The sequence below is a fragment of the Balaenoptera ricei genome, chromosome 4, assembly GCF_028023285.1.
Source record: "Balaenoptera ricei isolate mBalRic1 chromosome 4, mBalRic1.hap2, whole genome shotgun sequence".
In the NCBI taxonomy this organism is placed as follows: Eukaryota; Metazoa; Chordata; class Mammalia; order Artiodactyla; family Balaenopteridae; genus Balaenoptera; species Balaenoptera ricei.
This window is the reverse complement of record NC_082642.1, coordinates 89916129-89970280: the sequence shown is the minus strand read 5'-3', so window position 1 is coordinate 89970280 and position 54152 is coordinate 89916129. Positions and strand designations below refer to the sequence as shown.

Sequence of the window (54152 nt, the reverse complement as noted above, 5' to 3'; positions counted from 1 at the left end):
ATTTCCACCTTGCTTTTGTTCTATCAGTTTTCCCTTTAGCAGGTTTGATGACACAAAGTATAATAATCTTGTCTTGCACAGCATGGGTCGATCCCTTGCCAAGGGGCCTCACTGGGTTGAGGATGAGACGTAAATTTTGTACTTTACCCTAAAAGAGAGCCTTCCCCTACCTGACCTCAAGTCACGTTACAAAGTCCTCATCGCATAGCTTAGTTTTGGGATTGCAATGGTCAGGGCACGGCAGTCTCGCCAGTCTACCATGCTTCCGTCATCCCTCCCTCCTTGTTTTACATTCCCTTCTTTCTAACTGTTGGACAACTCCCCACCCCCCATGCTGTCTCTCTTCAGTGCCATATGTGCTTAATTCTTTTGATTTAAATTTTTATTATTTTTTTAAGTTAATAAAATTTATTTTCAGAGTAGTTTACGTTCACAGTAAAATTGAGCCAAAAGTACAGAGAATTCCCACATAACCCCTTCCCCCCACACACTTACAATTTCCCCCACTATTGACATACCCCATCAGAGAGCATCTGTTACATCTGTTACAATCAATGAACCTATGTTGGTTGACACATCATTAGCATCCAAAGCCCATAGTTTACGTTAAGCTTCACTCTTGGTGTTGTATGGGTTTTGACAAATGTATTATAACATGCATTTGCCATTGTAGTGACGTACAGAATAATTTTACTGCCCTCAATATCCTCTGTGCTCTGCCGATTCATCCTTCCCTCCTTCTTAAGCCCCTAGAAACCACTGATCTTTTTACTATCTCCACAGTTTTGCCTTTTCCAGAATGTCATATACTTGGAATCATAAGCTATGTAACCTTTTCACTTTGGCTTCTTTCATGCAATAATATACATTTAAGTTTCCTTCATGTCTTCTCATGGCTTGATATCTCATATCTTTTTAGTGCTCTGTAGTATTCCATTGTCCGGATGTACCATAGTTTATTTACCTATTCATCTACTGAAAAACATCTTGGTGACTTCCAAATTTTGGCAATTATGAATAAAGTTACTATAAACATATGTGTATAGGTTTTTATGTGGATATAAGTTTTCATCTCCTTTAGGTAAATACCGAGGAGTGCAATCGCTGGATCATATGGTAAGAGTATGTTTAGTTCTGTAAGAAATTGTCAAACTGTCTTCCACAGTGGCTGCACCATTTTGGAATTCCCAGGAGCAGGGAATGAGAATCCCTTTTGCTCCACATCCTTATAGCATTTGGTGTTGTCAGTGTTCTGGGTTTTGGCCATTCTCATAGGCGTGTAGTGGAATCTTATTGTTTTAATTTGCAATTCCCTAATGATGTATGATGTTGAACATTTTTTCATATGCTTACTTGCCATCTGTATATCTTATTTGGTGAGGTCTATGCTCAGGTCTTTTGCCTATTTTTTAATCAGGTTGTTTGTTTTCTTGTTGTTGAGTTTTAAGAGTCCTTTGTATATTTTGGATAACAGTCCTTTATCAGATGCATCTTTTGCAAATATTTTCCCCCAGGCTTGTCTTCTCATTCTCTTGAAAGAAGTTTTTAATTTTAATGAAGTCCAGCTTATCAGTTCTTTCTTTCATGGATCATGACTTTGGTGTTGTATCTGAAAAGTCATTACCATACCCAAGGTCATCTAGGTTTTCTCCTATGTTATCTTTTAAGAGTTTCATAGTTTTGTGTTTTACATTTATGTCTTGATCCATTTTGAGTTAGTTTTTGTGAGGGGTGTAAAGTCTGTGTCTAGAGTCATATTTTTGCATGTGGATGTTCAGTTGTTCTAGTACCATTTGTTGAAAAAGCTGTCTTTGTTTCACTGTGTTGCCTTTGCTCCTTGGTCAAAGATCAGTTGACTATATTTATGTGAGTCTATTTCTGGGCTCTCTATTCTGTTCCACTGATCTATTTGTTTATTCTTTTAATAACATCACACTGTCTTGATTACTATAGTTTATAAAGTACTTAGCTTAAAAGTAAGTCTTGAATTAGGTAGTATAGGTCTTCTGACTTTGTTCTTCTCCTTCAGTATTGAGTTGACTATTCTAGGTCTTTTGCCTCTCCACAGAAACTTTAGAATCAGTTTGTGAATATCTATAAAAAATCTTGCTGGGGTTTTGATTGGGATTGCATTGAATCTGTAGATCAAGCTGGGAAGAACTAACTTCTTGACAGTATTGAGTCTTCCTATCCATGGACATGGAATATCTCTCCATTTATTTAGTTCTATGATATCTTTCATCAGAGTTTTGTGGTTTTCCATATATAGACCTTGTGTATATTTTGTTAGATTTATACCTAAGTATTTAATTCTATTGGTTGGTTGCTAATGGACATGGTAACGTGCTTTTAATTTCAAATTCTATTTGTTCATTGCTGGTATATAGGAAAACAATTGATTTTTGTACATTAACCTTGTATCCTACAACCTTGTTATAATTGCTTAATAGTTTCAGGAAGGTTTTTTAGAATCAATTCTTTCAGATTTTCTACATAGACAATCATGTCATTTGTGAACAATGACAGTTTCATTTCTTCCTTCCCAATCTTTATACCTTAAAAAGAATCTTTTGTGTCTTATTGAATTAGTTAGGACTTCCAGTACAATGTTGAAAAGCAGTGGTAAGAGGGGACATTCTTGCCTTATTCCTGATCTTAGCTGGAAAGCTTTGAGCTTCTCACCATTAAGTATGATGTTAGCTGTAGGATTTTTTGTAGAGTGTGTGTGTGTGTGTGTGTGTGTGTGTGTGTGTGTGTTTTAACAAGCTAAGGAAGTTCCCCTCTATTCCTAGTCTGCTGAGAGTTTTCATCATAAAAGGGTGTTGAATTTTGTCAAATGCTTTTTCTGCATCTATGGATATGATCATGTGATTTCTTCTTCAGTCTGTTGACGTGATAGATTACATTAATTTATTTTAAAATGTAGAACCAGACTTGCGTACCTGGGATAAATGCCACTTTATTGTGGTGTATAACTCTTTTTATTCATTGTTGGATTCGATTTGCTAATATTTTATTGAGGATTTTTGCATCTATGTTAATGAGAGATTGGTGTATAGTTTTATTTTCTTGTGATGTTTTTTTCTGGTTTTAGTATTAGGAAAATGCTGGCCTTACAGAATGAGTTAGGAAGCTTCCCTCTGCTTCAGTCTTCTGAAAGAGATTATAGAGTTGGTAGAATTTCTTCCTGAAATGTTAGGGATCAATAGAATTCACCAGTGAACCTATTTGGGCTATGTGCTTAATTCTTTTTTTTTTTTTTTTGCCACGCCACCCAGCACGTGGGATCTTAGTTCTTCTACCAGGGATCGAACCCTTATCCCCTGCAGTGGAAGCGCAGAGTCCTAACCACTGGACCACCACAGAATTCCCATGTGCCTAATTCTTGATAAATGAATGCTGGGGTTAAATGAATGTGGTTCTATATGGAGACTTGATTACACTTGGGGGCATTTGAGGGTAAAACGACAGACTTGTACACACTGGGAGGCGCTTCACCTGCTGGGTGAAGTCGTTCTCTACGTAAAGCAGACAGTTTGGAGTCTCTGCTCAGATCAGAAATCATGTTTCTCTTGGAACTTCTTCCAACACCACTTACTCACCTACAAGTCTGAGCCTGATCACCAGGTTTGTATCATGTGACCTCTTTTCCTACTCTGTGGTTACACTTGATTGGACCAGGGAGGGACAATTGACATAAGCTGGACCAATCAGATTCTCTCTTCATGGATTTGGGATATAGGACCAAAAGGCAACTACCCAGCTTCTGCATAGGATTGGAACCGAGGTGCTCTGGACACAGGGGGTGTGGACCAGTTGTCGCTGGAGTTGTTATACCAGATATGTGTAAAGTTCTGCCTGCTAAGAGAGAAGGATGAGGTGGAAACTGATCAGGTTCCTGGGAAGAGCAGACAGAGTGGGGCTGAGGGACTATGGGGTGGAGCAGCTCAAAAGACTCCAACTGGGGCCCAGGAAAGGACAGAGAAAATGTATCAGGGGTTGGGTACCCTAGATCTAAGGATGGGGTGGTTCCTGGAAAGGGAGCTGAAATGATTTAATCCTTCCTCCAGGGAACACTCCAGATAGGAAAAGGCACTGCATACTTATCCTCTTGAAACTGATGGGCAGAGACCAGCAAGGCAGGGAGGGGTCCTGGGAGAGAGTTGGGGATACTCCATATGGGGGTATCCTTACCAGCCTCCTCAGAGGGCCAAGCCTTGGCTTGTGTTGGGGGGAGGGGAAGAAAGGGATATGGAGACTGAAGCAAAGATCCAAGTCTGGGCTGGAGTAACCGAGCTTCCCGACATGGAGTAACTGAGGGCTGAAGCAGGACTGGGTCCAACCGACCTCGGCTCCCTCCACCCTCTGTCTCAGGCCCTTTAGCCACCAGAGGAAAATCATGAATGAAATCCATGGCTTTGGGAACACAAAAAGTCAGAGGGATTTTATTTAAATAGACTTTAATTAGAAGTAAACTGGAGACTTTTGTGTGCAAATGTATTTTGGTTTTTAATTTAGAGCCATCACCCCATCAACTCTGGTGTGCGCACGTAGTGTTCCTGTAGGTCACTGTCCTCTGTGTGGGTATGCCTCTGTGAGAATCCATCTATTTATATAGTAGGCCTTTATGGCCTCTTCCTGTCAGCCTCTGCGTCTTCCGTACTGACAAGGTGTGGTCTTTATTATTCATTCCCATTATTCATTCTTCTTAAAGAATCCTGAATCCTCATCAGTCACCTTACTTCTTCCAGTCTCCCTAAACCACGGCGCCTGGGAGTGTGTGCAGGTGAGGCTGGGGTGGCTCCTGAGGTATCATAGGCCACAGCAGCCCGTTCGGGGCAAGGCCTCAGCTTTAGGAGCCCAGCGGGTAGGAGAAACGGGTCCCGGACCAGCCCCAGAAGCGCAGGAGCACGAACAACACGACCCCCAGCAGCAGGAGGGCGCCCAGGGCCCCGAAAAGGATCCCGAAGAAGGCGCCGAGTTTCAAACTCAGGTGCTCACAGCGCTCGCCCCAGGGCGTGTAGATGGAGAAGGGCTCACAGCTGGGGACAGAGAGAGGGGACACGGTCAGCAGGGCGCTCAGCCTCCCCATCCCTCCTCTCTGTCGGGCCAGAGGAGGTTTTCCACGACAGGCTCGGCTCCCCTCTAGGGAAGGGGCGGACTCAGCCCTGACTTGGAGCTGAGGGGAGGCCACTGGGCTACCAAGGCAGGCGGGGACGGGGGGTGGGGGGGTGGTGGTGAATTCATCTAAGGTCGCCTCCACAGGGACTTCGGGGAGGGGCGGGGCTGGCCGCAGGTGAGCATGCGCAGTCACAAACCCTGCCTGCCCCCGGAGAGCTGGGGTCCAGTGCTAGGCTCCACCCGCCCCCTCCTTGGACCCGGGAGCGGAGAGGGCTGGGCCCATCTGCAACTGCAGTGGGAACAAGCGTAGACGGAGGGCACCGATGTGACAAGAGGGCCCAGGTGGCGCTGCCCCTCTCCATGGCAGGCCTGCGGCCTAGTGCCCTCCCCTCACGGGAGACCCTCAGACTGCTGATGAACCGTTGGGACAGAGGGCGCCAGTTTGAGAGGGCCTCCCCTGACTGTTACTCTTAAGGAGGGGCAGGGCCGGGCCTAGACACAAGACAATGGGTTCCTTTTCCACAACGAGGCAGCAGGCTGTCCACCCAAGAAGCAAAATCAGGTGGGAGAGTCTGGCTTTGGAACCCCGATCCTGTTACTTAACTTGCTGGGTACCTTAGGCAGATTCCTTATCGTCTCTAAGCTGCAGTTTTCTCATCTCTAAAGTGGTCATAATATCTACCCAGTAGCTGGTTTGAGTTGATAGGTAACATAGCAACTTTTTCATCCGCACAGTTTAGGCATGGACACATCTTCTTTTCCATTGTCCCTTTCCCCTCTGATCCCCTTTCTCTTAATTACAAATGGAACCATCCTAAATTTTCAGACACCATGGCATTTCTGGACCCCTTGCAGCTTGGATTCCCAGCACTGCCCGCCGCCTCATGCCCCCAGCCCCGCCCACCTGCAGCGGGGCCCATCGGGCAGGTGCTGGCACTGGCCTCCGTGCTCACAGTAGCCCTCACTGCATGGGGACACGCAGGTGAAGCCGCTCTGGGGGTGGAAGACCAGGTGGTAGCCCTTGTATCCGCTGCATTGGAAGTAAGTTTCCAGCGTGCTCACATTCACTGTCAGGTGGGATAAAAGTGAATATAGAAAGCAACCAATTAACACCAGATCTATACCTTTTGGATAAAGAATTCCATTTTCAGGCACTTATCCTGAGAAATAATTGGAAACACACATGAAAACTACATATGTTCATGGAAGACCAGAGCAGCATGGTTAATAAGAGCAATGATGTTCAACAGGAGTGGTTTTGTTAAATATTGTGCAACTGATAAGCACCACGGTATGAAAAATGCATTGGTTAAGAGCATATGCTTTGAAATCAGCCAGACCTGAGTTGAAATTCAGACTCTACTACTAACTGGTTGTGTGATTTAGGGGAAATTTCTTAACTCTTTCAGCCTCAGTTTCCTTATTTTTAAAAGGAAACTACCTTGCTGTAAATTTTAAATGAGGTAATATATACAGAGTATTCAGTACAGTGCCTGACACAGGAAGCCCTCATTAAATGGTCACTATTAGTATAACATTCTTTTTAAAATCTATTATAGCACACTATATTAAGACATATTGTAAAATAATATATGAAATTGGAATGTGTATACAATATACAAGATAATATGTTCACAATTATTTCAGTAATGAGGAGGTTAACAAACATTAGGTATGATTTGATCCCTTTGTTGTAAATAAATTTATATGTGTGAAGGTTCCTATGCATAAAAAAAATTCAGAAAAATAGGTGCAAAATGGATTTGTCTCTGGGGACTGGGATTACAAGTGATTTTTTTTTTCTTTTTGTTAATTTGTGTTTCCTAAAGTTTCTACAATAAACACATTGTACTTGTATAATAAAAATTGTGGGATGTTTGTTTGTTTGTTTGTTTTCTCTAATAAAAGGCACAATCAGGTCTGGGGTGTCCTCTTAACCCCAACCCTACCCCCCTACCACCCATACGCATGGTAGTTTGGAGAATTTCACATCGTTGTCCCTGGGACGGAGGAGGCTTAGCCTGGATTCTAAAAGAAGCTCTGGCTTGGTCCTGGACCCAGGTAACACAGCAGCTTCTGTTGGGTTTGACATACTCACTGCCCTGTTCTCTGCCTGACTCACAAAATACAGTGGGCTATTCCTTTCCTTCCCTGGCAAGCTTGCCAACCTATCTCATTCCTGTTCCGGGATAATTAGGGGCTGTCAGAGTTGAAAGGGACCTCAGAAATCCCATCTCATTTTCCAGATGGGACTGTGGAGGCCTAGACTGGGGATGGCTTTTGCATGGGGTCACACTCTTTCGGGGAAGGGATATCTCTGCCCCTGGGCCAGGTCTCCAGCCTTCAACTTAATATCTCCAGCTGGAGGGCAAAGGCAAAAAGAATGTCCTTGTTTATGTTTATAAAGTACAATGGTCTTTTAACCAAATCATTAACAATTTTGTGGAAAGAAAACCGCTAGCAGTGATGGTCAGGAAAGCGGCAGTTGAAGTAATTGCTCTGTGAAACTGTACACGTGGGGATTCATCAAGCAGTATTTTGTGCGCCTGTTCTTGAATTTAGAAGGCTGGTGGGTAAAATGTTCACAATTTCTCTCAAAAATTACAAACAAAAAAACCTAAATTAACTTAATTTTTGTCTGTGGCTCGCTGTAGAACACATTTCAGCCATGGGTTTGTGTGGGCTGCAGATCTGTGACAGGCTCCCTCTGCTTACCTCCCCCCTCAGCTATCCCAGTAGCTGTCCCCAAGACAGTGACTCACGAGCCGTCATACTGTACACGTCCCTCCTGCGGATGGGGTGGAAGGTCACGTTGTTCCTGGGCCCCGCACTTCTCTTCCACCTCCTCCATGGAGTTAAGAACGCCTCCACCACTGCGTCTAGCAGCTGGGTATTCAGGAAGTTGATGACAGGGCCCCCAGGGCGGTACTGGAACTCCGAGATGATGTTCCAGCAGTGAAGGGAGCTTCCTGAGGCCAGTGCTGTTGGGGGTTCACTGTATGGGAGGGGTGCAGTGAGGGGCCAAAGGGTGAGGAGTTTGGGGGAGGACCCGGCGACCAGGTGGGGACAGTCCCACTTACATTCGATCCACTTGTCTGTTCCAGAGAAAGGCCCGCACATCCAGGTTCCTCAGTCTATAGGCCACCTAGGGCAGAGGATGGGAGTCGGGGTGGAAGGGTGGAAGTGAGGGTGAGGCCCAATCCAGAGAGGAGACCCTTCCCACTTTAATGCACATATTCTCCCTTTCTGTTTCCTTCTTCCCTTTTTTTTTTTTTTTTTCTGGCCACACCCCACGGCTTGTGGGATCTCAGTTCCCTGACCAGGGATTGAACCCAGGGAACTCCCTGTTTCCTTCTTTGAAGATGAGGACCCAAGACACCAGAATGTTTCTTATGCATTTCTGCATCCCCACACCCCAGCCTAGCCTGGTGACTGGCACAGGTCCCTGCTTAATAGAAGTTTGTTGGTGAGTGAAGGACTTTACATATCCTCACCCCCACTTCCTATCACAAGGGGAGAATCTGAAATGAATGACCTCTACCTTGCCTCTGATCCCCGATTTACCCATTCATTCTCTCCCCACGTGTATATTGAACAGAGATTATATTTAGCCAGTCCTAGGGGATGGTCAGGTGTGAGGGATGTCAGTGTGACTTAGGAACAGTCCATTCTTAAAGACCCATAGTCTGGCGCAGTAGACAAATGTCAACAGATTTTACCATACAGAGTGTGGAGTGCTGTAGTAGTAGTAGTAGCAACAGTAGTAATAATCATTTGGATAATTTTTTTAATACATTGTGTTTTAGGCACCGTGCTGAGCGCTCTACCTACATTATCATTTAAACCTTGACACAAACCATTGACATAAGTACTGTTATTACTTTTATTTTTACAGATGGGAGTTCAAATAATTTGTCTAATTATTACACCTGCTCTAGTGAGTGGTAGTGTCAGGATTTGAACCTGGGTAGGATTCTAGAGCCTCAATAACTCAACTATTGTGCTACTTTGCCTGTGATTGGGGAATGGACAAGGGCGTGGGAGCCAAGAAGAGGGAGGCCCAGTTTCCTCAGCAAAGTCAGGTAAGGCTTCCTGGAGGTGAAATGCCCTCTTGTGTTTCTTCCATATACCATCCAAGGGCAGGTCTTGAGGGATGATCGGAAGGACAGGCTGCATTGACTCGGCCACCCTGGACTCTATTCATTGAGTTGGTCATTCTAACCCCCTTGGAGGTCTCTGTCCTAGGTCTTCCTGCTTTCCTCACCCTCAGCCTTCCCTGGGGCAGGAGGCTCCAGCCTCCTCTGGCAGTTGAATCTAGATGGATTATGAGATGCAGAACGCACAAGCCATGGCTAAGACCCCACCCTGAACCTGCCAAGACCCGCCTCCCCACCCAGAGCTGGCCTGCAGCACTGACCGAGGCATTGACATCTGCTTGGGAGGCACCTTCGTCTTCAATGAGCGAGAGATGGATGATCCTTAAGGGAAGCTCTGGAGATGGGAGAAGGAGGTCCATAATCACCTCACAGGTTTACCAGGAGGATCAGCAGAAGTGGCCAAGTCTGCTGACCCTCACACAAATGCATGTTGGACTACGGTCAAGTCTTCCCTGACTCTTGTCTTGCTGAGCTGTGAGGTCACCTTCGGTCTTTCCTCAGCAGACTGCTCAGGCCCGTGGGTCATGCTGTGACAGCTGCCCCCCACTCGCTCCCATAGCCTACAACTTACCACCACCTGAGGGAAATTTGGAGTTGTGTCCTGTGAGTTTGAGGGACTTAGCCTGGCCCCCAGAGCCCCATATCGTCCCCCAAGGCGAGAGAAGTGGGGATGGCGGAGTATCTGGTCATACCTAGACGGACGGTTGGAGGGAAATTGTTCCCAGCCAGGAAGCAGCGGCTGTCGGTGAAGGCTGGGGGGCAGGTGCAGGCGGGCTGGCAGGCCAGAGCCTGGGAGATGTAGCAGTGGCCGTTGTTGTAGCAGTAATTCTCAGGGCAGGACTTGTTCTGACAGAGGAAAGGGTTCTCCAGAGCTGCAGGGGGAGCAGAGAGGTCAGCAACACCTCACTCAGCAGCAAGGGGCGGCCCCCGGCCCAGGGAAAGCTGCTCCCAGGACAGGCTTGACTTCTTTCCCGCAAAGCCCACTTAAACTGCATTCCGCTTGTGGGCCACTCTGAACCCCAAACTATCCTTCTTCCTTTTCCAGACATTTCTTTGCCGGGCGACCCTTTTTCCCCTGCCAGGTAAGGGTTCTCCTAATTCTGCTGAGGGAATGGAGCAGCAGCCAGGGAACCAGAAGTATCAGACCCTTCCCATCAGGAAAGGACCCTCTTTCAGGAAAGCCCACCAGCCTGTTTTCTTCACTTCCATCCCCTTTTCTGCCTTTATAAGGCTGTGGTTCTACCTCTCTGGTCTCTGCTCAGAAGATACAGTGGTCTCTAGATTTCACTGGGGCGCTTCAGGGGGCTTAGTGGAGGCCTCACCGTGATGCCCTCATGACTCTGATGGCTCAAAGGTCGAGCAACAGATGGTGGAAGGAGGACTCAAAGGGAAGACGAGGCACCCCTGTCACCAGATGCCCATGGCAGCACCCCCGCCCCCCAGCCCCCCCTCACACAATGTCCTGACTAGGGAAATGCAGAGACCCTGGGCCTTGCATCTCTGAAAACCCCCGGGAGCCTGAGGGCCCCACTCCAGCGTACTTCTGGTTCCCTGGCTGCTGCTAAAAGTTCCCTCCCCTCTCCAGGCCATCTTCAGTCTTTTGCCCTGGGTTTCCCCCAACAGTGCCTCAGGGCTGCTCAGCTCTGGCCCCTCCTCCATGCCTGTACAATCTCTTCTCCTTCGGCCTCACACCCTGCCATACCCACCTTACCTCCTTACCATACCCACCTGTACTGTACATTCTAAAGACTTGCTGGAAAGGGGGGAGAAATGGTTCGCCCAGTTGTCTTAGGCCCTCGAGATGTCACCTGTCCCCAGAACCTCCTCCTGCCGAGGCCCTGTCCCCAGCTCACGTGCACAGTGACGTCCATCCCCAGTCAGGTTCGGTGGGCAGGCCTCGCAGCCCTTCCCGGAAATGCACTTCACATTCGGGAAGCACTGCTCGTCACAGGGGTCCTTGGAGCGGTTGCAGTAGCGGCCTAAGGTGTTCCCGTCACACCTGCAGTCGGCCACCTGGAATGGGTTGCTGATCACTGGGTGGTCAGGAGGCTGAACCATTAAGGGTTTCTGGGGTGTTGCACCAACCCCTCTGGTCTGAGAATCCATGGACCCTGAGTCCTTGTCTTAATTCTGCCAGTATCCACTGAGCAGTTTCTTGAACAGGCCCTGGGCCTGCACGTCCCTGTCAAAGGCAGACCGTCCCAGGCCACATGGCCTCCCTGGGCCATCCTTTTCCTGAGCCCTCTGCCTGGCCCCTGCCCCGGAATCCCAGCCTCTTCCCTCTCACAGCAAATCTCCTTGCCTGAAACCCTTCCTAGAGTAAGACAGGGGCTAAATAAATAAATATTCTACTATCCCTGGAAAACTGGATCCTATGTAAGCTGCAGTTTCCTGCTCTCTCTTCCCTTGCTGACTCCCAACCAAGAAGAAGGAGGTTCGCTGCTGAGCACAGTGAAAGCGCGCAATAACCAGAACAAGGGCACAGGGAGGGGAATCGTCCAGATCCTCATCAAGTTCCTCATCTCTCTTTTCTATCTCGCCTACTGAGATGACGCTGGAAAGCTCCCCGAAATGGAACCCTTTAACACTATGTACTGCCAAGACTGGATATCTTGGGATATCTAAAATAATATATTGATTTTAATCTCTTTTCCCCCCACTCTGTATATTTTTCCTTTTCTGCCTCCTGGACTCCTCCACCTCTCTCCCTCATGAGCAGAGGAATTCTCTGCTCATGCTTCAGGAGAAGGGTGTGTGTGTGTGTGTGTGTGTGTGTGTGTGTGTGTGTGTGTAAGAGGTGAAGAAGGTAGTGGGGTATTGCCAGCCGAACACTTTCCTTTCTGACTCCCCCCAAAAGGTGGAAAAAAAAAAAGCAGATGGGGCCAGATTCATGGACTTAGGCCAAGTATCTTGGCTAGAAACTTGAATGGAGAAGGATTTTCTTCAAACTTCAAAAGAGATGCTTCTTTTAGTTGGAGGAAGAGAGTAAAAAGGGAACAAAAAGGTTTTGGGGGGACCAAGATCAGAGGGATCTGTACTTCTCTTCCCAACACCATGAAGATGAAGCCCCAGAGAAATGGCTACGCAGTGCTTCTAGGCAGATGGGACCCTAAGCCACTCTGCAGAGGGTTTCCTGTGTCTGAGCAAGGCCCAGAAGCCACAGAGCACTCCCCTATGTCTGAAGGGAGGGTGCATGGAGCTGTGATCCGTGTAGACTCAGGCCCAGGGACCACATGGGCACCTTCCTACCCACATCTTACTGTCTTACTTCACTGTCTCACTCCAGAACCATGGAGCTGGGAACCACTGGGCAGCTCTAAGAAAGATTGAGGTGGAAGTTTCCTGCCAGCCTGGCTAAATGGGAGCTGGGAGATAAAAATTCAGTTGAGCTATAAGCAGTAAAGAAAGTTCTATTTCTTACACTTGTCAGTTTGTGGCCCGAGATTGGTGTCTGCTCTACTCACCTACCACAGCTCCACCCGCCTCCCATCACACACATTAGCACAGAAGAGCTGAAGGACGACATCCTTTCAGTTCCCACTTCCTTTCCCTCAACTTGGAAACCTCCCCCCAACCCTCTTCACCACTCACCTCCAGGGAGGAATCACCCACCCAGCTGGTCTGGTTATATAAACACTGGCTCTCTGCCTTGCACGCACAGACCACCGTCCTTGGCTTGAGTACAGATGACAAGTTGTCCTTGGCACTTCTTGCTAGAATCTCCAGAGTAAATGGTTCCAGCAACTTTGGTGTCCATAGCAATGCCCCATTCTCTGCCCCAGGGAAGAGGAGACTGTTGAGAGCTGGAGGCCTCAACTGCTCTGCTCTCTGCCACCCCAAGTGCTGATGCTGGACTTCCCGCACCCCTCTCAGACCACCCCTCCAATTTTCTCCGGCATTTCCTTGAGCAAGGCTGGTTTCCTGGAGTGATCCTGATCACGCCCCGAGCTGGAGGTGGCACCAGCCCAACTCAGGGATCATAGGGTAGACCCTCACAGAGGGGGAGGCAGCTGCTCCCCCTGAAGAGACCCCAAAAGGCAACCCTGCCTAGGCGTGCACCAGGATGGGACATCCGGGGGGGATGGAGGATGAAGGCCAGGATCCACCCAACACTTCCCCAGGCTACACTGCAGGCCAGACTGACTTCAGCTTCATGGCATCCTCATCCCTCGCCCTGATTTCTCACCCACTGCTCTCATTGCCTGGACTTTTGACCAGCCACCTTCGGACACCAGACTACAGTGTAACACTGCTACCTATCAATAAGGACTCTTCTGGTCCAACCTGTCTTATGTTTTTCAAGAAAATAGGAACGTCTCCTTAAAACAGTAGATTGAGAAGAGCTGATAGTAGGGAGCATAACTTCCAGGCCAGCACTCTTCAGGATAGGAGCTCAGTGGAGGAGAAAATCTCCTGATACTATTAATTTGGCACCTGGGAGGACGCTACATGGAGCAACAGGGTACAGCCAAAGCAGTCCCTTCTTATGCAGAGAAAGAAAATGAGTCAGAGAGGTGCTCAGAGCTCAGAATAAGGTCCCTAAGGGCTTTGGTTTAGCAAAGAACAGTCACCAGCTTAATTAGTGCTGGCAACAGAAGGCAAGCTACATCCTGTGGGCTTTGACTCTCTTTTTTTGCGCTTTTTTTTTTTTTTTTTTTGGCCATGCCTCGTGGTTTGTGGGATCTTAGTTCCCCAGCTGGGGACTGAGCCCGGGCCCACGGCAGTGAAAGTGCCGAGTCTTAACGACTGGATTGCCAGCGAAGTCCCAGATTATTATTATTATTATTAATCTGGGAATTCCCAGATTATTATTATTATTATTGACCCAGATCATGGTTACAGGCCTGAAATGGGGTCTTCACACCATTACTGGGAGGGAAAGATGAAGCTTTGCTTGGTCCCAGCGCAGAAAAGCAGATAAAGAGAGGCAAAGTGAGGTAAACATGGTTGACAAACATAAAAATAGTGAGAAAGGTACCAAATGAAGTTATTCGCATTTCTTTAAATCTCGTTCCATATTATATCCTTCTTTCAATAGATATGAAAATGTTTTAAATTAGTATTTGTTAATTGTTATATTTATTCTAATGATTTGTTGATTGCATAAGGATGATTGCATATTATAAGACTGAGATGAAATGATCTTTGAATCAGTTGTACGTGCCCAGAGACAGTCTAGCTAGCCAGCCAAATCTCCATAAGCCCATCACTACTATTCACTGGGGGCACCTATTTGAATTATAGGGATTATTCCCAAGAAATGTTGGTCCTGGATATTCCAATGGAAAAGTGACATGAAGTTGCACAGGGTATAACAAAATTACCCAGAGCTTGACTCTGACCTCATCTGCTACAGCCCCAGCCAAGGATTCTTACCAAAGAGCTTGAAGTCAGTGCAGTTGTTTCTGAGAGTGAATGTGACGTCCTTAGTGCTGCTGGTGTAATTAACCAGCTTGGCCTGTCCCATGTAAGCTTCCATCACATCAGGACCCTCAATAGAGGGGGGGTACTGATCTGAGACACAAAGAAGGAATGCGAGGAGTGAGGCAAGATACTCTCTTGCCTTCTGGGCTTCCTGTTTCTTTAGTCCTCTCTCTTGTGTGAAGCATTGCCCAGGCTGTGACCTACCTCCAGAAGCAGGAATTATTCTGTGTACCTGCTCTCAAACACATGCAGAGTAGGTTGTGGTTGTACTGCCCACACACCCAAATCTTTATTCTCTCTTTTATCTTCTCCTCAAACAGGATTCAAGTTCTTTCCTGATCAGAATGTTATTCTGGGCATGGTATGAAGTGAATCAGAGGTCAGGGTTGCTCAGACCATTGCGGAGTTTTACCTTTGGAAGAGGGCTGTAAACCATGAGGGTAACATCTAGATGGGCTTTGCATTTGTCAGGAAATGGAGAGGGAGTAAAACCTTTGCACTGGTCTCTGTGTTTTGGAGCCCTGCTATTTCCATACAATTGTTTATTCATTCATTCAGTCAGTCAGTCATAACAAATATTTACTGAGCATCTACTCTATGGCTGGCACTGTTCTAGGTAGTAAGGATGCAGCGATGAACAAATAATAAAAAAGATACCTATGAAAATTAGAAAATATGTTAGATAGTTATAGATACTAAGGAGAAAAAATAAAGCAGGGAAGGCAAATAGCAAGTGGAGGTGAATGTGAAATTTTAGGCAGGCTAGCTAAGAAAGGCACTGCTGAGAAGGTGACATTTGAATAGAGACTGGAAGGAGGTGAGGGACGAGCTTGTGGCTCTCTGGGGGAAGGGCATTCCAGGCAAAGAGGATAGCACGTGCAGTGTCTCGGAGTCGGGTGTGAGCCTGGCATGTTTGAAGAACACAAAGAATCCAGTGGGGCTGGAGTGGAATGAGTGAGGTGGGAAGTCCTAGGAGAAGAGTTTGGAGAGGCAATGGGGCCAGATTGGATAGGGCTTTGAAGGTTATCATAAGGACAGGGCTGGGGAATCATGGGACGGTTTGAGCAGAGGAATAACATGAGCAAAAGAATCTGTTAAGTTTTAAAAATGTGGAGCTTAAAGGAGTGTCGTGGAAGGGGGTCACCTCATCTGCTCCCTAACTCTGCACATGCCTCCCCGGGCCTCATACCACTTACTCAGGGTGGTGTTCATCTGCTGGTATTTTCTAAAGAGCATCCCAGTGTACAGTCCAAGGCTTTTGTTTCCTGTGGCCAGGGCATCGTAGATGCATTGTTTATCTCCATTACACTTGGAGGTCAAATTTTCATTCAAAGATTTGTTTCCCGACAGTTGTGAAAAGAAGACAGGGGTGAAGTTGGAAGGCAAATGGTCGTCCCTCTTGCCAAAAAGGCTTGTTCCGTTGACTTCCCCTAAAACACACAAGGTGCGATGGTGGTGGCACCAGGGTGGGACTCCAGTTATATTTCTGCTGTGTCCACCCCTTACCCTTACTTTATATGGTTTGGGTGGGGGAGGGGGATGTGGAAGGACAGAGTGACTTCCAGCTTCTGAGTCTGGAAGTCCCCACTCTAGTGAGTGAGGGCCACCCAACTTCCTCGTCCTCTCTGCCAGGTAGAGAGACGCAGGTGGGACGGAAGTGGAGGGGACAAATCTGGGGTGGAGGGGACAAATCTGAGGTGGCACCAGCATCCTCAGGTCTCTTCCTTCCAACTCCTCTCTCATAGAGGACAGAGGTCTGGTCCCCACAGGCCTGAGGGAGACGGTGCAGCAGCTTCCTTCATCCTGGCCCTACCCCATCTGCCTGCGGACCCTGCGGCTCAGACTCACAGGCCATTCCATAGTGAAAAAGCATCTCCTCGGAGCTCCCTGGGGGAAGGGTGGAGCCATTGGGCATCCTGAAGTCATCATCTGGGTTGCCGTTCCAGAAGCCTGAGGGACAGAGCAGGAGTCAGCCACCCTGGGACTGTGGCCCCCCCCCTTCCCTGGGGAGCCTCCAACAGGTCACATGGAGATGTGGGGAGTAGGGGGCCTGCGAAGCGTCTTTCAGTTGCATCTGTTGTCGGTTCAGTCCTCCAGGAGGCCAGGAGAGGACTATAGCCTCAGAGCCTGCCCCTCTGCTTCAGGGAAGGAGGAAATGAAGGAGGAAGTGGGGAAAGAAGGGAGGGAATATGGGGGATGGGGGAGGGTGGGAAGGTGTGAAGCCAGAGGGAGGGAGGGAGGGAGGGAGAGAGGGGAAGGGTGGCTGCTGGCCCCATGCTCCCCAGAGCCCATGCTCGATGCCCCCTCGGCTGCCCTGGACCCGGAGCTTCAGGAGGACGGGAAGTGAGCCTCAGAGGTAGCTGAAGAGGTCCCTCCTCCTTCCTGCTGCTCTGTACCCTCAGGGCTCTGTTCCAAGGAGGCTGAGAAAGGAAACTCCACCTGTGATGTCCACAGGCCCACTGGAGGTAGAGATGCTTACGGGCTGGGGGTTCTGAGCTCCTACTGCAGAGGCAGGCTCCTGCCTGCTCCTTACCCATGAGGCCCTCTGTGCGGTTCTGATACTCCTCCGGGAGGCTGCAGGAGGCATGGAGGATGTTGGAGAGAGCGATCACTGAGATGGTCACTGCCCCATCAAAGTTGGCTGATACTACGGAGCCATTGCGGGTCATTACAACTCCAGAGGTGTTGAACATCTCCTGGCCTGGAATGTTGGGAGACAAATGAGGAAAAAGCCAGCGTTGGAGACCTGGAGGCCCAAGACTTGGCAGTAGTGAAGTTTCAAGATGCAGAGAGGAGACTAAGAGCAGCTGGGAGATGCCCTGCAGGGTCCTACTCCAGTGGCCCCAAACCACACTCACAGGACACCTTCACGGCCCACCCCACCCCCTTCTCCCTGGGGACTGAGGACGGGCTGTCATAGAGAGGCTGTCACAGCCTCAGGGGAAGGAGATGGGTGAGGAGGGAAAGTTTAAGGCCCAGCTCTGGTGAAGAAACTGCTCAGGCACAGCTGCTGGAGGGACAGCAGGGGTGGTGACCACGCTGCTCTGCCCCGATGCCACTGCCTCTCCGCCCCAGCTCCCTTCTCCCTGGTGCTGGGCACCCTGCTGATCCTGACCCAGGGTAGCAGGAGAGGGCAGCTGACGGCTGTCCCCAGCCTACCTATTGCATCTTCACGGTTAGTCTCAAATGTTACAGTCTGGTTGTTGAGCAGAACGTGGATTGTGTCACTGGGCTTAAGGAGCCATTGAACCTGGAAGGGAATTGACAGAGGCCTAAGCCCGACCTGCAGGTGGGCCCAGAAACTGAGGAAGGAGGCTACAGAGAGCTCAGAGCCTGGGGCTTGGATGGAGGTGAAGGTGATGGGGAGTGTGACCACGAGGTGATGTAGCTACCAGGTGTGAGGCGCTTGGCACGGGCCAGGTTCTGAGCGAGGCACATTTCATAGATTAGCTTTTAAATCTCACAACGGCCCTGTGAGGTAGGTAATATTAATATCCCCATTTTACTCTAAGGAAAAAGAGGCACTGGAAGTTAAATTGTTTCTTCAGTCTCACAGCCAGGACCCTAATCCTGTGTCTCCCAGGTTGACTCTTTCTTTTTTTTCCCCCATTATTTATTTATTTTTATTGAAGTATAGTTGATTTACAATATCGTGTTAGTTTCAGGTGTACAGCACAGCAATTCAGACATATATGTATATGAAGAATATATATATATATATAATTCTTCAGATTCTCTTCCCTTATAGGTTATTACAAAATATTGAGTATAGTTCCCTGGGCTATATAGTAGGTCCTTGTTGGTGATCTATTTTATACATAGTAGTATGTATGTGTGTTAATCCCAAACTCCTAATCTGAACCACTGCTCTGGCAGGATGCGTCCTCCCTCCTTCCTGCTCCCTTCCCTTCTTCCTTCTCTTTCTCCTCCGGGGCCTCAGTCTCCAGCTGAAGGTCCCTGAACTAAAGGCTCCCTGTGAGGGGAGCGCCCTGGCCCCACTCACCGTGATGGGGTCCAGGCTGCTGGAGTTGTATTCAGCGGCGAAGGCAATGAAGTTGGTGGCCTGGGCCGAGCCGGTCTGGGCAGTGCGGCCCTGCAGCAGGAAGGAGGAGTTTCTATCTCGGGTCCGGACCAGCAGGAAGTCTCCCAGCCCATTGAAGGTGTAATTGGTACCATCCAAGGTGGTGATGTGGGGGTCCCCAAACATCCAGGCTGGAACAAAGGAGGTACCACGTTGGCAGGGCAGACCAGGGAAAGACCTGGGAGACTTCAGCCTGGAGAGGTGCTCATGGAGCATTTAACCCTCCCCGAAAGCCCTCTTGTGCTTGTGTGCCCCCTCACGTCCTCTCATTACTTCCCCACCTACCACACCTCCCCCTCCGCAGGGCCGTGTGTGAAGTCCCTCCTCTGCCACACTCCGCACACACCTCCACCTTCCCTTGTGGTCACAGCGCTGCCCCAGGAAGCTTGTGCCGCCCCGGTCCAGACCCCGAGAGGCTAACCCTCCCCAGATCTTCCACTTCAGCCCTGCCCCAGGGCTGGGCTCCAGCAGCCTCACCCGGTCTCGGGGGCTGGTACCCAGCGCAGCTGACGCGGGGCCTTCTGAGCTGGTACAGGGCGCAGAAGGAGGGCTTGTCGTTGAAACGGCAACACCAGTTCTGTGGCTCCAGTTCTTGGTCTGTGGGGAAGAGCAGCAGGTTGGGGGAGATGAGGGACCTGCAGGACCCAGCTGGGAGGTTTGGGCAGGGTGATGCGGGCGGCAAGGGCATGGTTGGCAAATCAGGCCCACATGAGTTCAGATCCCACCCTGCTTAATGACCTTAGGCCATTGACCAGTTACTATCTCCCTTGTGGGCTTGTCAGAGCCACGTGGAGCAAAGCCCCTGGTGGGCAGGCACAGTGTCCTTCCTTTCTTGGAGTGGGTAGTCTGAGTCCCACCGCTCTCCAAACGCTGGGAGTGGGAGGCTGTGGCTGGTCGTCTGGGGACTAAGGAGGCTGCTGAGATTGCAGGGAGGAGGTGGGGAGCACATGCTTACCCTGGGCCCCCAACCCTGTCCTCTCTAGCTCCTTTGGAAGGTCTCTGCGGGAAATGACTCCACATCTTCCCCCAGACAGCCTGCTAATCTGGGTCAGACCAGGCCCCTCCCCTTCCCTAGAAAGATGTCCCTACTCTGGGCTGGGGCTATGGGCCAAGTGGAGATGGGGCAAGAGGAACTCAGTCAGAAATCCCTAGGATGCCAGCTGGAAGGGATGTCGGAAACTTCCTAATGTTACAAGATCAGGAAATTGAGGGGAAGTAGCTGGGAGGAAATCGGGACAAGAGGCTTCATTCTGTGGGTCCCACTGCTGACGTAGAGCCCAAGCTGGTCTCTGACAGTGAAGAACAGAAAGCTCCAGAAAAGGCGGGGTTGAGTTTTCCGTGGACACACTTACCGAACTGCCAAGGACTCTGCACTCTCCAGCCTTGGAGAAGCTCTCCCCAGGGTCCGTAGCTGCAGCACACGCCCCCTCGCCAGGAGGAGAAGCTGCACAGCTGCCTGCTGCCAAGGCCCGACCAGGCTGCAACAAGCCCAGACATACTCAGGCCCAGGATGCCCGTGGTGGTGGCGGCAGTGGGGTTGGGGTGCTTCCAGGGAGGAACTGAGGGTGCCCCGGAAGGGAAAGGTCAGGCATGGCCAGAGGGAGGGAGTGGGCTTGTGGGGGACACTGGGGATGCCTCGAGAGACAGGAAGGAGGTGTCACCTATGTTGATGGGCTGGAATCTCAAGTCCCATAGTCCCTGCCTCCAGGAACACGGGCAGGAGATCTGGTTCCAGCCCCAGCTGGGCCACTGAGACTGTCTCTTCAACCACTGCAGGCACTGGAGACGGTAGTTGGGCTTTTCTTCTTTGTGTAGCTTGTAGATTTGCAGCCCTCGGAGGCCTGGGGGAGCAGAGGAAGAAGGGGTTATCCCAGGGCCTGGGGCCACAAGCTCTGATTTAGCTTTAGGGACAAGCAAAACTCATAAATGCTCCCTCTGTATGTCACTCCCCCAACTCTGGACAGCTCTTCCAGGGATGAACCCAAATGAGACTGGCAGGGATTCCTCCCCAAAGGCCCTTTTGATGTGACGTTCAAAATTCCAGAGTTTGGATCTTAGGGTGAAACCCTGGGACAAGTGCTGGGCAGGGAGACCTCACCTATACCCAACTCAGAGCCAAACCCTGGCCCTGGGCTTCAGTCCACCCCATTCTCTACCCTCATGTCTACTACTCTAAGTTCCAATACCTGCCAATCCCCCCCAAACCAGTTTCTCCTCATGCACCCTATATCTCAGTGAGTGATGCCACCAGCCACCAGCCACATGCTCAGACACTTGCACAGACATGCCAGTGGCCAAAGAAGCCAGGATGGAGGCTGACGCTCAGGGGCCAGCTGGGGAGCCACAGGGAAGCTGGCACGTGAAGCAGACGCTTGCGCCAACAATACAAGGCTGAGGAAGCTTCCTCTGTGCCCAGATGCCATCCTTGGAAACGAGAAGTAATTGGGAGAAGAAATCCTGAAGGGGGTTTGAACTTTAAATAGACCTTTAATTAACTGTAAGTTACTTACCACCCACCCCAGCTGCATGAGTGAGAAATGGGGCTCCAGAGTACAAAAAAATGCAATAGGACATAATGTATTAGATTTTGATCCTGTTCCCACACAAAAGAAGAAATTATCAAGATAACTACAGTTTGATAAGGTTTTGAAAAGAATAATCATTGTTTATGATTACCTGTTCATGTATCTTCTCCACAATGGCCTGGTATCAAGGGAAACACACCAGATACTCTCCCCCAAAACACACACACGCACTATCACATTGCACCCCCTACATCACAAGCAGATGCATCTGGATAGAAGGGACTTAATCTGATAGGACAGCTTTCTCCACAAGATGGCACTCATGATTTGACTCAGCTTCTGTTTACCAGAATTTCTTGCCATAGAACAAATAGAACTGGATTTATGCTTCACAGTTTACATGGCTAATTTCTAATGCTAAAATATCTTTTGTTCTGTCACATTTTGGAAACTGTAATTTCTTTCCCTTTGGGGCCACCAGACAGTACAAGTCATGGAGGAGGCCCATGGGACCTAAAGTACCGGCCTTCTTACCAGAGTGAGAGCTCTCTGAGACCAACAGAGTTGGTCTTTATTTTTTTCATACTTCTGGCTCTTAGCACTGTGTCCAGCGCACAGCAGGTACTCAATAAATGATGACTGAATAGATGTCAGATCCCCTGGAACTCCTTTTTGGTAGATCCATTAAGGGATCTCATCTGGGTTCTCACTCCAGCTCTGGGACAGGACACTTGGAGAATTGTCCTAACTGCTCATTCATGTCCCCCACCTCCTGCTGTACCCCCGTCCTCACTTCCAGGATCTGGGCCCCCTCTCATAGCCCTCCTGGGTTTGGCTCATTCCAGGGAGAAGACTCTGTACTACATGAGGGTGCAGGAGGTACGCTGCTCCCTGGGCAATGCCAAGTCTGGATTCCACCTGTGGGAGGTCAGATTGTGCTGGAAACACCCTTTGGGACGGTGGAGATACAAGGGAGCTGCCCCTCTAGGACTGTCATGGCACACGGAGTGCGAGACAGAAGAGGACTTGAGTCCCTCCAGTGTGATAAGGTGGCGCTTTTACCTGAGTTGGAATCCAGGAATTGGTCTGGACGATACTTCTCCCACACTGGCTGGAATGTCAACGGGCTGTTTTTGAAATACCCGTCTCCACTGCAGGCAAAGGAAAGAATCTCTGGCCTCTGTCACACACAGACTCTTTCCCCTCAGTAGGCAAGTTACTCATTCATCCGGCCGGTCAGTCAGCCAGTTACCCACTCGGTCTGGCCAGTCATTAGTCATCAGCTGGTCAGTCAGCTATTCAGTCAGTTTGGCAGCCAGGCAGCCAGAATCACTGGCTCCCAGCGCTAAGCAGGAGCGGGAAGGAGGCGGATGGGGCAGGGGTAGGAGGCCCTAATTTATTCCACATCAGATGGAGAAGTGCAGGAAACGGTCCTGAGACAGGGGTGTGAAAGAAACAGCTCAGGCCTCCTTCCTGTTAGTTTCCCTTCAACTAGGGGTTGGCAGGGGGCGCTGTAGGGGACGGTTGGTTGTGAGGGTTAGGAGCAGTCTCTGAGTTAGGAGGACCTGGTCAATGGGTGCTCCGCCCCTCTCCCCACACCCCGGGGTGGTGTTTAAGCGCTGCTCCAGGAAGGAGGGACCCCTGGAGCAGAACCCGCAGCCTCTCTGGGTGCACGCCTCAGAGCAGCGACTCCGGATCCTTTCTCCCCTTTGACACAGGACAGATGAGGCACATGGGCGTGACACCTTCCATGGGTGCACTCAGAAAGGTGTGAAATTCCTAGCTAAGTTGGATAATTCTGCTACTTTCTCCTCCAGGGCACATCAAAAAGCAAGTGAAAGCAATGTAATTATAGGGGCGATACTGAACACACTCTCGGAGAAAAACCCTTGCAGCAATTACCAGTAACAAATTACATGTGACCTTCACAACTGATTGCACACACACCATGGTTCAGAACTGTTGTGTCAGAGAATGAGCCACCTCCACACTTGGGAACCCACGCCCGCATCCACGTGCCATCCATCTCTCTGCTCTCCATCTTTGCCACTGACCCCACACAAGCTGTTGGTGCCCCTGGGCGAGAGGTTAATTCTCAGCCCATCAGAAGTCAGGAAGGCAGATTTCAGCATTCTATTTTGGACTCAACTTCCTGCTTTGCCACTTCCCAGCTCTGTGACTCTGGGCAATGACTTGTCTATTTGTACCTCAGTTTCCTTACCTGCAGAATGGGTAGTAAATAGTATCTCCTTCATGAGGTTGTTGTGATAGTCAAATGAAATAATGCCTATTAAGTACTTGGTGTAATAAATGTTGGCTGTTATTGTGATGTTATTTGAGAAGTCAAGAGAGGTCAGCTAATGTCAGTGGAAATCCTAGAAGTCAAAACTCTGGGAATTATTATCACTGTGCACGGGGATTGGGGTAGGGAAGAGAATGGCAGGGTGAATAGGGATCTTTTAATCTGAAACAGCAAGAAGTGGGAACTGGAGTCCGTGTGAGTCAGAAGCATTGGCAAGGAGGAATCGTGCCTTGTCCTGGGGGGGATGGAGTGTGTGTGCAGCTCAAGCCCTGCTCTGCAGGGCTCCAGTTATCTGCTCAGTGCTGACAGCCCCTCCCTGTCCTACCTGGAGAAGCCCATCAGGACGGGGTTGCCTGGGCGCCGGGTCACATCCCACTGCATACCGCCGCTTTGGTAGAGAAACAAGGCGTAGGACCTGCTCCCATCTGTGGAAAGGATGGCCTGGTAGGTGCTGGTCTGGGGGTTGGCAGGAGACAGACACAGGGATGCCTGTGAGAGATCTGGGATGTCCCACCCATCCCACTCCCCCGCCACCCAACACCCACGTCACCTTTTCCTGGCCTACCCAGAGCAAAGGCATGGGCTTAAAATATAAGCAAGTTTGGAATTATGCAGAGATTTCACCCTAACTGTCAAAGCACCTGCCATGGTGGATTTGCCTTCTTTGTGACTTCTTTCCAGGGAGGGAAGGTAAAGGACTCTGGGTTAGAATCCAGTTAGAAGAGGGTCTGTATGAGAAAGCTTCAGCAACCTGAGAGGTTAGCCAAGACACTCGAGAGCTGGGAGAGGCCTGAGGAACTTCCTCTGGGATATTTAAGGATATTGTCCCAACGTCCCCTCACCCTAAATAGCGTGGAGGACCACGCAGGTGAGACTGGAGGTTCTCTGAAGGTGGGTGTCAAGCACTGGGCTTGTACAAAGTAGGTAAGCAATGAACTTGTTGAGCCAATGAAGAAGTGAGTGACTTTTTAGACCAGACACGAGGAATAACTTTGTGACTGTCCGAGCGGTGAGGCCCCAGAGAGAAGATTAAGGAGAGCCTGTGGTGTGCCCCCTTCCAGTGGATGCATTTCGGTTGAGAGCCAGAGTGCGGAGTCGGAAAAACCTCAGTTCCAGGCCTGGCTTTGTCATTTGCTAGCTGGGTGACCATGAGCAAGTTGCTTAACCTCTCCAGCCAGCATCCTCCTCATCTCTAATACGTGGATAATAATATTAGGTTGAGCCATATAAAATTGCCTATAGGCAGCCACTTCTGACTAACAGAAATTTCACGTCCCATGTTTCAACTCCTAATACCCAGTGCTCTGGGCTGGTGTGATGTCATGTAAGCGAAGCCCTGAGGCACACCTGGCACGTGGTAAGTGCTCAGGAAACAGGGCGGGGGTGCGGGGGCGTTGGAGGTGGAGGGATGGGGGATGGGGAGGCGGGGAGGTGGGCCGGGAGGGGAGTGCTATAATCAGCCATCTGTCCTTGAGTCAGAGAGGAGTTTAGAAGAGTGGGCTCTGCCTAGGATTCTAGGATGTCTGACTTCCAGATGGTTCACAGGGAAGTGCCCATTGGTCCACTCACCCCGATGGTCCCCCAGGCAGGATAGGCGGGGGCATGGAACCACGTGACCTTTAGCGTCCACCTGGCTTTATAGTTCCGGGTGTTTGTTAACATTTTAATCCAAGACTCCACCTCCCTCACTAGCAGGTTGTATTCATCATAGAGAGTCTCGTATTCCTAGGAAAAGAAGGCAGATACGGACAAGGAAATGAGGGTCCCAGCTCAATACTCCTGAGGGACCCCCCACTTTCTGCTCACTTTAGTCCACCTGTGTCTCCCATCCTTCCCCCTCCCAGGCCTACATTTTCACAGTTAGTGCCTGTGACCTTAAGATAGATCCAAATTCGGGCCACAGGGAAACCTGGGGTGTGTGGAGTGGAGAGTCGAGGCCCAGAAACCCAAGTCTTCTGGACTTGAACTTGTGCAACTCTTAGCATAAACTGGCTCCGACTGTGCAACCGCCTGTGCCCATTTGTACCGCCCTATGTCCAGCTGAAGGCTCCTTGAAGACAGGCACGTATTTCTTCACCTTTGGACCTTCTACAGTGCCTTGTCCGTGGAAGGGGCACGATCCACATTCGCCTGCGGTAGCTTTCATTGCGCTGGTAGCTCCCACTGATTGGAATCATAAACCCCACCCGGGAGCACACGCAGGGTCCCTGCTTGATTCAGCCTCGTTAGGATGGACCCCTACAACCTCATTCTAAAATCAAACCATGGATCGCTGCACCCCATCTCTGTCGCCTGCAGTCTTCCCGTGGTTGTATCCTAGTCTGCTTCCTTCCCGCCCCCATATTTAAGCTTCAGTCCCCGCCCACACTGAGCCCGGGCTCTGACAGCTGGAGCACTTTCAAGGCCCTCCACACAGCCCTTTGTCTCTCCTTGGCTGCTGCAGGACCCTGAGTGCTGAGCTTTGAAAGGCCCACCTGGTAAAATATGGTTCCCCGGCTGTTGGAGAAATCAGCATCGTCCCAGAATGGAGCCACCAGGGCCACAGGATCCCAGGCTGTAAAGCCTCTAAGGGGAGGGTTGGGGTAGGAGAAAATCTGGTACTCTGATTCCGGAAAAATGATCTGGCCATTATCTGTGAACTGAGCACAAAGGTTCTTCCGGTTAGCATTCAGGGAGGGCGTATCCCAGCCTTGGGTCAGCTCCTGGGATGCGTGAGGATAGAACTTCAGAGATTTCAACAACCTCTGGAAGGTCTCATCCATCTCCCTGCCTGCTGGGAGAGGCCCTGTACATAGTTCTCCCACAGATACTCTTCATCCTTAGGCCATTCCTCACGTCCTAAGACCTTCCTAAGGTGGTAGGTTTTGTCCTGCTTCAGTGGCAGACCCTTTCACAGTGTGTCCTGACTCAGCCCCCTCACTGAGGGCCACGACTGCCATTCAGCTCTCCTCTGGTAGACATGAAGTATCAATACTTGGACCAGGGAACCAGGAAATAATTATAGAAAACGTGAACAGCATCAAAGAGTCAATTTTCCCAAGCAGAGCTTCCTATGCAATAAAAGGGCCCGTGAAAACAGTGGAGAGCTTACTGGGCCCCGGCACCTCTCTACTGAGGTGACAACACTTCTGTCCACCTGGGTGGGGAGGCCTTGCCTAGCTCCCTGTCTTCCTCAGGTGGTGCCCTATCATTAAAGACGGTGCATGCAAACTGAGCTAGCGGCAGGGACACAGTAGGTGCCTGACGAGCGTTGCTTCCATTCTCCTGCTCGGTCATGGTCATGGTTGGTCATGGTCACAGGGATGTCTCTGAGGCTTGGAGGGGGAAGCAAGGCCCGCGGAATGCAGGTCATGGGTCCTGCCCTTTGGGCTGCAGTCGGGGACTCACGTAGAGGGAATTCCGGAGAGAGGAGCCGAGGGGGAAGCCAATCTGGGGTTTGAAGAGTGGCGAGGTGAAGTCCACAGTCCTCTTGACAAACTCCTGGTCTCTGGCACGCAGCCCGTAGGGGAAGAGGGAAACGCCTGGGCCGGTACAAAGAGGAGCAGGAAGTTCTCATGGGCCCTGATGTCATCAGGGCTGGTAGGGGCCCCCAAGAGTGTCCCCAAGCTGCTCCTCCACCCTTGTCCCCTGTTCCCCTAAGTGGGAACCATCAAGGACTCCTCTGTCCACTTGCATTCAACCCATCTCCTCATTTTACCCCTGAAATGGTACGCTCAGCCTTCCCCAGTTTGAAGAAAAACAGATTCTGCTGTCAGAATACCAACAAATTATTCTGTACCAGTTATGGTACTCAAAATTCTTTTAAGGGTGAAAAGACAAAATTCCTCCAATGTAGTGAAGATAAGTAATTGAAAGATCATTTCACAGAATGAGACTTGTTCCCTAAGATGGTATTTCTCTAGATAAACTTAAAATCCCCGTAGAATTTGTCATCAGATCCCCCATGGAGGTCCTTGGGCTCCAATTTGAGAAACCTTGTCCTAAACGTTTCTCAAATGGACCTCCTCCTTTCCATACTGGCAGCCCTCACCTGGTGTTGCTTGGAATACCGCAGCAATCTCTACACTGATCTCCTGGCCTCCTGCAAATTTATCTCGCACCCCAGCCACCATGGAACGGTTCATAAATGTAAATCATGCCACGTCCTCCCTGGTGCCTCTCTTCAAGATTCCCTCACATGACAGCCTTGCTTCTCAACACCCTTCCCCTCACTTCTGGTAACCCCGAATTCTTTACGGATCTCCTCCCCCTGCAACACTAGGACTGCTTTTCCTGTCCATGCCTTTATTGCAGCTGTTCAGGCCCTCCTGCCTGCCTGGGGCACTTCCGCTACCCCAGCTCCTATTCACTCTTTCCAGGAAGCCTCCTCTTCACCTTGACCCCACCCCCACCCCTGACATTCCATCGGGCCTTCCAGTGTGCGCACCTAATATCCTGGGCTTATTCTAATGGCACCTACAGAGGCAGCAGCTCTGTCTCTTGCTAAACAGTGCCTTGATCATTTCTGTATCTCCAGCTCCTAGCCCAGCACCGTGTGCAAAGCCAGCCCTCAGCACCCAACTCTGATGCTCTTGCATTGTCCCTGTAAGGCCCTTCTGATTCAAAACAACAGTCTATGAGCAAGCAGGTTGAGACTAAGCACTCAGTTACCCACCCCTATCAAGGGGGTATGGAGAGCAGCTGGACTTCCAACGGCCCAGGTGGGGCAGTGGAGAGATCCACAGAACTGGTTCCCCCAATGACCCACGAGGGACCTCGCTGGTAGATCCAATCCAGCTGCCACAGCTACAACCTCCACATCTAACTCCATCCTCTCCCTCCCAGGGTGGAGAGGCTCCAGCTCTATGGAATCACTCGCCTTTCTCGGGCTTGATAGGGACTGGGGCAGCTGTTGAGTGGGTGCCTCTGGAAGTGCCAGCAGTGGACGTGGTAAGGGTCTGGGAGGTTGTTAAGGGTAGAGATGTTGCTGTGCTTCTCCCACTGTCTGTCTTCTGTGAGGTTACGATTGTTCCTGGGCAGGCAGGGAAAGAAGACTGGAGTGGGTTTTACAGAGAAAATAGCAGAGTTAAAGAGAGTCAGAGACTTTAGGAGCTGGGAGAGACAGCTAGAAACCTGTCTGTCTTCTGGTCACACCCAAATCACTCCCTGCAGAAAAGCAGTTATCTCCTGGGGTAGAAGGGATGATGAGCCTGTCACCCACCATACCCGCCCCTGACTTCATCTTCTCGTGGACCTGACCTCCAGCCTGTCAGTGTTAACTCACCTTCCTCTCTCAAGCACTCCTTGAGGCTGAGCTGAGCCAGTTGGGCCACTGTAAGAGACCAAGACCCCGGAGTCCCCACCTACCTGATGTCTCAGTCTTCACGGAGGAGCTTAAGGATGCTGTGGATGGTGGAGAAGTGCTGGTAACAGACAGATGAGTGGGGTGACCTGTGAATAGGGTGGTGGAGCTCCAGGTGACTGCAGGGCCAGGGGCTGATTGAGAGAATGAAGAATTACCGGTTGAAGTATAGAAACTCGATATGGTCTGAGCTGTGCCCATATTACCAGAAGCAGAGTCAGAGAAAGAATAGTCTGTGGATGGCTGTGGAGTAAGCAATGGACTCTTAGAATACTTACATGCTGAAGAAGTATCAGGAGTGGTCTTGATCGAAAGGTAGCTTGTCAGTGGAAATGGTGAAGTTGGTGTGGATCCAGCTACACTGTTATGATTACCTGTAGAAACCATATCTGTTGGCTTTGTAATAGGATGCATAGTAGAGGCTATTGTCTGAACAGTTGCAAGATGCTCAGACGTGGGTGTGCTTGACTCGCCCACTAAGGAAGTAGGGACTTGTGTGGTATTTGTCAAGGAGTTATTGTCAGAACCCACAGGGGGAATGACCCCAGCAGTCATATTTTCATGGGTGAATGAGCCTGGGGTTGTTGTCAGAACTTCTCCACTTGTGGACAAAATTGTGGAAGGAGAACGTGAGGCTACATCACTCAGGGTGATAGAAGTGGCTGTAGCTGTCCCTTCAGTTACCCCAGATGACATGGTTGGCATTGCTGTTTGGGTCCTGTGGCTGTCGCTGACTGGGTTTGAGATAAAGGTTGTGCTGGTGCCTGAAGGTGACAGTGTATGGGTAACAGTTTGTGGAGATGTGTGTACATTTGATGTGGATGAAGGAGGTGGAGATGTGACTGCTGAGAAGGTTTCAGTCACCTGGGAGACTGAACTGACAGTTTCAGATCCTTTGGTGGTTCCTGTACTTTGAGTCTGAGCCATCTGGGAAATGGCTGAGGTTTCCTGAGGAGAGGTGCTGGGAGAAGCTGGGCTTGACTGTCCTGTAGGTCTCCCTGTTGTTGAGACCTCAGAGATGATGGTTGAAACGGTGCTGGAGACAATAATGGACCCCAGTCCTGTGGTTCCTGGAGTAGTGTCAGGACTGGTTGCAGTGGACAGTTTGGTCGTTGACAGAGTTGGGTGGCTTTCCCTGGAGGAAGTTGGTGAGAAACTCTTGATCTTACCTGAGGTAGATGTTTCTGGGGGAGCACTTCCTGAAGTTGTTTGGCTGCTTGCCGTGGATGACAAAGCAGGAGCTGTGCCCCCCAAGGTGGTGTCCATCACCAAGGAGGCCAACGTACTGGTTTGTGGTTCTCCAGTGGTCGCTGTGCCTTGAGTCTGATGGGTTTGGGAAATGGCTGATGTTGTGTCAAGTGAGACGCTGGTAGCCGGGGATGTTGATTGTCCTCCTTGGCCTCCCGAGGTTGAGATGACAGAGGTGGCCTGAGGAATGGTGCTTGTTATGGAAAATGATGTGCCACCTGAAGTTCCCAGCGTGGTGTCGGGGTAGGTTGGTGCTGTCCACAGTCCTGTGGTAGTGGTAGTGGCCTGAGTTGTGTGGTTCTCCCTGGAGGGTGCTGGGATGAAGGTTGTCACTTCACCTGTGGTGGACGTATCCTGAGGCACACTTTCTGAGAGCGAGTGTCCACTTGGTTTGAATGAAGAATTTGCAGATGTGACTGTTTTGATTGTGTTCATCACGGGGGAGAATAAACTCACCGTTTGGGACTCTTGTGCAGTCTGTGTGCCTTGAGTGGGACCTATTTGGGAAATAGCTGATGATTCTTGAGGAGAGATGCTGGCAGAGAGTGGTGTTGACTGCCTTGTTGGGCCTGCTGTCACAGTTTGTTGAGATGTGTGTCCACTTAGTATGGATGAAGGAGATGTGGATGTGACTATTTCAGTGGTTTGAGTCATATTGGAGCTTGTGCTGCTGACATGAGTACCTCCAGTGGTCTCTGTCCCTTGTGTCCAATGAGGCTGGGAGAACGCCACTGTTGTTTGCTGAGCAGATGTGCTCAGATAGCGGTGTGTGGTAGGCTCTTTCTGTTCGCCTATTGTTGAGACCTTAGATGAAACCCAAGAAGTACTAGCTGGGGAAGTATATGATCTTTCTGCAATTAATGTAGTGGCAGCTACTGGTGTTGACAACGGTTCTTTTTGTGACTGAGCTGTGTGGCTGTCACTGAAGGATGAGGAAGTGACTGTTGTTGTTTTACCTGGAGTAATTGTTTCATGAGAAACACCTGTAGAGATTGCGCTTCTGGTATAGGGCCACCCCGTGGTCTCTGTGCCTTTGCTCTGGTGGGTGTGAAAAACCGTAGATGTTTCTGGAGTTGAAAAACTGGTAGAGAGTGGAGTTGATTGTGCTACTGACTGCCATGTTGTAGAAACTTTAGAAGTGAATGGAGGAAAATTGCTAGTTACAGAAGGTGATGTGTCTATTGTGCTTCTTACAGTGGTGTCTGTTGAGGTTGGTGCTGTCAAAAATTCTGTTGCTCTGAGAGATATAATGCTGGAACTGGAAGGAGATGATGTGCCTGTTTTACCAGAAGTGAACGTCTCCTCAGAAATGACTTCCATAGGAGTGTGTCGACTTGGAGAGGATAAAGGACTTAATGTGATCATTGCTGTGATGGTCCTCGTTTGGGATTCTCTGGTGGTCTCCGTGCTCTGAGTCTGATGGTTCGGAGAAGATGCTGATGTTTCCTGAGGAGAGATGCTGGAAGAGGGCAATGTTGATAGTCCCTCTATTTCAGTTGTCATTGAGACTGCTGAAGTGACTAGAGTAAAATTTCTAGTTACAGAAAGTGATATGCTCCCTGTGTTTCCTACAGTGCTGTCTGTTGAGGTTGGTGCTGTCAACATTTCTGATGTTGTCGCAGGTGTGTGGCTCACACTGGCTGAGGATGAAGTGGTTGTTTCACCTGAAGAGGATGTCCCCTGGGGAGTGCCGGCTGTAAGAGTGTGTCCACGTGGGGATGATGAGGGGGTTGATGTGGTCACATCTGTGTTGGTGGTGCTTTGAGTTTCTCTGGTGGTTTCCATGCTGTGAGTCTGGTGGTCCTGAGAAGATGCTGATGTTTCCTCAGTAGAAGTGGTGGAAGAGAGTAAGGTTGATTGTTCCTCTAGTCCAGTTGTCATTGAGACTGTTGAGGTCACTGGAGTGATATTTCTCGTTACAGCTGGTGATGTGTCTCTTGTGTTTTCCACAGTAGTGTCTGTTGAAGCTGGTGATGTCATCATCTCTGAAGTTGTAGGAGATGTGTTGCTTCCATTAGATGGGGAGAAATTTCTGTCTCTCGAGGTTGGTGTTGTCAACATTCCTGATGTTGTTGCAGATGTGTGGCTCACACTGGCTGGGGATGAAGTGGTTGTTTCACCTGAAGAGGTTGTCTCCTGGGGAGTGCTTTCTGTAAGAGTGTGTCCACTTGGGGATGATGAGGGGGGTGATGTGGTCACATCTGTGATGGTGGTGCTTTGAGTTTCTCTGGTGGTTTCCATGCTGTGAGTCTGGTGGTCCTGAGAAGATGTTGATGTTTCCTCAGTAGAAGTGGTGGAAGAGAGTAAGGTTGATTGTACCTCTAGTCCCGTTGTCATTGAGACTGTTGAGGTCACTGGAGTGATATTTCTTGTTACAGTTGGTGATGTGTCTCTTGTATTCTCTACAGTAGTATCTGTTGAAGTTGGTGATGTCATCCTCTCTGATGTTGTAGGAAATGTGTTGCTTCCACTAGATGGGGAGAAATTTCTGTCTGTTGAGGTTCGTGCTGTCAATATTTCTGACACTGTCACAGGTGTGTGGCTCACCCTGGCTGGGGAAGAAACTGTTGTTTCACCTGAAGAGGATGTCTCCTGGGGTGTGCCTCCTGTAAGAGTGTGTCCACTTGGGGATGATGAGGGAGTTGATGTGGTCACATCTGTGATGGTGGTGCTTTGAGTTTCTCTGGTGGTTTCCATGCTGTGAGTCTGGTGGTCCTGAGAAGATGCTGATGTTTCCTCAGTAGAAGTGGTGGAAGAGAGTAAGGTTGATTGTTCCTCTAGTCCAGTTGTCATTGAGACTGTTGAGGTCACTGGAGTGATATTTCTTGTTACAGTTGGTGATGTGTCTCTTGTGTTTTCTACAGTAGTGTCTGTTGAAGCTGGTGATGCCATCCTCTCTGATGTTGTAGGAGATGTGTTGCTTCCACTAGATGGGGAGAAATTTCTCTCTGTTGAGGTTGGTGGTGTCAACATTTCTGATGTTGTTGCAGGTGTGCGGCTCACACTGGCTGCGGATGAAGTGGTTGTTTCACCTGAAGAGGATGTCTCCTGGGGAGTGCCTTCTGTAAGAGTGTGTCCACTTGGGGATGATGAGGGAGTTGATGTGGTCACATCTGTGATGGTGGTGCTTTGAGTTTCTCTGGTGGTTTCCATGCTGTGAGTCTGGTGGTCCTGAGAAGATGCTGATGTTTCTTCAGTAGAAGTGGTGGAAGAGGGTAAGGTTGATTGTACCTCTAGTCCCGTTGTCATTGAGACTCTTGAGGTCACTGGAGTGATATTTCTCATTACAGTTGGTGATGTGTCTCTTGTGTTCTCTACAGTAGTATCTGTTGAAGTTGGTGATGTCATCCTCTCTGATGTTGTAGGAGATGTGTTGCTTCCACTAGATGGGGAGAAATTTCTGTCTCTCGAGGTTGGTGTTGTCATCATTTCTGATGTTGCCGCAGGTGTGTGGCTCACACTGGCTGCGGATGAAGTGGTTGTTTCACCTGAAGAGGATGTCTCCTGGGGAGTGCTTTCTGTAAGAGTGTGTCCACGTGGGGATGATGAGGGGTTTGATGTGGTTACATCTGTGTTGGTGGTGCTTTGAGTTTCTCTGGTGGTTTCCATGCTGTGAGTCTGGTGGTCCTGAGAAGATGTTGATGTTTCCTCAGTAGAAGTGGTGGAAGAGAGTAAGGTTGATTGTTTCTTTAGTCCAGTTGTCATTGAGACTGTTGAGGTCACTGGAGTGATATTTCTCGTTACAGCTGGTGATGTGTCTCTTGTGTTTTCCACAGTAGTGTCTGTTGAAGCTGGTGATGTCATCATCTCTGAAGTTGTAGGAGATGTGTTGCTTCCATTAGATGGGGAGAAATTTCTGTCTCTCGAGGTTGGTGTTGTCAACATTCCTGATGTTGTTGCAGGTGTGTGGCTCACACTGGCTGGGGATGAAGTGGTTGTTTCACCTGAAGAGGTTGTCTCCTGGGGAGTGCTTTCTGTAAGAGTGTGTCCACTTGGGGATGATGAGGGGGTTGATGTGGTCACATCTGTGATGGTGTTGCTTTGAGTTTCCCTGGTGGTTTCCATGCTCTGAGCCTGGTGGTCCTGAGAAGATGTTAATGTTTCCTGAGTAGTGGATCTGGAAGAGGATGCTTTTGTTCTTCCCTCCTCTCCAGGTGTTGTTGAGACTGCCAAAGTGACTGTAGCAAAACTGCTAGTAACAGAATGTGATGTGCCTTTTGTTTGGTATACAGTGGACTTTGTTGAGGTTGTTACTGTGGATGTTTCCAATGTTTGGAGAGGTGTGTGGCTGATACTAGAAGGGGACAGTTCCTTAGTAGCACTGCTTGTCTGATAGTGTCCATTTGTGGCAGTTGGAGTTCCAGCTGTGCTTGTTTGGGCAGTGCCTTTTAATATAAGATACAAGGACTCATGAGACAAGAGAGGTTCCTTCTGTGAAGCTGGAATATTTATAACACAATCATTTTGCACATGTATCACTCTGTATCACAGGGCTTCAGAATAAATGACTGCAGGATTAATTATTTAACCATGTCTAAGGTTTCTACCAACACTGTGGCACCTAGTCATAAATAATATTTCAATGAATATCTTTGTGCTAACATTTTCTCCATTACTATTAATTTTGTGGGTATGGTAATTGAAACTGGCTCAGTATACTCCTACCTTCCCCATATAAGTTTTATATAGAAGCCAAGATCCATGAGCTGCAGTCTCAGAACAGTGTTTTAATTAAAATACACACACTGTTCATTCAATGAAAAACATTCAAATTTTTGCATATCCTATATAAACATTTCTCAAACATGATAAAGGAGATGAGTAGCCTTCTGCCTTTTTCATAGCCTCTTTTTCTTTTCCTTAACCTAGTGCTTATTTCTCAGTTTTCATTCTCACCTGTCTCCTAATTCTATTTCTAAAAATCCTTCAGTTTTCTCCCCCAGTAATAACCTTCTGATCTTCTTTTCCTCCTTCATTTCTCTCTCGTACCCCATCTGAAATACCTAAGAATTTTGCTGACTCATCAGGACCTTCTTTGAAGAGCAAGGAAAGGGAAATATTATGAACTTGTGTATTTGAATGTCTGACACGACTAGATACATGTACTGTTGACAGTACATGTCAACTACTTGTACTGTCTTAAACAACTTTGTTTATTCAGTACAAAGCATTTGGGAGTAGACCGAATAATACAAGAGAATTTATGAGGACTCCCTCTTCTCTGGAATATGGTGGGTGTTTTTTGGGGTGGATGCTCTCTCTCTCTCTTTTTTTTTTTTTTGGCTGCATTGGGTCTTCATTGCTGCGCGCTGGCTTTTCTGTAGATGCAGCAAGCGGGTGCTACTCTTCGTTGCGGTGTGTGGGTTTCTCATTGTGGTGTGTGGGCTTCTCATTGCGGTGGCTTCTCTTGTTGCGGAGCACGGGCTCTAGGCACGGGGCTTCAGTAGTTGTGGCTCTAGAGCGCAGGCTCAGTAGTTGTGGCGCACGGGCTTAGTTGCTCCGTGACATGTGGGATCTTCCCAGACGAGGGATCGAACCCATTTCCCCTGCATTGGCAGGCGGATTCTTAACCACTGCACCACCATGGAAGCCCTGGACTCTCTCTTATATTCAGATATATAGTTATTTTTATTTCATTTTACTGTCTCTGAGGACCATCTTTGTGGGTGGTCCCTCTACCTACAATCCAGAGCTTTCCCTTTCTACCTTACTTTTTCTTTTTAAATGGGAGTAGCATGAATTCTGTTGGTTTTTAGAACCATGTGGGAGGTCCGGAGAACAGGCCGACCCCCTTTTAACAAACCTCAGCAAGCTGCTTCTCAAGGCACCACTGCCTTAGAGTTGCCAGCAAGCCCCCAAGTAGGTGAGGCATAGAGCCACAGGGCCTGGGGCCCAAGCTACTTTTAGGATCAATAAAACTGTTTTCATGTTAATTTCTTTTACAATCAGAAGGAAAAAAAATCAATGTAATTATAATGAATATGTAATAATGAATCCAGCCTTGATTGCATTAGTCCAACACAGTAATGAAGTATAGTTTTTAATTTTTTTTTTAATCAGAGGAAGAAGCCCAGGAAGACAAAAGTGCCTAGCGCCCATGAAAGTCATTGTGTGGCCCTTTTTGTAGACGGTCTCAACAAAAGTCTCGACCCAGTGATAAAGAGATAGGCATAATAGTGGCAGTTCACTGATGACAATCTAACTTCATTTTATATTTTACATTAGTTCAGATACCTTGTCTGATTTTTCCCCCCAAACTATCTTTAACTTCCAAAAAACTTTATTGAAAAAACCGCAGAGCTAACTTCTTTTTGATTCAACCCTTATGTTGACACTAATTTTTTTCCAGTAGTTATTGAGTACAACAATGAATCCAGTTTTAAACAAATTTGCAGTATTTGGTTCTATATAGAAGTACCTTTTCCATTTATCAAGAGATGTTATTCTCTTAAGTAATATGAACATCAAGGCTAAGACACTACTCTTTCTTTGAAAAGAGCTCTTTTCTCCAAGGTGATGACGATAGCCAGTTTCAAAATACTTAATTGAAGGAGGAGATTTTTCCTGATTAGTCAAATTCAAAACACTCAGAGCATTAATAAGGTTAATATCTAGAAGAAAGTGCTTCTCTAGGTGGTTGAGACCTCTGACATATACATTCAGGGCCTCAAAAGTAAATTTGTCAACTACATACACTAATTTTTAAAAAATCCTATAACGTGAATGTGTTTTTGAAATGAAAAAGCATCATCAATTTTTTTCAAGGAATTTAGAATAAGATTAAATTTTAATATTTTTTATTTGATTTGAAATGGCCAGTCTTCCTGCTAAAGTCACCAAATACTCCTTCCCTTAAGACCGCCCTGACAGGTACAAAAGATGAAGACAAGTTCCTTCACTGTGGAGAATAAGCAGTATCTGTGCAGAAGGAAATGACTCAGTCCCAAGTGTGTGCGTTCCTGGGTTGCCAGGCAGTACCGAGGCTAAATGAGCCCAGGTTAGGTCTGGTCGATAAAACTTGTGCCAGGTCGGAGGTTTAGACATGCCTGGAGGGAAGCTTTAAAAAATGCTACAATAAAGGCTAAGGGATGGAGAAGCAGGATTCCCACAGAATGAGGCAGCCTGATTAGGGCTGCTTCAAATTGTTAAGAAAAAAATCTCAGGAATCTAACAACTCATCTTCCTTATGAGAAAGAAGGCAGCATTAGACTAGAATAGTGACCAGACTATTTTAAACTCCATAATGGGAGAGAGTGTTAACCCTTTCAACCTGAATTATAGCATTTTTTTAAAAGCAAATTAAATTTCTTCCTTTTTTAATTTTAATTTTAATTTTTAACATTTGTCCCAATCTAGCAGAAACCTAATGAGTAAGTACACATACTCTAGCCCTGACCACATCATAACATGATGTTAATTTAATTGATCATGCCTAATTTTTTTTCAATTTATTGGCCTGGCAAAATGTTTAAATGTCAACCTATTTTATTTAAAATATTTGACTGCACTCACACTAGCTACAGACAAACCCTGTCAGCCAGGAGAGAATACCATCCTCCTGAACTTTAAGATCCATGAGTCTTCTAAACCAAGAAGAAACCAAGAAAATGTGAGTCTTTCCCCCGCTTAGGAACTTACTCTTTTTGGTTTTTATTAGGTCCCTTGCTGTTCTCAAAAAAATTTTTTTAACCTCTGTGCTCACAACTAGTTGGAGGGATATAGTTCACAGTGAGACAAACTCCTAGAGAAGAATTTAGGTTTGAGTGCTGTTCCTGGAGGTGACTGCAATTTCACCACTTTCTCTTCTGAAGAAAGCAGTTTAATGGATAAACAAGGTCCTACTGTGTAGTAAAGGGAACGATATTCAATATCCTGTGATAAACCATAATGGAAAAGAATATGAAAAAGAATATATATATATATGTATAACTGAGTCACTTTGCTGTACAGCAGAAATTAATACAACATCATAAATCAACTATACTTCCGTAAAATTTTTTTAAAAAGAAAACAATTGAGACTTTTGAGTGAGAATGACTATGAATCAGCTCTAATTTGTTAAAAAGAAAGTGACTCACCTACTATTTATTAATAATAACTAATTACAGGTGACACGCTTCTAAGCTGGTATGGACAAATGCATGGATTGAGCTGCAGAGCTGTGTTAGAAAGTCCTTGGGTTCCTATTTAACCCAAAATGACTCTGCTTAGACTTTAAAAGGGGACTTCCTTTATTCAGAATTATGAGTAGATTTGTTTGTAAGACTCCATATTCTATACCTGCTCTCTCCTCAGTAAAGTTCCAAAACTTGGTTTCTCTAGATAAGGTTTGGATTGGAAAACATACACTATGCAATTATTATTAGGCTTATTTTATTTTCCTAAAAACATAAATAAAAGCAACGCTCTGTCATCTGGCTTTGAGTCACCAGACAGAAGCTATTTACATGCCAAACTTACTAAACCTATTATAGATTCTTGGCAATTAAATCTTGTCAGAGCCTGCATCACTTCTGCTAAAATCAGTATCAGCAGCAAAAGTTTCATGACTGCACAGCCCAATTTTTTAAGTAAAGATTTTTTTGTTTATAAAAGTAGTACAGCTCCATTTCCAGCAATATGGCAGAAGAGATAAGCCTTTACAAAACCTGCAAATGACAAATAATATGTAATAAGTGTTGTCTGAATGCTGAACTGAGAACAGAAGAAAGAGAGGGAGACACTCAGGAGCGAAGGAGTTGCAAACTAAGAGAATAAGTAAGTGCTCTCACAAGATTTGCATGTATTTCTGAGATCTAGAGTTAGGGGATTTAAGGGCTGCATGGGGAAAGGAGACAGAATCTTAGATCAGGACACTGTAAATTGAGTATCTTCTGCATAAAGCTGGAACCCTCAGTGAAAAGATGGACTAGAAAAATCAGAAAGAAAAAAGAAAAAGAAAGCTGAATGAACAATATAATTAAGAACAGCAGGACTTCCCTGCTGGTGCAGTGGTTAAGAATCTGCCTACAAATGCAGGAGACATGGGTTCGAGCCCTGGTCCGGGAAGATCCCACATGCCGTGGAGCAACTAAGCCCATGCACCACAACTACTGAGCCTGTGCTCTAGAGCCCACGAGCCACAACTACTGAGCCCGTGTGCCACAACTACTGAAGCCTGCACGCCTAGAGCCCGTGCCCTGCAACAAGAGAAGCCACTGCAATGAGAAGCCTGCACACCGCAACGAAGAGTAGCCCCTGCTCACCACAACTAGAGAAAGCCCACGCACAGCAACGAAGACCCAACGCAGCCAAAAATAAAATTTAAAAAAATAAAAATAAATAAATAAATGTATATATATAAAAAAAGAACAGAACTTAGTGATAGAAAAACAATTGAAAACAGAATAAGGCCAAAAGTTGTTTTTTTGAAGACAAAATAGACACACTCTTAGCAAAAGGAAGGAAATAATGAAGAAACAGAAAATCCAAACAGACTTATAACTCATAAGGAGATTGAACCAACAAAGAAAAGCACTGGACCTGATGGCTTCATTGGTGAATTCTACCAAACACTTAAAGAAAAACTAACACCAATCCTTCTCAAACCTTTCCAATAAATTGAAGAGGAAGGAACACTTTCTAACTCATTCTTTTAGACCAGCATTACCCTGATACCAAACCCAGACAACATTTATTGATAGATAAGTTGATAACCAAATGTGATATATACGTACAATGGAATATTATTCAGCCTTAAAAAGGAACAAAATTCTGACATATGCTACAACATGGGCAAATCTTTAGGACATTATGCTAAGTGAAATAAGCAAGTCACAAAAAGATAAATATTGTATGATTCCACTTATATGAGGTACTTAGACCTGTCAAAATTGAGACAGAAAGTAGAATGGCAGTTGCCAAGGGCTGGGGGGAAGAGGGAAGTGGGGAGTTATTGTTTAATGGGTATAGACTTTCAGTTTTACGGGTGAAAAGAATTCTGGGGATGGATGGTGGTGACAGTACTGCAACATTATAAATGTATTTAATGTCACTCAAAAACAGTAATGATAGTAAATTTTATGTATGTGTATTTTACCACAATTTAAAAAATTGAAAAGAAAGGTAATTGAGGACTTCCCTGGTGGTGCAGTGGTTAAGAATCTACCTGCCAATGCAGGGGACACTGGTTCGAGCCCTGGTCCAGGAAGATCCCACATGCAGCGGAGCAACTAAGCCCGTGAGCCTCAACTACTGAAGCCCACGTGCCTAAAGCCTATGCTCCGCAATAAGAGAAGCCACCACAGTGAGAAGCCTGCGCACCGCAAGGAAGAGTAGCCCCTGCTCACCGCAACTAGAGAAAAGCCCATGTGCAGTAACAAAGACCCAACACAGCCAAAATAAATAAATAAATTTAAAAAGGAAAAAAAGAAAAGTGATTGAGAAAAAAATAAGAAATCTGAATATAAACTATTCCAAACTGAATCATCAGTTAAAAGAGAAAAAGTCCATCCCTCACAAAATGTAGGTCGAGATGATTTTATAGGCAATTTTCACCAGACATTCAAGGAATAGATAATTTCAATTTATACAAACTCTTCCAGAGTTTAGTAAAAGAGGGAATGCTCTACAACTAATTTTGTAAGGTTAGTATAATACCAAGATGCAAAGACAGTGTAAGAAAGGAAAACTATAGATCAGTAAATCTCAGTAATAATGTGGACGGAAATGTCTTAAACAAAATATTAACAAGCTAAGTTCAATATTGGATTTATAAAAAAAAATCATGATCAAGCTGTTTAAACCAGAAATAGAAGAAAAATATAAAACTTTATTAAAATATATAAATCATCATATAAACAGAAGGAAGGGAAAACATGATCATCACAACAGATGCAGAAAAACTATTTGATAAAATTCAATACTCATCCCGTTAAAATTCCTAGCAAACTAAAAACAGAAGTGAACTCCCTTAACCTGCTCAACAATATCAATAAAACCCCGTAGTAAACATCATACTTAAAGATAAAACATTGGAAATATTTCCTTTAAAATTCAGAATGAGTCCAGGATGCCAGCTATAACAACTTCTATTCGACATCAGGCTGAGGTCTAGCCAGTGCAATAAAATAAGAAAAATAAACAAAGGTATGAAGGTATAGAGAAGTTCTTTTTGGTATGGAAGGGAAGAAACAAATGTGTGATTATTTGCAGGTGATATAACTGTTTACATAGAAAACTCCCTAAATTTATAAATCATTAGCAAAGTTTTACATATATGCCCAAAAAATTTTTAAATGACTGCATTCCTATACATCAGCAAAAAAAAGTTTTTTGGTGGTAGTGTTTTTGATAGTGACAAATATAAAGTACCTAAGAATAAATCCAACAAAAGATGTGCTTAATCTTTATGGACAAAGTTATACGATATTGAAATATATTAAAGAAGACATACTCATTATATAAAAATTGTAAACTATAGATCTTTGAAAGACCAAAACCCCATAATCTCACTCCCCAGACAATCACATTGTTATGTGTCCTTCCAAGATTTTTCCTATGCTTTAAAAAATATATAGTTCAACTTACCTAGCATATATAACTTTGCATTCTTTTTAAACATTTTACCTGATATCATAAGCATTTCTTCATGCTTTTATTCTTTGTACAGATAGCCTGAAGAAAAACAAATCTTTCCTGTCTCTGATGGTAGTTCTTTCTTTTCCTCCTTTTGTAGGCATGGAAGAGCTGGCTCAGGGGGATTGGGCCAGCTAATGTCAACAGCAAGATCTTGGGTGTTTTACGTGAACACCACTGGCTGAGTTCTGGAGGTCCCCTTTCCTAACAAAGCCATTCCCTCAACCTGAAAACTTGCATTGTTACCATTCCCATTTCCCTACAAACAGCAGCAGCACAAGGGCAGGTCTCTCTCCTAGAACACTTCCTCCATTGTGTCCTGCTATAACCCCCTCTCTGTGAAATAATGAGAGCTCAGGGATCATGTGCACTTTGCTTGGAAGTTTTTCCTTAATAAACCTTATTTTATGCTTGTTCCATGTGTTGCTAGTGTGTGTGTGTGTGTGGGTGTGGGTGTGTGGATGAGAGAGAGAGAGAGAGGGAAAGAGAGAGAGAGAGAGAAAGAGAGGGAGAGAGTCTGTGTCCCTTGTGGAACATTGGACATCACCTTTTTACATCAAATAATATTCCCATAATTAACTTACTGTTTGACACTTAGGCTGTTTACTATAAATAAAGCTTTGATGACTATCTTCCTGTATGATATTTTGTTTTGTTTTCATTATTTCAGCTCATTTCCTCAACATAAATTTCTGTAAGTGGAATTACTGGTTAATGCTGTTATAAAAGTCTTCATGTCATTGATACATACTGCCAAATTTCTTTGCAGAAAAGCTGTGCTAATGTACAGTCCCACTGGCAGTATATGAGCAAGTACATGTTTCCCAATACCCACTCCCTTTGAGAAAAATCTTGTTTTGGCAGTACCAATTTTAAATATTGTCAAACAGGGCTGTGTCCTTTTGAATCTTTAAAGAACTTGCTAACCATGCGCTGAGTTGATTAGAGTCTCCTGCTCCAGTGTATAAGAAGGCAAGTGAGTCCCTTCACGTTGATGACAGAGTTTTACTGTTAGGTGCAGTCTTAACAAGTTCTAAATCTGTTGGGCTCGTTGTTAGAAGGAAGAGATTAGCATTAGTTACATCAAAACTACAGTATTGTATTTGTCTTTCACCACCATTTAAACAATGTCTTAAGCTGCTCCTTCAGCAGATTATTCAGCTATTTATGAAAATAATTTGCAGATAACCCAACCTGCTAAACTTGAGTAGGTTATTCTTAGGCACGAAATCCTGGTGAGGGAGGAAGGCTATAGAGAAGTTGTTATTGGTAAGAAAGTGGTTCTCAAAAGATAGGGTGCATCCAAATCCCTACGGGAGCTTGTAAGGATACGTTCTGGGTCCTACCACCCCTTCCGATTCCCCATGTGTGGGATGGGATCCAGAAACCTGCATTTTAACATGTGCCCAGGGTGATTCTGATACAGGTGGTCTATGGGCTACATTTTAAGAAACACCATCCTTAAAATGATAGTATCTGCTCTTAACATTTTTTTGTAAGCTAAAACCACCTTACTGAAGTCACGGATATTGGGGGTCTTGACCAAGCTTTGTTCTAAAGAATATTCCCAGCCTTATTCTTGCTGCTCAAGCTTTGCTGGAATGAACTGACCTTGTCTTTTAGCAGAACTCAAGTCAGGCTTTTCCGTTTTCATCAGATTGTTAGACAACGGAAGCCCGTTGTCATTCTCACCCTGGCCAAATACGTAATATATTTGCAGAGCAGAGAGCTAAGGATTTGACTGTGGAGAGTTGATATTTGAGAGAAATATGTTTCTCCTCTCCTCTCCCTTCCTCTCCCCTCCCCTTCCCTCCTCTCCTCTCCCGTCCTCTCCCTCCTTTCTCTACGACACTCTACCTTCTACTTCACTGAAAAGACCAAAGCCATCTAACTTGATCTCCTTCAATGTCCCAAAAACCTCTCCACCAGGAAATGTCTCTGCCTTCACCAGGTACCCTATCCTACCTAAAAAGAAAGGCTAAGTCTTCACTGAAAGGCTGTGTACACGCACGCACGTACGCATGCCCAGTGCCCTGTCTGTTTCCTCCTTCCCCCCTCAGATGGTTTAGTCCATCACTTCTCTCTGTCCGAGGGCCCCTTTCTGCATTGCTCCTTCTCTTCTCCTGACTATCATGCCCAGGTCTTTCTTGACCTAAAATAAAAGTCTCTCATCCATATTGTGTCCTCCACATCCCTATCTGTCGTTTCAGGTGAGCATCCTGACAGAAGGGTCTACACTCTCCACGTGTTCTTTATCATCTACTCCTTATTCTCTCTCCTCCACCTCAGTCACCTCACTGAAAACACTTTCCCCCAATGTTACCAAAAAACTCCTTCCTAAGCACCAAAACAAATTTTCTTCTCAGTTCCCATTAATTTCTGTAAAATTTGGCACCATCCATTCACTCATTCAACAAACATTTATTGAGCATCTACCTCAACAGTCTCTCCCTGACCAGTGTCCCTTTGGTATTTGCACAGTATTGCCCTCACAGAAGCTGAAGGATTCTTTCCTCCCAACACATTCCTTGTTCCTTTTGTTCCCTTCACCTCTTCTCTTCCCTCCTCAGCTCCCAGATGAAGTCAGCCTTCGGGGATCAACTCCAGCCCTTCCCCTCTCCTTCCACACTTTCTCTCTGGCTAAATTACATCTATGTTCACACCTTACAAATACATAATTCTACCCTGACTTCACACCCATTTTCCAGACTCACTTTTCCAGACATTTCCTGGCTGGCCTGTCAAATGCAACATGTCCAAGTTGAACTTTCTCTCAAACTGTTTCTTCTATCTTCCTTCCTTAGGTTAATTGTAACTTCAGTTAACTGTAACCCAGATATTCAGGCCAGAAATCCCTGAGTCATCTTTGATTCCTTCCTCTTCCTTGTTGCCAGCAACAGAGTTTGGAACCAACTATTATTCCTCCAAATTACTGTATTTCTCCCACACTGTCTCCTGTTCACTTTGCTGTGTTATTGTCATTAACTATTGCAGCTACCTCTTAACTGCTCTTCCCGATTCCTCCATTTCCCACCCTGACTCTTAGCTTCCATCACACCACTGCTGGGCTGATCTTCAGCTATGGGGACCAGGAAGGGGAATTTCTACTATCGTCTCTGTAGCAGGGATCGCTTTAGAAAACACCTGGATTGCCTGCCCTAGAAGGCAGCTGCTTGGATCCTGAGGGCAGGGTCTCATTGTTTTATCAGAGCCATGGAGACTGGTGGCTGGAATTGGTCCTGTCATCCTCTCACTACTGATAAGGAAACCAGGGTCCTCAGAGGGAGGCCACTTGGTGCTGGCTGACCTTCCTCTGGTTGTGGCTGAGAAGAGTGTTTGAGAGCCTTGTCAGTGGCTCTGTCTGCACTGCAGAATGGTTTCTGTAATAAGGAATGCCTCTTACCAAGGCATTTCTACCCTATTGACAGTTTCTGTGGAGACACTGTCTTCACATCAAGTTCTTGAGTGTCAACTGACTTGTGATTAACTGACCCCCACCATTGGGAATAGGAATTTATTTCATACTTCTCTCATCAGGCATATTTTCACTCTATAAGTAATAACAATTTTGATACCACATATTTGTGGAGTGCTTTATAGCTTCTCTTAGTTAACAGTACCCCCATTTCACAGATGAGGAAACTGAGATTTGGACAGGCTAAGTGACTTGCCCAACATTGCATACCTTGTGAGGGACAGGGCTCAGCTGTGGGGCTGTCACCAAGTTCATGGCCTCTCCACAATTTGGGCTCTCCTAACACTACCTCAGGAGAGATAAAGTAAGGGACGGTGACTGACCTGCCCGAGCTCTTGGCTTGCCACGTGCAGTGGTCTGAGCCTGGGAACAAGTCTGACACATTTTCAGGGGTAAGTGACACCAGGAGGCTTCTGCCAATTTTCTTGGTGTCTCCTTGTCTGTGATGATGTTGGAGTGAGTTGTGATGGCTGTTGACCTCTTGCGGTGATAAGACTGCTGTCAGAAGACACGTGTCACCTAAAATGGATAGTTTTAGTGGAAGAAGTTCTTCCAGAGGAGGAACCTGCATCTGAGGACAGTGAGGACACCGGAGCTGGCACTGAGGTGGGGCGTTCCTCACTCGCAGTGCTGGAACCCGCCATGGATTTCTCTGCTACCACTGCAGTCAGAGATGTCCCCGCAAGGCCGTTATTCTTCTCCCCTTGAACTGTGTCCAGGGGGAGATGACCAGCTGTTGCCCCAGTGCTCTCAGGGCTGCGGGGACGGCCAGTGTGATGGTGCTGATAGGCCTCATTTCTCCTGTGTGGCCCTCTGGTGACTCCACAGGTATGAGGCGGTGATGGGTGTGCTGTTGACTCAGGTGAAGGAATGGTGGCAGAAGCGGTGATGATAGTGGGAGATAGCGTTCCCACATAGTGGTGAAGTCACTCCCTGAGGAGAAAACAAAGCCTGTGTCTTGCTTGCGTGCATTGTGGGCAGAGGCTTCTTCTTAGTGCCTGGTCTGTTTGTCTTGAGTTATTCTTGGAACTGGAGGTGAGGAACCCATATGCCGTATCACCCACAAAGTTTCACTTTTCTGCTGTTATTTCCTGATTTGTGGGGCTCTTCACCGGGCTGTGCCTAGGGCAGTATAGAGCCAAGGAAATCACTCAACTGCAAGATTCACCTTGAAGAGAAAGTTGACTCACAGATGGGTGGCAGGTGCTCTGAAAGTTGTGAAGAAGTTGGAGGAAAGAGGCATAACCACCCTCCTTGCCATCCTATGCAGGGAGACCAGGGCCATTTGTATGTGTATCAGTCTCAGAATCGGCATAACCCCCCATCTTCAACGGGATGCAGCCTCAGCCCCTCCCACAGAGGAGGAAGGAGGATGTAGAGACTGCTGCTCACAGACAGCTGGGTCTCACTTCCCAGCATCAAGGATGAAGACTGTCATTCTCTCAGAAATTCTTGGTGACCAAAGGCTGAAATTTCTGAGAGGTTCCTGGGCTGTGGGTGATTTCAGGCTTCTGCCCTTCTGTGGTCAGGATTTGGGAGCTGGAAACTTCCCAGAGCTGCCCCTCAGGGATGATGGGTGGGTGTTAGGTGATGGATGTGATGGCTGTTGGAGCCCCTGCTATAGGAACTGTGACGGGTGACAATGGAGCTGGTGGTTGTGTTTGTGTTCCTGCTGTTAGAGGAAACAGAAACTGTGACCACTGTTGTGTCTGCTGTGTATCTTTCCTCCACTGTTCCTAGAATTCATGATGAGGAAAGATGCTAACTCAAAATGCCCTTAGGATAACTGATCTCAAGATATCTCCAGCACCTGGAACGATGGCTGGCATACAGGAATTACTTCGTAGACATCTGTTGAATGAATGAGTTCATGTGTTCCCATCCCCTGGTCTTTGGTCCCTTTAGCTGAGAGAGGGTGAAATGGCATCAATTTCTCCTGTGACTGTCACAATGGTCCCGGGGTCAGAAGACCAACACGATGGCTGCAGCCTGGGCAGTGTGAACACTGCTGTGGCAAACGGTAGCCAGACTCCTGAGGGCCACCCCTGGCTAGGAGGGTGGGCCTGCCTCGACTGGGGCCAGGGAGAGACAAGCTCTGAAACCAAGATATTGGAAGCTGGAGATGGGACTTCTGAGGCAAGGAGGGCATCGAGGAAAAGGAAATTTGGAGCTGTGCTGAACAGACGGTAAAAGCTAGGTTGTGACACTTCTTGACTTGGTTCCAGAGCTTCTGGGGTTATCATCAGGACAACCTCAATGCTGCTACACCTAATGTCTGCTACACCAGACATTAGGTCAAATGACCTGTGGTGATATCCAAGGTGAAGAATAGGCATTGTTTGGGGTGTGACTTCAGTGGGTACAGTTGGGAAGGAGAGAGAAAGTTCTTGCTTTGAAGCCAACTGTGAAGTCAATTTTCTTTGGTGTTATTGACCTAATTTTTTTTAGCAGTCAGCTCTAAGGAGATTGCTCCATTTACTGATGAGGAAAAGAAGAAATGTTGAGAAAGCTGTAAAGACATCAGTGACTTTTCCGATACCCCGGTTCCCTCAGAACACAGGTCAGCTGGTCTCTGACTTGGGGGAGTAGGGAATGAAGCAGGAAAATGATATGGTAGTAACTATTATGATTTGGTGTTTGTTTGGTTGTTTTAGCTGTGATTCCAAACAGACGTGGTACTGCTGATGCCCCCTAACAAGGTCCTTTCTGAGACTGACAGGGACAAGTCAATGGAGACAAGTGGTTAAGAGTGTGGGTTCCACAGACTCACAGACATAGATAGAAAACAAACTCATGGTTACCAAGGGGGAAGCGGGGAGGGATAAATTAGGAATTTGGGATTAACAGATATACACTACTACATGTAAAATAGATAAACAACAGGGTCCTACTGTATAGCACAGGGGACTATATTCAATATCTTAAAATAAACCATAATGGAAAAGAATATGAAAAATAATATATATGTATATATCAATACATATAACTGAATCACTTTGCTGTATACCAGAATCTAACACAACATTATAAATCAACCATACCTCAATTTCAAAAAAAAATGACCGTTGTTTCCAGAGTCGAACTGACCAACATTCACTGTTTGACTTGGGCAAGTTACTTGACCTCTCTGAGGCTTGAGGTCCTTATCTATAAAAGTGGGATGATGGTAGATAATAGTAATACCAATGGGGTAATGTATGTTAAATGCTTAGCTCAGTACGTAAGCTCAGTAAACGGCACTCTGCACTGCCTGTTATCTTGGTCTTTACAAGGTCCTGAGATCCTGGCAAAGGCAGCAATCCTTGTGACTACGTCCTTATTATGGCAGAAGCTCTGTTTGCTGCTGTTTTTACAGTTATCCACTCTCTTCCCAGATCTCCATTGCTACCACCAGGCCATGCCATGGTACCTTGGGGCTGGACTCCCGCAGCCAGCTCCTAACTAGTTTTTGTTTTACCCTTGTCCCCTTCCAATCCATTTCCCTCCATGGTATCCAGAGCAACCATTCCAAAGTTCAGATCTGATCACATCAATCCTTTACCTAAAACCCCTTACTGTCTGCGCATTTTAGTTCCTTAAAATCCACAATCCATTCCACAGCTTACAAGGCTTATATCATCTGGACCTGTCTACCTCTTTCAAGTCCTCCAAAGGGTCAAGCTCTTTCCTTGCTCTGCCCATCTTCCCCTGCCTGGCTCATGCTTCCTCTTCCTCCTCCACTCCCCCCCTACTCCCCCCAACCCTACCAATTTCCACCTCACTTACTACTTAACCTTCAGGTCTCAGCTCATATGTACGGCACTTCCTCAGAGAGACCTTGGTGGATTTACTAATCCAAATGAAGTTTCCCTATTTTACTCTCATCATAATACCTGTTCAACATAACACCACATTTGCAGTTGGGAATTTTTCTGTAATTATTTCATATCTCTCTGCATACTAGATCTTAGCTCCAGGAGGCTGGGCCCCATCTGTTCCATTCTTCACTGTGTTCACACAGCACTGCCCTAGAACAATGTCAGGCACATAGGAGACGCTCCTTAAATAGTTGTTTAGCTAACAAATGTATGAATGAATGAATGAACGAATGAATATCTCAGCACGAGGTGTGGGTGCTTCTGTTCATCCTCTATCAATGAGCAGGGCTGGTTTGTAGAGCTTGTGTACCACAATGCAAATGCAGTGACCGAGGAGTCAGGGGACCTGCCTTCTAGGCCCAGCTGCCTTATTTACAGGCTGTGTGACCTCACACAAGCTTGGGAGGCTGGAACCATGACTTCGTCATCCTTGTGTCCAGGGCATTTGGCATGAGTGGAAATTCAGCAAGTGAATGAATAACTCCACACTCTTTCCTGTTCTGAATTTCTCCAAACCCACTGTCAAACTCCAACTGCAATTTTAGTTGGGGACATCTGTATAGAGCGGAGATGTCTTTGCAGACCTTAAAAATGCACACGAGGAGAACCGAGCTGCCTGCCGCTAAGCCAGCACCCTCCGTAGGAGCCTGGCCACGACTATGGAGGCTTCGTGTGCAAACACAGACGCCCAGTTCCTGGGGCTGCTCTGGAGTCTCATGGAAAATGTTGAGTATTTAAACCTCTATGAAACGCCAACAAATTGAGTTCATTTCAACTGAACTCTTCAGTGCTGTGTTGGGGACAGGGACACAACAGTGACTAAGTATTTGCTGCCATGAATTCAGCCTGGTGGAAGGCGAAAGGTTAGAATTAGGAGGAGAGATGGCTGGAAAGTCCTTAGTCCTGGCCTTGGGAGAGGTGGCTTGGTGGGTGCTTCTCTGAAGCATTCAGCCGCACCACGAAACCAGAGAACAGACACGGTAGCAAACTGCTTGTTTGAGCACGTAAAAGGCCGACCGCTTCTTGGCCTCTCCTGGCAACGGAGATAAATCACTGGTGTGTCAAACCCTGCCAGGACAGCCTCTGCCTCTGGAGCTGAGTCCAGAAACCAAGGGCGTGGAGGAGATTGCCACGCAAGGAAGCGTGCAGCTGTGGTGTCAGGGAGCGGGGCCTCTGCCGCACGGTGGAACTGGCATTCAGCATCAGCTCATGCGAGATGCCACATTCTGAATAAACCAAGCGGACCCTTGCAAACCCACAGGAAGACTGAGGGTGGCTTTTTAGAGCTCAAAGATCCTTGGATGAATGGGAATGCCTCCGAGCCAACAGAGGTGCCCTCTCCACTCTGCCTCCATTATCCTCCTGCCCCAGCTTCCCAGCTCTGAAATGCAGTGGTCCCGACATATTGCCATTTGCAACAACATGGATGGACCTAGACAGTATCATACTAAGTGAAGTAAGTCAGGCAGAGAAAGACAAACATCATATGACGTCACTTATAGGAAGAATCTAAAAAATAGTACAAATAAATCTGTATACAAGATAGAAATAGACTCACAGATGTAGAAAACAAACTTATGGTTACCAAAGGGGAAAGGAGGGGCAGGGATAAATTAGGAGTATGGGATTAATAGATACACACTACTGTATATAAAATAGATATATAAGAATCTACTGTATGGCACATGAAACTGTATTCAATATCTTGTAATAACCTATAATGGAAAAGAATCTGAAGGTGTACACCTGAAACTAACACAATATTGAAAATCAACTATAGTTTAATACATTGTAAAATAAAATTAAATTAAAATTTAAAAAATAACATGCAGTGGTCTGTCTGTCAAACAAGATATTATGGATCTTCTACTTTGTACTAGATACTACCTTATTTAATCTTCACCACAACCCTGTGAAATAGCTTCTTTCCACTTCACTAATTTTGCCAATGAAGACACCAAGTTAAAGGTTCTTTTCTCACATCCCCTGGGCTGGTAAGAGGCAATTTTGACATGGGGTCTTCTGGTTTGAACTTCCTGATTTTTGCTATACATTTTGCAAGCCATTGACTGAAATTTGATTGATTTTCCTGTTCAGGGACTTTCTCCTTTTGGATGTCCATAAGCACAGGGAGGGTTTCCTGGGGTGGGGGGCAGATAGCCTGTGGAGGGCTTGGGTGCCATTGGTGGCAAGTTGGGTGGGCCTGTCCTAAACTGACAGACAGATTAGAGGTTCTCGGAGAGAAGGGAAGCAGGAGAGCCCTCCCTGGGGCCCTCTGTGGCTGTGGATCTCCACCGTCCTGCACTTGCTACAGTCCCATCGTCTCCCAGTGGCTGTGCAGGGCGGTGGCCCCTCGGTTACTGGGCCACTGATAGTATGGGAGACTGAGGCTTATTTTACCTCATTTTCTTGCCAGAGCACGTGGAATCAGGGTTGCCAGGCTTCCTTCTAAGCCATTCCTGCCGGGAGCCACCTGTAGGCACCACGTCTCCGCTGGCTCCCTGTCCAGTCCACCTCTGTCCACCCTTCTCTTCCCGTTTCCCCTTCAGGATCCAGGGCTTTTTCCTAAGGAAGCCCTTACACTACAGCACCTTCATGGAAACCCCAGGGTTTCTCCCTTCACCCTGGGGTGAAGACTCAGACACCTGCTCCAAGGATGACCCAGGCCTGGGTGAGGGTGTTGGCAGCAATGTGGAAGCAGACCCTGGGTTCAGATATAGGCAGGTCACTCGTGGGTCCCCTTCAGGGAGCCAACGGAATGGGACTGACCAGTTCCCACTTTCCCAGAACTCCCCACCCCGGCAGATGTGGGGGACTCACTGCCTGTCCAGCAGAGACTACTTTTCCCTCCAAGATCCTCTGGATGCTCAGTCACATGCCTGGGGCACCACCTCCCATCCCACTCCCCCTCCTTTCCTGGCCCTGCTCCATCTTGTGCCCTTTCGCAATGCACAGGACTCGGTTCCAGGGCACCCTGCGCGGCTTCAGAGCCATCATGGGGACTCCCTTCCAACTTCAAGGTCCTCCTCTCGCTCACACCCCATTGCTCCCCACCTGCCTTCCCCTGCCCACTCCCACCCCAGTCCTTGCCCCTTCGGGCTCCTCTCCACACACTTCGTGGCTCCTCCTGACCTTGACAACCCTAATGCAGGGCTGAGTGCAGGGCCGGTACTGAACACTTTTTGTGTTGACTTTAAATCACAGAATATCAAAACTTAAGAACTCAGCAATCCAGAGGTCATGCCATCCTTTTTCCATTGGGGAACGGAGGCCTGGAGAGAGATACAATAGGACCTGGTAATGGGACCAGATCACTTAGCAGCAAAGCCAAGACTGGACCCAAGGTTCCCTAAATCCAAACCACCTTCTCCCCATTGCCCATGGTCATGACTCCTACAGACACCCCTTAGTTTACCCCCAGGAACAGACCCTGTGGGGCTGGCAACAGAAGGTTCCGAAGGCTCCTTCTGGCCTCTGTTTCCTCACTGCATGATGAGTAGGGAGGATGAGGGGCTTTGGGTGTGAGGGTGGTATAGAGGGTGGGCATTCTGTTTGGTCTTAGCCAAGCCCTTAAACATTTCAAGGAAGGTGGAATCTTCCACATCCCTGGCATTGTGCCTCTTACTATCTGTAAGAGAGTGTGTTCCTCTGACCCACTGTGTGAGAAATGATTCCTTGGGTGAAGGTTCCCCAGGCCTGCTGAGGAGGGGAGGGAGCTGTGATTATATCTTCGGTTTGGGGTCCTGACCCCTCACCCTCTCCTGGCCCCAGAGACGTTCAGAAGACTCAGACACCCTGAAATACAGAACGAAACCTGGCCCTGGGGCCAGGGGGGCAGCTTGGAAGGTAGTGAGGAAGGGACAGGGGACCCAGGGGGAGCTTCTCCAAAAGGCCTTAGTTCCAGCTCTACTTGCAGCTCCAGACAGAGGTGGGCAGTCAGGGTGTGGCGGAGGCCAAGGCCAACACCTGGGCTGTGAGCCCTGCCCTGGGGGCATTAGCCCAAGAGGAAGCTTTTAAACCCAAGTTCAGAGGCAAGAAGCCGACTGCCTGTCTCAGCTGCCCTTTAGTCCTGCATTTTTTCTCCAAGCCAGTCGCTTCTTTTCTCCCCTGGTCCTTCCTTTCCATCCTGCCTGTCTCCTCTGATTCCCTCCTCTCTCTGGATCTACTTTGCTTTGACTCATCTGTTTCTCACCTGTCTTTTCCTCTGACTCTATATCTTTCTGTAAGTTTTTCTTCCAGTTGTTATCCAGCTTTCTTGTTTTTCTGTGTCATTCCTTCTCAACTCTCTCTCCCTTTTTCTACAGTTCTGCCTACCTGTCTCTTTCCACAAAATAAGCCCTGGTTCCCCCAGTGGGTTTCCCCAAACCAGGACACTCCCCCATCTCCCTGCTTCTCTCTGTCTCTACATCCTCCTTCCTCGGTCTCTTTAGCGTTCTCCCTCTCTCTCCCCCATATTGTCCCATCTCTATCCATTCACCTCTCTCTGCCTCTCTGTCTCTCTCCCATGACAGACCCCAGCTCCTCGGATGGGATCGGTGAAGTCAGGTACCCCGTCCCCAGAATGCTGCCCCAGGTGCATCACTTACCCAGGAGCACTGGCCCAAGGACGCAGGAACACAAGCAGCCCAGGAACACACAAGGGACCCTCCTCCAGTGGACACCCCTCATGGCTCCGGAAAGAGTCCCTCACGCTCCCCTGGGGAAGCTCGTCAGCACCGAAGTGGTTGTGTGAGGAGCAGAGGTGAACCTGTCCCCGCTGGCTGCTGGCCTTAAACAGGTGTATTTCCCTGAGGGGCCAGAGTACCAGGGGAAGCGGACAAAAGAAGGCGGGGCCCCGTGCCAATCATCCTTGCCATATCTTTTCTTTCCTCAATCTCCACCCCCTTCCCCCACCAGGAAAAAATAAAAAATATAAACACAGATACACCCTTTGCTCCGTTCCTAGTCAGCCTGAGCCAAGTAGGGGGAGGGATGGGAGGGGCATGTAGAGGAATAGAAACCAGGA

The 54152-nt window shown here is 47.4% G+C and overlaps 1 protein-coding gene across 1 annotated transcript; it reads right to left on the bottom strand.

Annotated features, from left to right (window-relative positions):
* Positions 1–4443: 4443 nt before the first annotated feature.
* On the bottom strand, positions 4444–53940 carry MUC4 (mucin 4, cell surface associated). Its single transcript, XM_059920891.1, is given in 27 exon segments — positions 4444–4854; positions 4856–5042; positions 6026–6188; positions 7884–8116; positions 8202–8266; positions 9539–9612; positions 9971–10150; positions 11132–11291; positions 12870–13051; positions 14655–14792; positions 15899–16132; positions 16551–16652; positions 17236–17403; positions 17862–17952; positions 18706–18914; positions 19261–19380; positions 20136–20261; positions 20445–20624; positions 22371–22459; positions 23936–24066; positions 25180–25335; positions 26085–26249; positions 26998–27131; positions 28469–28621; positions 28957–29085; positions 29230–29325; positions 53734–53940. Coding segments are annotated over 27 exon segments (3789 nt in total). The 5' UTR covers positions 53816–53940; the 3' UTR covers positions 4444–4812.
* Positions 53941–54152: the final 212 nt, after the last annotated feature.